The following is a 72,089-nucleotide window of genomic DNA, read 5'->3' as shown; positions in this document are numbered from 1 at the left end:
TCAGTAAGCAGCACGCCTGCCTCGGCCACCTCCTGATCTGTGGGAGACTCAGTCCAACTCGGAGTGCGAACGTCTGGCTGTCTTCCTGACCGGGAGGGGAGAGAATTTCCATAATTATCAACTATAAACCACTCCAGACGCCACCCTTTAATGCTATCTTTGAGGGGAATCTCAAGATACTCGGTCTTCCGCCCACGGCGCATTTCCAAACTGGCACCTCCGACCAGCTGGTGTTGCCCCCCGGCCATCCCAGGGCGACAATGATACAGATACTTCCATAAACCGAAATGCGGTAGCACACCGAGGTAGGCTTCGCATAGATGAACGAAAATGGAGATTTGGAGAATGGAATTAGGGTTCAAATGGGTCAAGTTGATATGATAAAAGTCAAGAAGGCCACGGAAAAAAGGAGAGATGGGAAGGCCGAGGCCGCGGAGAAGAAAAGGAGCATAAACTACTGACTCGTGGGTATCTTCGGTTGGGACAGTAGTCCCGTGGCAAATCCGCCAAGAACAGAGTTCCCGCGGAGGAAGAACCCCGATGGAGACGAGGCGGAGAAGCTCAGCTTCGGAAATAACAGACATGTGGTTACCTGCGAAGGGTAACTGACTGTTGGGGTCAATTGCGGGGATCACCGCAGCAGACGAGTTCGCAGTTTTCCTCTTGGGCGCCATCTTGCTTCTCACTGGCGAGCAGAGTAGGAGGCGAGTGGCAGAGAAGATTCAGATGCGGGAATGCAAGAACTAGGGCACGGAAAGCAAAGGCGGCTAAAAGCGCAACTCTTATGGGATATTTTTGAGCCAGATATCCTTTCAAAAAGTGCCCAGTCATCACCCGGCGGTTATTTCCGAAATCCCAGCATGCCACGTGGACATCCAACAGTTATTTCCAAAAAAAGCCGATGTGCCACTTCATCACTCGGTTATTATCCTCAAAATAACTCGTGCGGCTGGCTATCACTCGGCGTTGCCTCTAAAACGCTGACCTCACGTTCAATCGCTCGGCATTACTTCTAAAATGCCGACGCCGACCTTCAAATCACTCGGCGTTGTCTCTAAAACGCTGACCTCGCGTTCAATCGCTCGGCATTACTTCTAAAATGCCGACGCCGACCTTCAAATCACTCGGCGTTGTCTCTAAAACGCTGACCTCGCGTTCAATCGCTCGGCATTACTTCTAAAATGCCGACGCCGACCTTCAAATCACTCGGCGTTGCCTCCAAAATGACGAGCTCATATTCTATCGCTCGGCATTACTTCTAAAATGCCGACGCCGACCTTCAAACACTCGGCGTTGCCTCTAAAGCGCTGACCTCGCGTTCGATCGCTCGGCATTACTTCTAAAATGCCGGCGTCGACCTTCAACCACTCGGCGTTGCCTCCAAGACGCTGATCTCGTGTTCTATCGCTCGGCATTACTTCTAAAATGCCGATGTCGATCTTCACGGACTCGGCATTGCCTCTAAAACGTTGGTTTCGTGTTCGACTGCTCGGTGTTACTTCTAAAAACACTGATGTCAACCTTCAATCGCTCGGCGTTGTTTCTAAAACGCCGATACCGACTATAATATTACTCGGCGGCTACTTCTGGAAGCGTCAATGCGATGCGCAAGTTATTCATCTACTATATCAAAAGAATCAGTTCAACAAACAGAGAAAGCGAGTCATCGATAAGGGGCCAACGACAGTTCTTCATTAAGGGGAAGTTAATAAGTTTACAAACCAACTCTTCGCGAGTTGGTGCTTCCCTACCTCTACTCTACATTACTACTACTACTAAACTACACTATACTACTCTACATTACTACTACATTATTCTAACTACACTATACTAATATCTAAAGACCAGTGGCGTTTAGCCACTGGCCTTGCTGCCGCTGCCCTTGCCGCCGCCACCTCTGGTGTTGCCCGTGCTGCTGCCGCCTCTGGTGTTGCCCTTGCCGCCGCTGCCTCCGCCGCCGTTGCTACAGTCACCATCGCCGTCGCCACCGTCGTCGTCGTCGCCGTCGTCGTCGTCGTCATCTTCGTCCTCGCCGCCGTCCGAGTCCTCCTCGTCCGAGGAGAACTCAGACTCATCCGAGCCCTCGAGCCCGGAGCGCTCGACGGCCCGGATGTACGTCCAGACCTCCGCCGCAAGCCCCTGGGAGTCGTCTGAGTCATCAGACGACTCACGCAGGGGGATGGAAGCCGGAGACCCCTCGGACTCAGAGGAGAACTCTTCCTCTGAGTATTCCGAGTCACCAAACTCCTCCGATGGAGGAGTCGGCTCACGCTTGCGCTTGTTGTTCTTGCCCATGGTGGAAGCAGACGGGAAAGAAGAAAGGGAAGAAACAGAGAACAGCAAAGGATGTGAAAAAACCAGAGGAGCAAGGGGGTTATTTATAGAAAGGAAAGGCAACCGCTCACTTCCAACCGCGGTCACTGAACAGTCGCAAAGCATTCAATAATCACTCCCACCCATCTGAAGACACGTCAGACAGCAGACGCCGTTTCATGCAACACTACACCCATTGGGTCTCCAGTCAACAGCGCAAAGGATATGATTACACTAGCCGTCCCATCACATTACTACTCAGAAGCAGCCGGCTAAAAAACTCAGCGTACCAAGCCGTCCCTTGCCCACACCCATTGGGGGGGACGCCCAGGAAGTATCAGTATATTTTTCAAAACGGTCACATCCGTGCAGAGCACGCAGTAAATACCTCAAGACAAAAATGAGATATCAGTAAGGATCAGAGGAAAGCCAAATATAGCCAGCAAAGTGCAACATATGACCGACAGAAGTGATGTAAGGACTAGACAGAGAACGTCCATCAAACGTCCAATCAAGTCGCAGAAGCAAATAAATCGCATTACCTGGCAAGATATGGACGGATTGCAAACTCGGCTGCTAAAGACAAAATATATGCTGACCTCTGCAGCGAAATTTTGATGACATAATGCTGACCTCCAAAGCATAATGCGAATAGCTTCATGACAATTTTTACAAGCAAAAGAAAGACCTTCAAATGGATTATCCTTAAAAAATCCATTTGAAGGTCGGGAGCTACACCCATTGGATGCACCCCCGGTGCACCCCATGGATTATCACTCTAAACCGATATAGTGCCGACTTCTAAGGCATGGGACAAGATTGAAAAGACCAATCCTCAACCAAGGTACAAGAGCGCGCATGGAGATAATTTCTGGGGAAGACCTTCGAGTAGATTATCTTCTAAAATCTACTCAAAGGTCGGGGGCTACACCCATTGGGTGCACCTCCGGTGCACCCAATGAAGTCCAGAATTCTACAATTCAAAATGCCGACCTCTAAGGCACAAGCACAAAACTAAACTTTGGTCGAACGAGTGATCGATGCAAGAGAAGACAGTAGGAAGCCATTTCTTGGACCTTGGATCTTTGAGTTGATTACCTCTAAATCAACCCAAAGATCGGGGGCTTGTGGGGGATAGATATCCCCCGGGTCCACTAAAGAAGTAAAAGACCTCCCGAAAGGCCCAAAGGCCCAATAAATCGTAAGGTCGTTCTTTCGTGGGCCTGGGGAGAGACAATCAACAAAGCAGAGAAGACGTAAGGCCGGATTGATGCAAACCCGGACGGCCCACAACGTCGAACGAGTAAATCGCAACAGAGATCCGACTTTCCCGCGCTATGAAGCTCCCATGCAACAGAGCCATGCGAGGATAAGTCGGCAAGGGTTACGTAAGGATAAACTCAAGAGGTTCACTATCTTTCAACTACTTGTTGTTATCATATCCACATGTACTGCCCCACGGTCGAGTATATAAGGCCTAGGGGGCACCCCTTCAGAACGATCGACCCTACTTTACTTAACCACCCACGTAAACTCTCTGTGCCTCCGATCCAGAGAGCCCTCTTGTAACCACACCCAAATACTCATCAGGACGTAGGGTATTACGCATCTCTAAGCGGCCCGAACCTGCAAATCTTGTCCACTGTCCCTCGTGCAATCGGCACGAACCATTTTGCTACAGTCGTTGACACCGTCCTACTCCTAAAAACACCTTGAGGGGTAACCCCAGGTGTGCGGTCGGACCCAAAACACCGACAAAGTTTGCTGGAGTTCGGCCTGGCGCCGTTCGCCATCGAGGACTGCGAGATGTGAAGAAATCGAAGTGCGAGGGCTTATTTGCATTTGTCAGTGACCCAAGCAAATAGTGCGCGGGGTCTTTGCTAGATTTTCAAACCGCCGAGGGCTTTGGTGCGAAACAGCCGCGAGGGCGCGCGCACATGGGCGAGTTCTGTCCTTTCTGGACCGACTTGGACCAGGTTCAGCCCAGCACTGTTCATATTTTCTCTTTTTTTTTCTTTTTCTTTTTCTTCTAGACTTAGAGAATTCCTAGAAAATTATAGAAAAATGCTAAAAATACAAGACCAATTTTGCTAGGCTCCTAATTTTATATAGTATTTAATAAAAATAGTTTTGGGATTTTTATTCCAAATAAGGAATTATGGAGTATTTAAAATGGCCAAAACCCATACCCCTGGAATTTTAGAAATTTATTAATAATTCCAAAAATCACTAAACTTTGTAGATAAGCTTTAAATATAATTTAGAAGTCTTGGGTAAAGTTTGGCCAGATTTGGACCATGTTTGGTACCTAGAACCCAAAACCCTAGTCTCGTGCCCTATGAACTTCACTATAGACTCCAAAAACCCTAGTTTCCTGGAGATCCGTGAAGGAAAATTATATTCAAGACCTAAGATAATATACTTTTATTATCTTTGCATTTCATGAGCATTACATGAGCATTCATGATTATATATGGCTATATATAGAAAACGAAGAAGAGATAGAAGTTGAAGAAGCAAGGACTACACCACCACCACCACCTGAAGAACCTCAGGCAGGGAACTGCTTTTATTTTGACATCTGTGGACCAGAGCCTGTGTAATACCCAAATCATAGTAAATAAAGGAGTTAGAATATTTGATGTATACAGAGTTCTTTTCCCTGTTTGGCACATGCATATATATATGTACAAGTTAATTGGAATAAATTCTTAATATATATATATATAATATTGAAAACACTTCTTCATGCGGGTACTTTTGTTTGTGCATTTAATATAAAATGAAAATACTCTTTAAAAAACTATTTGAATAGTGACATTTTGAGGAAGTCTGTATACAAATTCCTTCTAAACTAAATAGGTAGTAAATACTAAATAATTAATGGACTAATTACTTAAGAACGTGTATACATTCATTCTAGTTTTGAACGTGCGATTGGAAATTTAGTGGAATTCAAAGCCGAATGGAAAACGAAATCTGAAGTTAGAAAATAAAACAAATAAAGGGAAAATAACAATAGCAAAACACATGTTGGCGGCATGCAGGTTAACGCCACAAGATAATTAGGGCGGTTGGCTGCATGCGAGCCGAAGCTCTCGCTCGGGTAGACGGTTTCAGGTGTAACTACCTCGTCGCGATCTTCGGCGTCCGGCGAATTCCATCGGTCTAGCTCCATGCCCTACCCGTATAAAATCAACCGTGTCCCCAGGCCTCGATCTCGTTTGTTAAGCCAGTAGAAGCCGTGTAGAGTGCCTCCGCCGCGAGCCACCGTAGTTGAGAAAGTGAGGCTGCGGGCGGGTAGCGACGCCAGACCTTGCTGGTGCGCAGGTGAGGGGCTCGCCGAACAGCATGGTGGAACATCAAGGTCTCGACGTGGGTCTTTTGAATCCATCGACCGTTGCCGTGCTGCTGCTGCTGTGTCCTCGACGTTGCTGGTGAGCATCTCCTCCGCCGTGATAGTTTCCTCTGCTTCATTGGTTGCGTTCGAGCATGGCCTAATGGCCTGGTGTGCTGCGCAGTATCGTAGCTGGGTAGGACACCAATGTGTTTGGCCGTCACGCCGGGATTAGCATGCGGTAGATAAAGTGAGAGTCCAGTATGCGTGCTGTTGGTGGCGTGTGGTGAGGTTGAAGACGAGTAGTCGTCGTGGGATCTGTATCAGATGGCTAGAATTACATTAGTTCACGATCGATTCGGGTCATTGATCTGCGATTCAAAGGCAGGCGTTGCGTATTGGTTCGACGCACGGATATTTTAATCTGGGTCGCTGGTTCTGAATCGAGCGGCTCGGGTTGTCTCCGCGATTATAGCAGTGAGCCGGTTTTCCAAAAGAGTCCCTCAAAATAGCGAAACTAACCTGCAGTCTCCGCGGGTGTAGTCTGGGTCTGCTAGGTTTTTGCAAGTTTATCTTTCTGTTAATAGGGTGCATAGCCCAGAGGCATGGGAAAATAGGATAAATGGATTTAGAAAATAGTTTTCTAATATAAAAAGAATTCTAGAACTTATTTAATTCATAGAAAATCCATATTTAGTCCTTTTTTAACCATTCCAGTTGTATCAATTCTGTATTAATATTGTCTATCAACTAGTAACTCTGTTTAGCCAAGAAACAAATATTAAAATTATTCACTTGATTTATTTTATACTAAGCACTTAATAACTTCAGAAAATCATAACTTTATAACCGTAACTCCGAATTTGGTGATTCTCGAACCCACGATCTCGTAGCGACGTGTAGATTATTATTATTCAGTTTGTATTGATGTTTGGTGTGATGTTAATTCTGTCTATACCATGTTTGTTTGTATTGCTACGACTAGCAGTGAGGTTTCGAGGATCTGAAGAATCACCCTGGTAACTGGAATCTCAAGTGCCAGGCAAGTTGTGCCCTTGATCACTTCTGTTACCCAATAATATTCGTTATTATCACTATTTAATGCATAGGTTTAATTTTGATAGGACCCAATAGGTCTCCCTAGATTGTTTATCTCATTACCTTGTTTACCCCTGAATCATTTGGGTAGTTTGCTATTACTTTACATGGATTTGGGATAATTATTTATCATATCTATGTTCCAGTTATTTTGTTATTCTATTTATGTTCATGTCAAGATCATTAATGTTAATTGGAACATAGAGCTTAACTTGAGAAACACGTGCCACCACAAGGGTTTATGGACGCCCTTGGCTGATTAATTAGGAAAGCTAGTGGAGGACTACCTTACCCGAAAGGGGCAAGGGCAGTAGGGGAGTGGTGAGTGTAGGGAGGTCCTTGGTTGATTTTGCGGCGATGGCGGTCAGGCAAGAACCCTGCATTGGAGCTTCCTATAAACTGTAGCGGGTTTTCTGAAGCTAGTGGAACTTTGTAAAGGCCTCGTAGTGTTACCTTGCCTCGCCACCTCGGTAGAGGTGTATGGGAAGTCGCGATCCCTTGGCAGATGGGTAACATGACTTGTGGGTAAAGGGTACAACTCTGCAGAGTGTAAAACTGATATACTAGCCGAGCTCACGGTCATGAGCAGCTCAGGACTCTCTGATGATTAAATTATGGAACTAAATTCAGTTTGTCATATGCATTGCATCGCAGGTGATGTTGTTACTTTTGTCTACTACTTAATTGGGTTGGTATTTACTTATACTTAGTAATTGCTAATAAAATTTTGACCAACTTTAAAAGCAATGCTCAGTTCTAACCATCCTCTTTGGTAAGTCTTACACTTCACGTGAGCTCCCACCTTTGGCGAGTTCATGCACATTATTCACCACAACTTGTTGAGCGATGAACGTATGTGAGCTCACTCTTGCTGTCTCACACCCCCCACAGGTCAAGAACAGGTTGATAGTCGCCTAGAGGGGGGGTGAATAGGGCGAAACTGAAATTTACAAATATAAACACAACTACAAGCCGGGGTTAGCGTTAGTAATAAAGAAACGAGTCCGCGAGAGAGGATGGAAAACAAATCTCAAGCGAATAAGCAAGTGAGACACGGAGATTTGTTTTACCGAGGTTCGGTTCTTGCAAACCTACTCCCCGTTGAGGAGGCCACAAAGGCCGGGTCTCTTTCAACCCTTCCCTCTCTCAAACGATCCCTCGGACCGAGTGAGCTTTCTCTTCTCAATTACTTGGAACACAAAGTTCCCACAAGGACCACCACAAGTTTGGTGTCTCTTGCCTCAATTACAAGTGAGTTTGATTGCGATGAAAGAATCAAGAAAGCACGATTAAAAAAGGCCAAGCGACAAGAGCGACAAATAACACACGGATCACTTTCTCTCTCAAGCTACTAATCACTAATGATCTCTTTCCTCAATAGTGAAACTTGGAGAGATGGAGGCTTTGAATGTGTCTTGGAATGGATTGCTAGCTCTTGTATTGAATGTTGAAGGTTGGAATGCTTGGATGAAGTGAATGGAGGTGGTTGGGGTTGTATTTATAGCCACCAACCACTTCCTAGCCGTTGGGCCTTTCTGCTGAGCGCGGACGGTCCGCGAGCCAGGTCCGGACGGTCCGCCCCTGTGGATCAACGGCTGAAAATGCAACGGTCAGCAGTAACAGCTATATCAACGGCTATATTGCATTTAATGCGTCGTCAGATGTCAGACAGAGCCAGTCGCGGACGGTCCGGTCGTGCACCCCGGACGGTCCGCGAGGCCCCCTATAATTCATTTCTCCGAACCCGTTACCTTCGGGTTTTTCGGTTTCTTACCGACCGGACGGTCCGCGCCTAAGGCCGGACGGTCCGCGCGAGGGCTCGGACGGTCTTTGCTTTTCCTCCGGACAGTCCGTAATGGAAACTTGTATTTTTGCATTGGTTCTGTCCGAGAGTCATTCTAGTGTTGCGGACGGTCCGCCGCAAGGGCCCGGACGGTCCGCGCTTGGCCTGTTTTCCCAAAAAGCTTCTCCTGTCCGGAATAATCTACGGTATTCCGGACAGTCGATTTAGCATAGTTATAGATGAACTTTTGGCACCTGTAAAACATATAATCTAGAGCAAACTAGTTAGTCCAATCGTTTGTGTTGGGCGATTCAACCACCAAAACTATTTAGGAACTAGGTGTAAGCCTAATTCCCTTTCAATCTCCCCCTTTTTGGTGATTGATGCCAACACAAACCAAAGCAAATATAAAAGTGCATAATTGAACTAGTTAGCATAATGTAAGTGCAAAGGTTGCTTGAAGTTGAGCCAATATAAATACTTACAAAATATGCATGGATTGTTTCTTACTTATAACATTTTGGACCACGCTTGCACCACATGTTTTGTTTTTGCAAAATTCTTTTGTAAATCTTTTTCAAAGTTCTTTTGCAAATAGTCAAAGGCAAATGAATAAGATTTTGAGAAGCATTTTCAAGATTTTTAAATTTTCTCCCCCTGTTTCAAATGCTTTTCCTTTAACTAAACAAAACTCCCCCTAAATGAGATCCTCCTCTTAGTGTTCAAGAGGGTTTTGATATATTTTTGAAATACTACTTTCTCCCCCTTTTGAACACAGTAGGAAAACCAATTGATAATATTCTTGGAAACACGAAGTTTTTGAAATTGGTGGTGGTGCGGTCCGTTTGCTTTGGGCTCTTACTTTCTCCCCCTTTGGCATGAATCGCCAAAAACGGAATCATTAGAGCCCTCGAGTTACATTCTCCCTCTTTGGTCAAAACAAATGAGTGAAGATTATACCAAAGATGGAGTCCTTTTGCTTGGTGCTCATGCTTTCTTCCCCCAAGAATGGAGGGTTGCTTGGAGTGACGGCGAAGGACGAGTTACGTAGTGGAAGCCTTTGTCTTCCCCGAAGACTCCAAATTTCCTTTCAATACACCTATGACTTGGTTTGAAATAGACTTGAAAACACATTAGTCATAGCATATGAAACAGACATGATCAAAGGTATACAAATGAGCTTATGTGTCCAATCTAGCAAAAGAAATTGCGTGAATCAAGAATATTGAGCTCATGCCTAAGTTTGGTAAAAGTTTGTTCATCAAGAGGCTTGGTAAAGATATCGGCTAATTGATCTTTAGTGTTAATATAAGAAATCTCGATATCCCCCTTTTGTTGGTGATCCCTTAAAAAATGATACCGAATGGCTATGTGCTTAGTGCGGCTATGCTCGACGGGATTATCCGCCATCTTGATTGCACTCTCATTATCACATAGCAAAGGGACTTTGGTTAGTTTGTAACCATAGTCCCGCAGGGTTTGCCTCATCCACAGCAATTGCGCGCAACAATGGCCTGCGGCAATGTACTCGGCTTCGGCGGTGGAAAGAGCGACCGAATTTTGCTTCTTTGAAGCCCAAGACACCAAGGACCTTCCCAAGAACTGGCAAGTCCCCGATGTGCTCTTCCTATTGATTTTGCACCCCGCCCAATCGGCATCCGAATAACCAATCAAATCAAATGTGGATCCCCGAGGGTACCAAAGCCCAAACTTAGGAGTATAAGCCAAATATCTCAAGATTCGTTTCACGGCCGTAAGGTGAGCTTCCTTAGGGTCGGCTTGGAATCTTGCACACATGCATACGGAAAGCATAATATCCGGTCGAGATGCACATAAATATAGCAAAGAACCTATCATCGACCGGTACACCTTTTGATCCACGGACTTACCTCCCGTGTCGAGGTCGAGATGCCCATTAGTTCCCATGGGTGTCTTGATGGGCTTGGCATCCTTCATTCCAAACTTGGTTAAGATGTCTTGAGTGTATTTCGTTTGGCTAATGAAGGTGCCCTCTTGGAGTTGCTTTACTTGGAATCCTAAGAAATACTTCAACTCCCCCATCATAGACATCTCGAATTTCTGTGTCATAATCCTACTAAACTCTTCACAAGTAGACTCGTTAGTAGACCCAAATATAATATCATCAACATAAATTTGGCATACAAACAAGTCATTTTCAAGAGTTTTAGTAAAGAGTGTAGGATCGGCTTTACCGACTTTGAAGCCATTAGCAATAAGGAAATTTCTAAGGCATTCATACCATGCTCTTGGGGCTTGCTTGAGCCCATAAAGCGCCTTAGAGAGCTTATAGACATGGTTAGGATACTCACTGTCTTCAAAGCCGGGAGGTTGCTCAACATAGACCTCTTCCTTGATTGGTCCATTGAGGAAGGCACTTTTCACGTCCATTTGATAAAGCTTAAAGCCATGGTAAGTAGCATAGGCTAATAATATGCGAATTGACTCAAGCCTAGCTACGGGTGCATAGGTTTCACCGAAATCCAAACCTTCGACTTGGAAGTATCCCTTGGCCACAAGTCGAGCTTTGTTCCTTGTCACCACACCATGCTCGTCTTGCTTGTTGCGGAAGACCCATTTGGTTCCTACAACATTATGATTAGGACGTGGAACTAAATGTCATACCTCATTCCTCGTGAAGTTGTTGAGTTCCTCTTGCATCGCCACCACCCAATCCGAATCTTGAAGTGCTTCCTCTACCCTGTGTGGCTCAATAGAGGAAACAAACGAGTAATGTTCACAGAAATGAGCAACACGAGATCGAGTAGTTACCCCCTTATGAATGTCGCCGAGGATGGTGTCAACGGGGTGGTCTCGTTGGATTGCTTGGTGGACTCTTGGGTGTGGCGGCCTTGGTTCTTCCTCATCCTCCTTTTCTTGATCATTTGCATCTCCCCCTTGATCATTGCCATCATCTTGAGGTGGCTCATTTGATTGATCTTCTTCTTCATCAACTTGAGCTTCATCCTCATTTTGAGTTGGTGGAGATGCTTGCATGGAGGAGGATGGTTGATCTTGTGCAATTGGAGGCTCTTCGGATTCCTTAGGACACACATCCCCAATGGACATGTTCCTTAGCGCGATGCATGGAGTCTCTTCTTCACCTATCTCATCAAGATCAACTTGCTCTATTTGAGAGCCATTAGTCTCATCAAACACAACGTCACATGAGACTTCAACTAGTCCAGTGGACTTGTTAAAGACCCTATATGCCCTTGTGTTTGAGTCATAACCAAGTAAAAAGCCTTCTACAGTCTTAGGAGCAAATTTAGATTTTCTACCTCTTTTAACAAGTATAAAGCATTTGCTACCAAAGACTCTAAAGTATGAAATGTTGGGCTTTTTACCGGTTAGGAGTTCATATGATGTCTTCTTGAGGATTCGATGAAGATATAACCGGTTGATGCCGTAGCAAGCGGTGTTGACCGCCTCCGCCCAAAACCGATCCGAAGTCTTGTATTCATCAAGCATGGTTCTCGCCATGTCCAAAAGAGTTCTATTCTTCCTCTCCACTACACCATTTTGTTGAGGTGTGTAGGGAGAAGAGAACTCATGCTTGATGCCCTCCTCCTCAAGAAAGCCTTCAATTTGAGAGTTCTTGAACTCCGTCCCGTTGTCGCTTCTTATTTTCTTGATCCTTAAGCCGAACTCATTTTGAGCCCGTCTCAGGAATCCCTTTAAGGTCTCTTGGGTTTGAGATTTTTCCTGTAAAAAGAATACCCAAGTGAAGCGAGAATAATCATCCACAATAACAAGACAGTACTTACTCCTGCCGATGCTTATGTAAGCGATCGGGCCGAATAGATCCATGTGCAGGAGCTCTAGCGGCCTGTCGGTCGTCATTATGTTCTTATGCGGATGATGAGAGCCAACTTGCTTTCCTGCTTGGCATGCGCTACAAATCCTGTCTTTCTCAAAATGAACATTGGTTAGTCCTAAAATGTGCTCTCCCTTTAGAAGCTTATGAAGATTCTTCATTCCAACATGGGCTAGTCGACGGTGCCAGAGCCAACCCATGTTAGTCTTAGCAATTAAGCAAGTGTCGAGTTCAGCTCTATCAAAATCTACCAAGTATAGCTGACCCTCTAACACTCCCTTAAATGCTATTGAATCATCACTTCTTCTAAAGACAGTGACACCTATATCAGTAAATAGACAGTTGTAGCCCATTTGACATAATTGAGAAACAGAAAGCAAGTTGTAATCTAAAGAATCAACAAGAAAAACATTTGAAATAGAATGGTCAGGAGATATAGTAATTTTACCCAAACCTTTGACCAAACCTTGATTTCCATCCCCGAATGTGATCGCTCTTTGGGGATCTTGGTTTTTCTCATATGAGGAGAACATCTTCTTCTCCCCTGTCATGTGGTTTGTGCACCCGCTGTCGAGTATCCAACTTGAGCCCCCGGATGCATAAACCTACAAAACAAGTTTAGTTCTTGATTTTAGGTACCCAAATGGTTTTGGGTCCTTTGGCATTAGACACAAGAACTTTGGGTACCCAAACACAAGTCTTGGAGCCCTTGTGCTTGCCCCCAACATATTTGGCAACTACCTTGCCGGATTTGTTAGTAAGCACATAAGAAGCATCAAAAGTTTTAAATGAAATGGCATGATCATTTGATGCATTAGGAGTTTTCTTTCTAGGCAACTTGGCACGGGTTGGTTGCCTAGAGCTAGATGTCTCACCCTTATACATAAAAGCATGATTAGGGCCAGAGTGAGACTTCCTAGAATGAATTTTCCTAATTTTATCCTCGGGATAACCGGCAGGGTATAAAATGTAACCCCCGTTATCCTGAGGCATGGGAGCCTTGCCCTTAACAAAATTTGACAATCTTTTAGGAGGGGCACTAATTTTGACATTGTCTCCCCTTTGGAAGCCAATGCCATCCTTAATGCCAGGGCGTCTCCCATTATAAAGCATGCTACGAGCAAATTTAAATTTCTCATTTTCTAAGTTGTGCTCGGCAATTTTAGCATCAAGTTTAGCTATATGATCATTTTGTTGCTTAATTAAGATCATGTGATCATGAATAGCATTAACATCAATATCTCTACATCTAGCACAAATAGTGACATGCTCAATGGTAGATGTAGAGGGTTTGCAAGAATCAAGTTCCACAATCTTAGCATGAAGAATATCATTTTTATCTTTAAGATTGGAAATTGTAACTTTGCAAACATCAAAATCTTTAGCCTTAGCAATTAAATCTTCATTCTCTAATCTAAGGCTAGCAAGAGATACATTCAATTCATCAATCTTAGCAAGCAAGTCAACATTATCATCTCTAAGATTGGTAATTGAAACATTACAAACATGTGAATCAACCTTAGCATTTAAAATAGCATTTTCATTTCTAAGGTTGTCAATCATCTCACGATAAGTGCTTAGCTCACTAGATAGTTTTTGACATTTTTCTACTTCTAGAGCATAAGCATTTTTAACCTTAACATGTTTCTTGTTTTCTTTAATTAGACAATCCTCTTGGGCATCCAAAAGGTCATCCTTTTCATGAATAGCACTAACTAATTCATTTAATTTTTCTTTTTGAGCTATGTTAAGGTTGGCAAAAAGGGAACGCAAATTATCCTCCTCATCACTAGCATTATCATCACTAGAAGATTCATATTTAGTGGAGGAGTTGGATTTAACCTTCTTCTTTTTGCCGTCCTTTGCCATGAGGCACTTGTGGCCGACGTTGGGGAAGAGGAGTCCCTTGGTGACGGCGATGTTGGCGGCGTCCTCGTCGTCGGAGGAGTCGCTTGAGCTTTCGTCGGAATCCCATTCCCGACAAACATGGGCATCGCCGCCCTTCTTCTTGTAGTACCTTTTCTTCTCCTTTCTTCTCCCCTTCTTGTCGTCGCCTCGGTCACTGTCACTAGATATAGGACATTTAGCAATAAAATGACCGGGCTTACCACACTTGTAGCAAACCTTCTTGGAGCGGGACTTGTAGTCCTTCCCCCTCCTTTGCTTGAGGATTTGGCGGAAGCTCTTGATGACAAGCGCCATTTCCTCATTGTCGAGCTTGGAGGCGTCTATTGGTTGTCTACTTGGTGTAGACTCCTCCTTCTTCTCCTCCGTTGCCTTGAATGCAACGGGTTGGGCTTCGGATGGGTCGCCAAGCTCGTTGATTTTCCTCGAGCCTTCTATCATGCACTCAAAACTTACAAAATGCCCGATAACTTCCTCGGGGGTCATTTTAGTATATCTAGGATTACCACGAATCAATTGAACTTGAGTGGGATTAAGAAAAATGAGAGATCTTAAAATAACATTTACCACTTCGTGGTCATCCCACTTCTTGCTCCCGAGGTTGCGCACTTGGTTCACCAAAGTCTTGAGCCGGTTGTACATATGTTGTGGCTCCTCCCCTTTGCGAAGCCGGAACCGACCGAGCTCCCCCTCGATCGTTTCCCGCTTGGTGATCTTGGTGAGCTCATCTCCTTCGTGCGCGGTTTTGAGCACATCCCAAATCTCCTTAGCGCTCTTCAACCCTTGTACTTTGTTATACTCCTCTCTACTTAGAGAGGCGAGGAGTATTGTCGTTGCTTGAGAGTTGAAGTGCTCGATTTGGGCCACCTCATCCTCATCATAGTTCTCATCCCCTACCGACGGTACCTGTGCACCAAACTCAACAACATCCCATATACTTTTGTGGAGCGAGATTAGATGAAATCGCATTAAATCGCTCCACCTAGCGTAATCTTCACCATCAAAAGTTGGTGGTTTGCCTAATGGGACGGAAAGTAAAGGTGTATGTTTGGAAATGCGAGGGTAGTGTAGGGGGATCTTACTATACTTCTTGCGCTCTTGGCGCTTAGAAGTGACGGAGGGCGCATCGGAGTCGGAGGTCGATGTTGATGAAGTGTCGGTCTCGTAGTAGACCACTTTCCTCATCCTCTTGTGCTTGTCGCCTTTCCGATGCGGCTTGTGAGAAGAAGATTTCTCCTTCTTCTCTTTGTGGTGAGAAGAGGAAGACTTTTTCTCCTTCCGTTTGGAGGAGTCCTTCTTCTTCTCCTTCCTCTTGGTGCGGGACTCTTCCGATGAAGTGCTCCCGTGGCTTGTAGTGGGCTTTTCGCCGGTCTCCATCTCCTTCTTGGCGTGATCTCCCGACATCACTTCGAGCGGTTAGGCTCTAATGAAGAACCGGGTTCTGATACCAATTGATAGTCGCCTAGAGGGGGGGTGAATAGGGCGAAACTGAAATTTACAAATATAAACACAACTACAAGCCGGGGTTAGCGTTAGTAATAAAGAAACGAGTCCGCGAGAGAGGATGGAAAACAAATCTCAAGCGAATAAGCAAGTGAGACACGGAGATTTGTTTTACCGAGGTTCGGTTCTTGCAAACCTACTCCCCGTTGAGGAGGCCACAAAGGCCGGGTCTCTTTCAACCCTTCCCTCTCTCAAACGATCCCTCGGACCGAGTGAGCTTTCTCTTCTCAATTACTTGGAACACAAAGTTCCCACAAGGACCACCACAAGTTTGGTGTCTCTTGCCTCAATTACAAGTGAGTTTGATTGCGATGAAAGAATCAAGAAAGCACGATTAAAAAAGGCCAAGCGACAAGAGCGACAAATAACACACGGATCACTTTCTCTCTCAAGCTACTAATCACTAATGATCTCTTTCCTCAATAGTGAAACTTGGAGAGATGGAGGCTTTGAATGTGTCTTGGAATGGATTGCTAGCTCTTGTATTGAATGTTGAAGGTTGGAATGCTTGGATGAAGTTAATGGAGGTGGTTGGGGTTGTATTTATAGCCACCAACCACTTCCTAGCCGTTGGGCCTTTCTGCTGAGCGCGGACGGTCCGCGAGCCAGGTCCGGACGGTCCGCCCCTGTGGATCAACGGCTGAAAATGCAACGGTCAGCAGTAACGGCTATATCAACGGCTATATTGCATTTAATGCGTCGTCAGATGTCAGACAGAGCCAGTCGCGGACGGTCCGGTCGTGCACCCCGGACGGTCCGCGAGGCCCCCTATAATTCATTTCTCCGAACCCGTTACCTTCGGGTTTTTCGGTTTCTTACCGACCGGACGGTCCGCGCCTAAGGCCGGACGGTCCGCGCGAGGGCTCGGACGGTCTTTGCTTTTCCTCCGGACAGTCCGTAATGGAAACTTGTATTTTTGCATTGGTTCTGTCCGAGAGTCATTCTAGTGTTGCGGACGGTCCGCCGCAAGGGCCCGGACGGTCCGCGCTTGGCCTGTTTTCCCAAAAAGCTTCTCCTGTCCGGAATAATCTACGGTATTCCGGACAGTCGATTTAGCATAGTTATAGATGAACTTTTGGCACCTGTAAAACATATAATCTAGAGCAAACTAGTTAGTCCAATCGTTTGTGTTGGGCGATTCAACCACCAAAACTATTTAGGAACTAGGTGTAAGCCTAATTCCCTTTCACAGGTACCGCAGGATGAGGCGCAAGAAGGATGCTACGATGAGTTCGTGAGAGATCTAGGCCGTCGTCTCCCAGTCAACTCTGGCTTGCTGGACCGTTGTCTCCTTATAATGTAATTATTTATTTATTTTGTACAGAACTCCTATTATATAGTAAAGATGTGACATTCGATCATGTGCCATGATTCATCATATGTGTGAGACTTGGTCCCAGCACACCTGGTGATTATGTTCGCACCCGGGTCTTGGTGCCCCTAAAACCCGGGTGTGACAGCCTGACTCACCTATAACACAAGGCAAGCCCCGGTGCATTTGCCACCTCCTTGCTATTTTAAAATCTTTCTCACTTGCTTGATGCATTAGGTGATAGGAGTTGCGTGCCAAACAAATTGATGCATTCCTTCCTTGAGAATTTGATTACCTTTCCTTTATCCCCTATTTTATAAAAAGGTATTTCTTATGCTTAGCTTTGCTCTAGAAAAACAAAATGTTTTGTTTTGACAAAAGATGATGCTTCAAGTGGGTGGGATGTTTTCAAAAATAAAACTTGATGGTGGATCCATCATGGCCGTGATGGGTTGAACATCGGAAAAGATGTACCTCTGCTAGGTACCAAACTTTGGGTTTGAAATGATAAAGCTGAGACCGGGCGGGTGACTTGCACGAGAAGAGAGTCTCGGTGTAGTGTCTCCATCTGAGTCAATTAAGGACCTTGTCGATGTAGGCTTGATGATCGAGGACCCTTTAACTGGTCACATGCCTCATCATGGGTAAGCTTTGCCTCGGGCAGACTAATACCAGAATAAGATAACACCCAATGTGATTGGAGAGATGGAGAGAGTAGCGTGTACCCTTCGTGGCAAGAGGCTGGACGGTGGTGTATCTGTGCTCTCGGTTGGCGTGAACCTGATCTGGTCTTAAGAACCCCGGTGGCGAGTTGACATATGCAAGGGTTAAGTGCTACTTATGTCGTGTGATTGGAGATCCTCAGCTGAGTATTAATCGATTTGGATCGCCGTTACTTCTCGGACATGAAGACTTGGTCACTACCCTACACGTAGCAATCCAGTGAACAAGAAGGGTTGATAAGAAATTGGCTAGTATAGGTCAAGTGCTTGAACTAGGGTAGAAAGAACTCTAGAACTCAGGTAATGACTTAACTTGCTAATAAAACTGAGTTTTTAAGGATCCACTATTAGTAAGCATTTCTGCAAACAGAGTCTTTGATTATTGATAAGCCATACCTTGATTTCCAAAGGCCAGCATATCCTTGAGAGTCTTTTTATTTTGACGGGTAAGACTTGCGAAAGTACACTTCGTACTCAGGGCTTTGTCCCATGTTGTTTTAGGTGAGGAAGCAGCAAATTTTTGTTGCTTTTGTTCCAAGGTGGTGCCTATGAAAGAAAATCAAGACTGAAGCCTCGGGAGGAAGTGTCCTCCCTTAAAAACTTTTTACTGTTTATCGGGAGGGGTTTTTGCCTCCGAAGTTATATAATAATATTACTCCAGCACTCTTATATTTTCTCTGGTCTGTAATAATACTACTCTTTCTCTACTTAAATATAAAATAAAGTTATTGTAACTCCTTCCGCATTCTCGTTACTACGATGTGTTGTAATGTCTGCGTGACGGGTGAAACGCTCTTGGGCAAGGTAAAGAATACAGATACCGAACTTGTCAAGTGATCAGGTGCACCTGCAGGGTTGTCTGAGGTCCGATGGACAAGGACAACTATAGGTGGGCCTAATGACTTAGGAGGTTCCGTCACAATACCTCCCGGGAGGCGAGATCTAAGTTTCTTGCGAAGAAAACCTTTGCGCCAGTCATGGATAGTCCGAAGCCTAGGCGCGAACCGTTCAGAAGCGTACAGAGAGGGAGCAGCTCCAGCGCTGAGGTTGCAGATCATCCTGCCTCGTGCTGTCCACCGTCCGCACTCTCGCAGAGGGTACCGCCAGGTGATTCATCTCTAGTGATTGGCACCTAAATCAAAGCCAACACACTTTTGGTGACTTCGCTGGAGAAAGTTGCATTCAAGATCTACTATAATTATTCGCAGATGGTCAGTTTTAAAGATCACACCGAAATCTCACTAAACAATATCCTTAGGTTGGCTATTGAAAGCATGTCGGCCAATGAGCAGCAACAATATGAAGACTTCATGAGTCAAATGAAGGAGGACGCACGTCCCCAACTCGCCAAGGTTGAGGAGGCGCCCAAGAAATTTTTATCACACTTCACGGTGGATCGCACCAGAAGATTATCAAGCATGGAGAGATCTAGCTAGATTGCATCCCTCCTACCTTCGCTTCAAATCTCAGATATAAATAAATCTGACGACATATCCAATCTATTAAGCAACAACAAAATAAAATGAAACAACATATTGGAGGGTTGTAAGAAATAATTAGAAAATTAACATGCACATTTGAGAAATCTGTTGTTCCTAGTTTTCCATTGTACAAAACTAGTAATAGGATATCTATGTCTAATACATTGGCAACAAAATGGGGATTCACAGCACCATCCATTGTATGGTATTGCCGATGAATTAATATCCTAGGAAAATTCCACCGCTGCCATCCCTGCATGACAGATCGACGACTTTGGACATGACCGGACCGTCTGCATCTAATCGCGGACCGTTCGGCCCTAACGCGGATAGTCTGACTCTCCCTGCGGGACGGTCCAGGTATACCACAGATCATCTATCAACGCATCGGACTGTCCAGTCACCTTGACTGGACCGTCCGGATAGGCGTACACAGAACCTATTGTGGCGCAAACCACACAAATTATTACATACCATAGCAGCAATATGTTCCTCCCCCTAGATATTAGAGCCACGACGCACCATGTGATCATAGGTCAAGCGTCATTTTCGATCGACCATGGCAGGAAGGTCGGCATAGTAATGCCCAGCCAAATGAGCCTGACCTCCCAATGATGAGTGGCTTGCCACCAACACTGTGGACAAAATTAGGAAAGAAATGGTTGGACTACTCTGAGAAAGGTTCGAAGTAAGTGTAGCCAGATTGGTGCAATCATATCAAAAGCTATATGATCATCGGTTTGACACTATCACCTACTAGTAGGAAACTAGGATACCAGAGTTTTCCAAATTCTCTTATGAATGTGGTAAAAGCACACATGAACACATAGGTCAGTTCCTAGCATAACTAGGTAAATTGGCCGATAGGGAAGCCTTTCGTATTCGTTTATTTTCTTTATCCCTTACTGGTACTGCTTTTGCATGGTACACCGATCTACCTTCTAATTCCATTAATTCCTGGAATGATTTAGAGAATAAATCCATGGGCACGTATTTTTTAGGGAATATGAATTAGAATTAGATGATTTAGCTATATAGTCCAATGGAGGCGCGAGGAATCGGTTAATGACTATATCTGGAGGTTCTGGGACATTAGAAACTGATGCTTCCAAATCTATGTCGCGGACAAACAACTAGAAGGATTGGCTTTTAATGGGTTGCGATCTTACTTAATAGAGAATTAGACGGCGTCCAGTTATTTTCAATAGCACAACTACATCAGCGGGCTTTGGTCTGTGGAAGCCGAAGTAAAGAGACATCAAAATCGGCTGGCCATAGTGTGCATTTAATGGGGCACATCAGTGGGTAGGTTTGGAGCCTAGATTGTGTAACTCTTTGCAGTAGAGATAATAACACTTAGTCAAAATTATAGTTGCATAGAAGATATCTTGGTTATTTGCATAGGTTTTAACTACGAGAAACATAGAGGTAATAGTTTAGAGAAAAAATTAAATGATCTAATTCACCCTCTCTCGTAGGCGTCTTGTTCCTTACACTTACTTATGAGCACTCTAATCATGAGCATTATTCTCCCTTCCCACACCCATCCCCCTAGGAGAGTCTTATTGTCTTAAGTAACTAACGAATTTCTATAGAATATCTCAAATAGAACAGATGAAGATCGCTCTTAGGATCACTTTATTCTATTTTTTGTTACAAAATAAGATGCCAATGATATAAGGAAGTCATGATATAATGTCATATTATTTTACAATCCAAAAAGTATACTTAAGTTGGTGTTATTTACAGTGATGCTTTTGTATCACTTGTAATAATTATTTCATCCTTAATATATGGTTTGTGCCACATGGCCCTGGTACTAATCCTGTAACACAACATCTTGTGCATGGTCTTCAAAATTGATTTTGTAGGGTGGTTGATAATGTTAGACACCCTAGAAATCATTGCGGGGCAGTTAATTTTGCTAACCATCAATGCAAATCCATTAAGGGGCAACAATAATATACAACCCTATGTCAAGGAATATTTTATTTCATCTAGAGACCATTACGCGTAGAAGTGGTCGTGGGAACCCCTCCTTATTTCTGTAATAAAAATACAGAGAGTTTGTTGGATGAAGGAATAGATGTCAAATGACTAGTCAAGCAAGTTGGCTTGGGTTTCTACTGGAGTCCATGATCCCTTATATAGCCAAGGAAGTGGGTGATCATTGTTGTATGGAGAATTTTAATGGAGTGTGGTATGGAGAATTTTAATGGAGTGTACTATTTCTCGCCTTTGGGTAGTAGGTCATCCCTATGCTCCCGAAGTTATATTGCTAATTGCTGGCGTGTTTGACCTTATGGCTTATCATTTCTGGTCAGACCAAACCATGGCCAGTTGGGTCTTGTTTGGGACGTCTGACCCCCCACCACACACACACTTGTGGTGAGGTCCGTCATGACATGCATGTTCTTGTTATCCTTTGGAGACCTGAGTGACTGGAGATGGATGTTTTTGAACTCCTTAGTACTGTACCTATCTTCATCTAACGCATGCCTCAGTTAGGAGCAAATGTCGAACGGTCAGAGAATCATAAATGTGTTATCCTTTCCCAGAGGTTTACGATACCTATAGCTTGTGAAGTCTTATTGGGAGTGTACGACCTAGAGTAACCTAGCTTAGAGCAACTGAGGTCGAAAACTTCCTATCGAGGTGACTATATTGGGACTGCTTAAAGAGTTCAACCTGATCGAGGTGACCAGATCAAGATTGCTTTGATCGAGGTGACCAGATCAGGATTGCTTTGATTGGATCCAACCTTATCGGGTTGACCATGTTAGAGGAACTCTGGTCGGGGCTCAACCTAGTTAGGGGGACCAGGTTAGGGCCGCCCTGGTCGGGGCCATGTATGTTAGGTGGTGCCCTTATCTTAGAGTGGGTCTTTTTTGGGCAGACTTGAAGTATGCTGGTATGGGTACACGTCACTACTTTATTAGCTATTGTTGTGTGTACCTTATTATGGAAACTACCTTATGACTGTCTTGATCCCATACACATTACTAAAAAAATATGTATGTTAACACTCTAAACACCTTAGCTTGATGAACATGAAGGATGGAAAGGATTTATTTGCAACATGCCTAGACATGTAACACTTGGGACTCTACATCTCATACTCTTGAGGATTCACTACCGGAAACAATCGCTTCGCCGAGTGCCTGAAGCACTCGGCGAAGCCTTAAAAACACTCGGCAAAGGCTTTGCCGAGTGTGACACTCGGCAAAGAAGGCTCGGCAAACAGTGCATCGGCAAAGACTTCTTTGCCGAGTACTTTTTGTCGGGCACTCGGCAAAGATGTTTGCCGAGTGCCAGGTAGCACTCGGCAAATAAAAGCGGCCGTTACGGCGCCGGGTGACGGAGACGGCGGCTTTGCCGAGTGTCAACGGTGACACTCGGCAACGAAGATATCTTTGCCGAGTGTCTTCCTGGCAGCACTCGGCAAAGCCGCCTTCTTTGTCGAGTGCCAGTTGGGACACTCGGCAAAGAGCCCGCCAGAGAGGGTCCCCATGTCAGGCTCTTTGCCGAGTGTTCTGTGCGGCACTTGGCAAAGCCGACCTCTTTGCCGAGTGCCAGCGACATAACACTCGGCAAAGAACCTAAGCCGGTGCCCAGGTCTGTGCTCTTTGCCGAGTGTTATGACCCTGACACTCGGCAAAGCGCCTCTTTGCCGAGTGTTACACTCGGCAAAGTGACCAGTATATACCTTTTTAATTTGTTTTTTGTATTCCATCCACACAAACAGAAGATATCACATATATACATCACAGATATCATCACAGACATAAATAGCCAACACAAACATAAATATCCATCACAAACATAAGTGTTCAACACACGTATTAAACACAAACATAAGTCTCAAACGTCGCAAGCTCTCACATAAGTATCAAACACAGACATAAGTATTATACATAAGTTTTGAAGTCTAAAACAATGAAAACACAACACTCATGGAGGTGGGCGGTTTGACCGGGGCTGCGTTGGGCTGAACCCTTCCGGAGGGTTGTTGGATGCCGCCCCAGATTGGCCCTGCATAGAGAAGAGATTACATGTGTTATACCAGATGCATTACAAACATGTAACTACAATTTTGATAATCACAGGAGTGTGAAAGAGAGTAGGGTCAACTGGGGGAACAATGGAGGTGGTGGAGCGATGCCCTGTGCGGCGCCAAGGCTCTGCATGTACTGGAACATCTCCGCCATCCTCTGATCAGCCGCCGCCCGCTCCGCCATTATCCTCGCATCCATCTCTTGACGTTCCCTCCTCTCTTCTTCTAGTTGGGTCTGTAATATTACAAGCCAACGTTATACTAACTCAAAGAGAAGGTATATAACTCAAGAAAGGACGAGTTACATAAGCACTAACCTCGAGTTGCTGTATGCGATGCTGTGAGCTGTCGTGCCGAGGTCGTATGGCTGGACTCGAACCCGTGCTCCTTGCTCTCACCTGAGACAGAGTGGGAGTGGAGGACGAGTCGATTGCCCCGTCGGCAATCCAGTACCGCCCATGTCTCTTGCCTCCTCCGACCCTCATCAGCACATCGGGGTCGATCGGCTCGGTGCTCGGATCATAGTCTGGGCCATGGACCTCATGCGCCATGGCGGTGTAGTCATGGAGGCGGTTGTAGACGGCGGGGTTGGTGTAGGCCTCGGGCCCGTCATCCGGGTTGTAGGTGACGTCGGACGTCGCCTTACCCTTATGGGCCATAGCATAGGCCGAGAAGGTGGAACAAGGACTGCCACCATGTGACGCCGACTGCAACAAAAACCAACGAGATAGTTAGAAATAATATCTAACTTAGTGCTATATATCTAAATAAAAAAGGTGGCGTACCCATGCTTCGGCATATTGGCCCAGGCTCCGGCTGCCTTGGTGGTGGGACGGGCCTTGCATCATCAAACGCCGTTCCCGGCTAGCTGTGTGTGCCTCGTCCCACTCAGCCGAACACCACCTATCCACCATCTGCTCCTAGCACAGAGGATGTGCGGCGCACCAATGTGGAATCACCTGCAAAGTAAACACATAAAATGCATATCAGAAGATAAAATAAAATTCATGCATTGAGTACTGGTACCAAACATGCATAACTTTACCTGCAGGTACTGCTCCCTGGTCAACGACATGGTTCGGGCTTGAGGTTTGGTCACCTTCTCTCCAAGGACGGAGCCGTGGTAGGTGATGATGGCCTGGATGCGGGCCTCATAGTGCATGTCCACAACGAGCTTCTTACAGCTCGTGGTGGCCACCACATCCGCCCTAGCCTCGTATTCAGCATCGCATCTGAAGAAATCCTGCATACAAAAACGATGTATCCATACATTATTTCAAGAATTTGCAACGAATGCGACATATTTTACATTATACTAAGACTTACCCACAGCTCTTGCTTCACCCGCTCCGCCTTGTTATTGAATTCCCTGCCGTCTCGGTCTACTGCATCGGGGGCGACGGCGTAGTGGTCGAAGGTGAAGGCTGGGCCCGTCACTCCGGCGTACTCCACAAGTCTAGGGAAGTGTTCCCTGCACAGCAGGCCGAGGATGTTGTTGGGGGGGCGACGATGACCCCCAGCATAATCTAAAACCGTCCAAGGCCTGTCCAAGTGATAAATAAAAAGTATTAGTTTATATTATGATTTTGAACACATAATATGAACAAGAATGAAGAACATAAAGTTACATACCTCTCCCCTTCCGGACGAATCAGCGGCCGTCTGTCCCGAAGTATGGGACGCGGCGGGAGACTCGCGGGGCCTCGCAGGTAGATGCTCCTCGAACTAGAGCCGCCTGAACCTGAGGCGTCCTGGTGCTGGTCGTCGTCGTCCTGCTACTGGTCGTCGTCGTCCTGAGGCGCCGCCTGCTGCTGCGCTGCCTGCTCTGCCTCGTCCTGCTGCGCTGCCTGCTCTGCATCATCCGCCGTCCTACTCCTCCTCCCCCTCCTCCTCCTCAGGAAACCGCCCACCATATTTGTCCAACAAACTGCAATTAAGAGTAAACAAATAAGCACATATAAAAAGATGTATTTAAAAACAGGTGCGAAATAAAAGTCATATAGCATTACATCGATTAAAATAATCTTCATATGTGTCGGGGTTAGCCGGATCATAACTCTCATCATCACTATCAAGCATTTCAATCTCAACATCATCGAAAGACGCAACCTCATCATTGCCTTCAAGGATTCCTAAGTCATTATCATTTTGCACCTCATCATCCTCCTCTTATACAACCATTTCAATATCTACGTCCATTCCGATAGCTTCAGTTAAGTCTATCTCAAATCGCCCTTCTAGCCCATCTTCTTGGAAGAACTCTCCATCATATGTGTCCGGGTCTAAGTTGTAATCTTCATCGTTAGGAACAGGTAACCTCCTGTGCGGCGATACCTTATACACAACATCCCAACCCTTAAGATGTTCTCTCATTTGACACGCATATGGGAGATAATACACTTGTGTGGCCTGTTGGGCCACGATATAGACATCGTCTCCTGCTAAGGTGGAATCTTGTCGAATTTTGACTATCCCAAGATTAGAATGTGTCCGTCTCGTCACTTGAGGGTCAAACCAATGACATTTGAATATCACTGGAGTAAGAGGTTTGGAACCATAAAAATTGAGCTCATATATTTCTTCAATTCGTCCAAAATAATCGACATTGTCAAGGCCCGGCGTAAAGACTCCAGAACACGTTGTTTTCCGATTGGGCCGACTTTTGTCGTAGTGTGTTGTGCGAAAACGGTATCCATTGACGTCATACCCAGAATATTTCTTGACCCTATAAGCAAAGTCGTTGGCTACTTGTCTCAACTCGGCACTCATAGACGGATCTCTTTGGCCCTGCAAGTATTCGCAAGTTAAAAGACGCTAAATTGAGTTCAAAGACGTATCTCTTTTACAAACTAAGCACGTACCTTACGTTTGAACCAGGAAATGAAATCGGGCAACCCATTTCTCGCACCCTTTCTAAGAAGAGCGTCATATTCCTGTGGAGTGGGATCCCTTGATCGACGCCAGAATTCATGAAGAAATTGTTCCATGTATGGCGTCACCTCTTCAAGGTTGGTCAATACGTATAGCATGATATGCCGCCACTCTTCATGTGTCAGGGTCTTGGTGGTCGAGCCACTTGCGCTTCCGAGTTGGCCTCGAAATATGCTAAGGTTCGATTCATTGTCGCCATCATTGTAACGAGGGGGTGGATTATGCACGCTCGGCAGTTTATCACCATAATAAGTTGTTGTGAAGTTTGAGACCTCCTCTAGAATGTATGCCTCTGCAATGGAAGCCTCGATTTTGCATTTATTTCTACATTTCTTTCGAATAGTCTTTAGACATCTCTCGATTGGATAGCACCAACGTCCCTGCACGGGGCCCCCCATTCGTGCCTCATAGGGGAGATGAAGAATCAAATGCTGCATTGGATTGAAGAAGTCGGGTGGAAATATCTTCTCAAGCTTACACAGTAACACGGGCGCCAATCTTTCCAAGTCTGCAACAACGTTCTGAGACAACTCTTTTGCACAAAGCTGACGGAAGAAATAGCTCAACTCTGAAAGCGCTAGCCAGACATGCTCAGGGACATAGCCTCGAACCATCGCAGGAAGAATCCGTTCAATCCATATGTGGAAGTCATGACTCTTCATCCCTAAGACTCGCATAGTAGATAAGTTCACCCCCCTACTCAGGTTAGATGCATAACCATCAGGGAACATCAACATCTTGATCCACTGAAGTACTTCCTTCCTCTGGGCCCTGCTTAGGACGAAATCGGCCTTAGGCCTTCTCCACGTCTTTCCGCCACTTGGCGGCTTCATCTCTAGTTTTGGTCTATCACATAACGCTGCCAGATCCACTCTTGCCTTCACATTATCCTTTGACTTATCAGGAATGTCCATAATTGTTGCCCACAGTGCCTCGGCAACATTCTTTTCAGTGTGCATCACGTCAATGTTTTCTGGAAGGAGCAGGTCGTCATAATAGGGGAGCCGAGTCAAGCCAGACTTATGTGTTCACATATGTTGCTCACCATATCCCACAAAACCACCTTCTGTATTGGCCACGAGCCCATCTATCTGTTGACGAATTTCGGCACCAGTCATCGTTGCAGGTGGGCGGTCTGTCACTACGACACCTTTCGTAAAGTTCTTGATGTCTAAGCGGAATGGATGGTCAGCAGGAAGAAATTGTCGATGTTTATCGAAGGACGAATATTTGCCACCCTTTTTCAACCAAATGAACCTGAGAGCTTCCTTGCAAACTGGGCATGGGAACTTACCGTGAACACACCAGGCACAGAATAGCCCATAGGTCGGTAAGTCATGCATGGAGTACTGGTACCAAACATGCATTCTAAAGTTTGTCTTCGTAGCTCGGTCAAACGTCCATACCCCTTCCTCCCAGGCACGTACCAATTCATCGATCAAAGGCTCCATGTACACGCCCATTTTGTTCCCCGGGTGTCCGGGAATTATCAACGACACGAATATATTCTGCCTTTGAAAGCACACACCAGGGGGGAGATTGATTGGGATAACAAACACAGGCCAACATGTGTACGGGGCAACGCTCATTCCATAGGGATTGAACCCATCTGTGGCCAACGCAACACGTACATTACGAGCCTCTTCGGCTTTGTCACGGTGAATGTCATCAAAGTGTTTCCATGCTTCACCATCTGATGCGTGCACCATTTTGTCAGGATTGTATCGTTTTCCATTTTTGTGCCATGTCATCTGTTTCGCGGATTCCTCTGTCATGTACAGACGCTGGATCCTCGGTATGAACGGAAGGTGTCGTAGGATTGTCAAGGGGATGTCGAGATGCCTCTTCTATCCATCACCAGAGTTTACCTCCATAAACCTAGACGAATTACACTTGGGACAGTACTTTGCCTCCGCGTATTCTTTCCTAAATAGCACGCAGCCCTTCGGACAAGCATGAATCTGCTCATACGTCATCTTCAGTGCACGAAGTAGTTTCTGTGCCTCGTACATGCTCTTTGGCAGAACGTGATCATCCGGAAGCAGACTCCCAATAACCGTCAACAAGCCATCGAATGCGTCTCTACTCATGTTGTACTGCGACTTGAACGCCATTACACGCCCAATGGCATCCAGTTGAGAAACCTTTGTCTGGCCGTGAAGGGGCTTCTGTGCCACGTCGAACATGTCGTAGAACGCCTTTGCAGTCGGCTCTGGCTCGTCATCCATACATCCTCCCGTGTACTGTGCCTCCTGATAGTCGTTCAACATATCCGCTACCCCCGCATCCGCGTCATAATCCTCGACACGTTGTCTCAGCACCTTCTCTCTCGTACGATGCGCTTCACCATGAAATATCCACCGAGTATAACCCGGCGTAAATCCATTCTTCCAAATATGTTCTACCATGGTCTTCTTTGGTTTTCTTTTCCGATTGTCACAATTGCTGCACGGGCATGGGATATCACATAGTGTCTCACAACTTTTTCCAAACATTCTAAAATTTTTATCACAGCCTGTACATATGATATCATGACACGTGGACAAGTTTCATGATTTTCTGACTTTGTGTGTGTTTTATACAATTTTTAAACATGTGGATGCCAAGTTCACGGCCATGTTTAGTGAGCATGTTGCTCGAAGTTTCCGGTACGCTTCTGCAATCGGTCGTAACTTATGCTAAGTAACATGAATATCATTTTTTCATGTACGGTTTTTCAAGTTTCGAGTGACCTGCAGTTCAAATTTGAATTTTTCGAAGAAATTCAAATAAACGAACTAAATCTACTAACTATGGAAACTATGTTATAATTGTCCACAAATGATACACTACGTTTACATAGTGTAGGAACATACCACAAAAAGTTTGGGAGACAAAATTAAAAAAATGAAAAGATACTTTGCCGAGTGTCTAGAGATGACACTCGGCAAAGAACCCTTTGCCGAGTGTCTACTATGTGGCACTCGGCAAAGAGGCCTCTTTGCCGAGTACCAGCCGATGGCTCTCGGCAAAGACTAACGGCCGTCAGCTCTGGGACGGCCGCTGACGGCCCTTTGCTGAGAGCTCCCTTTGCCGAGTGTTTGACACTCGGCAAAGGTTTCTTTGCCGAGTGGGGTCCGGTGCCGAGTGTCCAGCACTCGGTAAAGGGGCTCTTTGCCGAGAGCCTAACTTTACCGAGTGCGACACTCAGCAAATCCTTCTTTGCCGAGTGCCCGACAAAAGGCACTCGGCAAAGAATACAACACTCGGCAAAGCCTCGGATTCCGGTAGTAATTGCTAGAGAGAACTTCCGGTTGCGTCATAGATCTTGAAAAATAAGAAAAAGCAATGGTTCGTTCTTTCTTCAATAAACTCCACGTCCCTAAGCTATTGTGTGAATCCGAAGAGGGGCCAGTGAACTTGAGAAAAATCAAGTTCAACTTTGGTTGCGGGAACCCCTCCTTAGAAATCGTTTGTAAAAGAAATTAAAAATGCTTATGAACAGTACGTAGCTTTTGATTTGCTCGTTGTAAACGTAATTTCTGTAAGAGTGGTGTAAAAAGTTATATAATACTGACTCTATTCTCGAATACTTATCGCATGCTAGTTTATTTTAAACTAAAATACGACAAATAAAAAAGAACGGAGGGAATACGTTACTACTACACGTACGTGTACGCATATATTGTTGCAGCTAGCAGTGTAGCAGCTTTGATTTGGACGTATATATGCGTAGCACTTCTACAGCGTTAATGTAGTTAATTGAGCTTGTATACACGCGAACTATACTGCATGCACATTGCCATGTCCACGCTTTATTTATTTCTTGCATGTATACTAGATCATTCATCTCTGTTCGTTCGCGCGCACAACTGCAGCAGCTGCAGGCTTTATGGCGGCGACGGAACGTAAGGCTGAGGATGCTGCGGATGCAGGTGGGCGGTCACTGGGTCGACGCCGACGGTCACTTTCACCGGCACCGCGGCTCGTGAGTTGCTTGGTATCTCCGGGTGGTGGATGATCACTGGCATATTCCTCACGGTTCGTCCTGCAACCGTCTCCCTCGTCTCCCTTCTCGATTCTACGACACAAAATATGGAAGCACGCAGCATGCATGCATGGTGATGGTGTAATTGATGGCGAGAACTGGATAATATTTTCAGAGCGTCGTCTTTAGATTTGCATGTGCTAGATGAGAGCTGTGTGTATATACACATAGGTAACGTACCAAAGGTTGGAGTACGGGCAGCAAATGACGAGGCCACGAGAAGGGCGGAGGCGACAACGAAGCAAAGCACAACCACGCTGGTTCTGGCCGCCATTGTGATGCGCTAGCTTTCCTACTTGCAGTGGCAGTGTGCTCTCGATATGATTGTCTTCTAATTTAATTTGGTGTGAGGGCCAGAGTGGTCGCACCGCTATTTATACACGCGCTTCGCGCGCTACACAGTGGTCGCATGGTTGTTTACTTGTGTGCCGGTCAATATACTCGATCGGAGAAAGCAAGGTTGCATATGAGTACACACAAGTTTTGACGTGCCTAGTCGTTTACTTGTGTGCCGGTCAATATAACCGTTTGCTGGAACCAGAAAAGCCAGCTTTGATAGCCCTAGGATCGAATAGCAACAAGAGAACTTCTCTCTTTCAGAAGGTTCTCCCAAACGTATACGCACAAGGTGCTGTTTAGATTCGCGTCGTCCTTATTTAATTTTGATCTCCACGATTACAAATTATCATATTGGGATATTCTTGATCGTTTTGGTCGGATGTACAGAAAATATTTTTTTCATTATCATAGTGGATTTTCGAGAAAAAAAACTGACTTTCTATAGACTAAAATATATACTCCGAGTTTCATGTGCTAAAACTTTAGCTCATAAACATAAAAGTATGGTACAAACTATATGCAACGTGATTGGGTTCGGTACTTTTAGAAGATTTTTTTTTACGGAAGAAGAGCAAGTTACCTTATTTAATTTTGATCTCCGCGATTATAACAATCAGATTGTGATGTAAACAATATTAGTTATATGATGGTTTATTATAACCAGACCTCTTAATTGCTCTAATCCTATAATTTAGATGAGACTAGATTATAAGTGATTATGAGTGCTAAAAGTCTATTTTATATTAATGGTCCCAGTCAATTAATTGTCTAACTAATCAAACTATAAAAGATAAATATGATACTCTCATTTTAATTAGCCATAATCAATCATTGTAATCTAGGAATCCAAACACTTTGATCATATATAATCCTGGTTATAATAATCCAATGTATAATCACTACAAAATGACCCCCCCTTTAGCAATGCATATATGTGTCGGTACAAATCTATATAAGCGTTGATATGGTCTATACCAACACAAAATTATGTGTTGCCTATACTGCCGTTGCTGTGGGCTACTGCAACACTTATACATACGTTGGTAAGTCATATAAATAAGTGTTGGTAAACTGCAACAGATTTTTATAAGATACAACAACGCTTACATGTGTTGGTGCCGCCCGTGACTATCTCGTCATCATAGGATGCTACAACGTTTAGATTCGTGTTGTGGCAACATTTTTATGCGTTGCAAACAATAAACCAATAAATAAATATTTGAATATTTTATTTTGAGGTTAAAAGTATAACATGTTGAACAATGCACATTTGATATTTCTAGAATCATCCCCACACACATAGCAAAGAAGAAAAAATAATATATATTAAAAATCAATAATTGCATTACAAGAAGTTGATCCATAGTTTCATATATAATATATGTTTGAGTGGTAGGATAAAAACATATTTACATATGACTCATAGTCATCGGTAATCTAGATCCAAATAAAACAAATATCCATATGCAGTAAGCCCTTGCATCTTCATAGTGTTCCAAGTTCATAACTGAAAAAACGAAGCCCAAAAAATATAATAGGTTAATATATATATACCAAATGAAAGAAATAAGTAATGCAAAGTATAGAAGTGATGTGCAAATATCACCTTTCAAAGAAGGGAAAATGAAAAATATTATAGCAAATCAACAAATAGTTTGCTTGAACTTGCTTCTTAAATCATTCATTTCATTTTTTATATTTCATACAATGTATGTGGTATCGGAAATTTTGGATTTATTTCCAGCCACGATGGTGGATTTATAAGGTGAAAAAATAGTAGCCTCAGTTTGTATTACTGCAGAAAACCGATCCCTAGAAATCACATGAAAATAAAAGGAGAAAATTACCCATACCAATGCATCAATTATAACTTAAACTGATGGTTAAATCTGGCGATAAACTCAAAAACTGAATCACATATAAAATTGTTCCAGCATCTTATGACAAAATAAGTGATGGAAACTTGGAAAGGAATAAACAGACCTGAGAACAACTCTTCTCTGCTCTATGAGTCCTCACAGCTCCAACTTCGGCCAGGCAACCTGTGGTGTTAAAACTAAACATTGTTACCATGGGATGATAAACTACAGAAAATTCTTGGCTTGATCAAGCACAAGGAAATGAAGATGGCAATGACAAAGATTACAATCCTTCGAGTATGTAGATAATAGGATTTAGAGAGTATGATTGACAAGGTTACCTGGTCCTTTGGATCAAGCAAAGAATCAATCTTAGAATTCACTATTACACCACCATACTCGTCATCCATGTTTCTAGGGTCACTTTTTTTATTGGTGTACCCTCCCCCACATCACTGAACTAGTCTGTTGAATCACTTAAAGAAACCAGTTGTTCAGGGTCATGTTTAAAGTTATACAGTTTTGATGCAAGATCATTGGTACCAGTCTAAACACCTAGACATTTTGCTCTTTATTCTATCGCAAATATAACATGTGGGTAGTGTTTATTACTCAGTTCTTGCAATATTGTTTAATTTACGGATTGGTATCCCATGCGAGATGTCAAGACAAGTTGGCTGCTGTTAAAAGTGCAACCAGATAACATCTGCAAAAGGGTAACTGCATCACCAGCATCTTTTGTAGTCACAAGAGCAGGGCCTGCAATCACCAGCATCTTTACATTGGGTCCCTTCCCTGATGTATCTTTAAATTCTATTATAGCACACAAGAAGGAAAATGGACTAAAAGAATGATAAACCTTCAGAAAACTTCATTTCAAGGCTTCCCATATGAATGGCCCTGCCCAAATTTATATATGTACATCTAACACACTGATGTCTCCTAACCTATTAGCTCAAACTTGATGTCTGTATTCATGGGAGATATAGAGTATTTATGGGGCCAATTAAAAAACCTTAGCAATCCCGGCGCTATTATTCATCCCATGTTATCAGTTAACCTTTTCAATCTACAAAAGGAATTAGAATACTTTAACCAAATGCAATAATGAGGAGAATAATGTCTTGTTAAGTGAAGTGATGAACTTACACAACTTGAAGGCCATGCAATTGGATTATTGCCTACTTGTCCAAGAACCTTGAAGTTGTTATATGGCCTTATTAGTGGTTCATCGCGCACAGATACCAGACTAACATGCACCATCCAAAATTCTTTGCCTAAAGCAACATCTCCAACTTTGGTTTTGGGGTCCTGGCTAAGTACTCTGCCTAAGGCAACTTTCCTGTTTGGATATCTTGTGCTCTTTAAGAAAATATCTGTGGAAACCTACAAGTGAATTTTGGATGTTAGTGGTTAGCAAGTAGCTATAAATATGCAGGATGCATAAGAATTTTTACTAATAAATAGTTACTTTATGGTTCTTATTTGGTGCATAATTAGAGGATTTTCGAGACGTGTAGACTACACTGAGTTTCAAAAGGACCACATTGATCACCTTGGCTGCATTAGTACTGTTGTTTTTACCTTTATTGATGCAGAAACTCTACTAGCATGGAGTGCTTCACGTCGTGACTGTGGTGGCTTGCTCTGCATTTAAAGAACACACATCAGTGAACTACTATAGAACGTAGTTTAGGAAATCTGATGCTTGCTGCTACTTTCAGCATGTATACACTATCATATAAACTAGATTTCTAACATGGACAAAAATATGATTGCTTCAGTATGGCCTTAGGTTGGAGTAAATCTATGATTGCAGTTCCTCGTACTCATAATGTACTAACCTTATCCTGAATTTTAGAACATTTGTAGTGTGAGTGCAGTTCCTCGTACTCATCATCTTCGTTTTCATCCTCATGTAGAGTTATTGCATAAATGACAGCTTGAAAATTTTAAAACTAGGATGGAATTCATGGTAATGCATTCATACCATTGTGTTATTCCGTTCACCAAACATACTAGAATCTTCACTACGAAGTTGACAATAAATTCGCTGTTATAGGGAAATATATATATATAAGATTCAGATATATGTGCAAAAAAATCAGTAAACTTATATATTTTCATAGAGATACATACTTGTCGTTTCATAGCAGGACGAACATCTGTTGGTGGCGATAAAGGAGCATCTAGATAGCCCTGTAATAGCATAAAAACATTAGGACATAAAAACAGCTTATGTCCTAAACCCTAAATATTGAAGATTTCAATAGAAGTGACACTCTGCAAGAGAAACAATGGTTCTTGTGTGCACTTACATCAATCAGGATGTTTCAGGTTATTGAACATTAATATAACTCCTGGCAAGTGAATGCTAGAATACCTAAATGGTTTCCTCAAACTTAGATTACAGTTAAGATTATATTCTTATGCTAAACAATTTGGTTATTGCGGCCCTTTGTTTTGAAATCCCTACTACTATTAAGAAAGCATCGTGGGGTTACAGGGGTTCAAACATGCATGCATGAAGTTTTCCTTTTAAATCATTTTACAAAATGACATAAACCATACATAAATTGATAGTTGTGAAACAACAGACTTCAGTTAAATCTGAAAAAAACTATTTTAACAGAAAGTCTGGGTGGTGTAGTTGGTTATCACGTCAGACATGTATTTTTTTTAATTTTTTTGCATTATTTTCTTCTTCTGCTCGACGAGAAAAAACTGAACAGATAACACTATCTATCTATCTAGGGAACACAAACTCTGATCCTATAATGCAGTATTAGAGGAGGTGTTCATGTCTACAGATGTGCTACTTTCAGAGAACATCCAACTATCAGAGGAATTATGTCATGTGTTTGGTCAAATCACCAACTAGCAGTACTTATAACAGTAATCTGAGGATATAATCTATCCTCATATAATTTTCTGATTGGCTTCTCAGTCCAAGGACTCATTAGTTTACTTCTCACTATTTCAGGGTGCATGGTAGTTTAAACTGAAGCATAATGATACTCTGCCAGCAGACTACCATCAGAAACTTGGGCTTGGTAACAACTCAGGGTTTGTTGGTTGAAAATGCTACAGAGGAACAACTTGGCACAGCAAGGAAAGTCACGATATATCAGACTACAACAACCCTCATAGCAGATGCAGCCATTAAAGATGAGATCCAGGCGAGGATTGCACAACTGAAGAAGGAGCTTGCTGAGACTAATTCAGTTTATGAGGCTGCTGTCTAGACGGTTCAGATCAGTTGAGGGTAGAACTTTGGTTTGAGAATTTTGGTTCAGATCCACTGGGAGTTGTAGAGTAGGATTGCTATTTTGCAGACGGAGAGTAATTTTACTATGGTATGAACTTATCCAAATCAAAGACATTTGCATCACCATTTTTTTTAAAATAAGCTCATGGCGATGCTGGATTGTACGAGCAAGTACAGTAGTAAACTTATATATTTTCATAGAGATACATACTTGTCGTTTCATAGCAGGACGAACATCTGTTGGTGGCGATAAAGGAGCATCTGGATAGCCCTGTAATAGCATAAAAACATTAGGACATAAAAATTCTAAGTCCATGCAATCTTTAGTGAGTTAGAAATAAGGTTATTTGGATTTACATGTTGCCTTTTCTGTCGCTCCACGGTATGTTGCAAATCTAGTATAGTATCATCTTGCTTCTGGACACGCTTTTGAAGTTTTTCCAATTCAAGTCTAAGTGATACTACATCTTCACTGGATGTTTCATCCAAAGTGGTTACATTTAGATGCTTCATACGGCTTGATGTCGAGGCATCAAAAATTTGTTTTGGATTTAGAACAAGGCCTAGACCATGGATATGGCCAGGCTTTTCCTTTCCTAATATTCTGTTTAGTGCATCTCCTTCTCATGCATCCTTTCCATTACTAGAGTCCGCTAAATCAAGTTGTTGTGCTAAAAGTTCCTTCAATTCACCCTTGCAAGAGAATAACAATACTCAATAAACACCATGGAAGAACAATTGGATTTGAAAAAAAGTAAATGAAACATTTTTTTGCAATTACTGTACCACATGTGGATTTCTGTTATTGCCGATGTTAGACTTGTGTGTATGGATATACAAAACAGCCCTATGAGGGTATTTCTTTTCAGGATCTTGTTCCCTCTGTAAACATGTTAATAAAAATATAACTCTGTAAACATGTTAATAAAAATATAACTAAGTTAATGTAATTAACATGGATTTTTGACATTTGTAAAGAACATGCTGTGAATTATAATTGCAAAAATAATACCAATTCTTCTTTATTCCGAGCAAAGCTTTTTGTTCCAGATGTATGCATTGACTTTCTTCTTGTACAATTTATCCTATTGGCCTCACTTAAATCCTACGAAACAAAGAGTATATAGGAGCAAAAGTAAATTAGATGGTTCATCAAATAAATAACGAAATGATTATCATGACTATAGTAATGTACCTGTGCTTTAGGGGTCATCCAATTATTGATAAGTGCAATCCACTGATCAGCTAATACACCATCAGGAGCATTACTATTATTAGCATCCTGACTCTTATGTGGGTCAAAATAAATGGATTTCAAATTGGACTTGTGTTGCCTCCATCTCTGTCCAATTGTTCGCAGCACCCATGTTTCCATGCGGGCAGGGTAAAGAAATCTCTTCTGCATAACAATTGGAAAAAAATTGTGAAAGTGTACTATTACTACATGGCAACTGAAAAAATGTGAAAGTTTACCTTTACTTGATTAAGAATGGCCTCCTTATTGATTTGTTTATGGTTCCTATCTTTCTTTCCTATAAGTAGTCTCCAATCCTTGAAGCTTAAGCTACACAAGGAGCCATTCCTAGCAACCATGCCAAGGAATTTTGCAAGGACTCCTGCCTCTTCTCCGATACGCTGATTCAGCTCATTACAATTAACTACAACCCTATGGCCTCTTGGAATGTTCCAAACATTAATAAGTTTTGTCTTCCCACGCCTTTTAACCTCTTTAACCTCATCAGCGCCATCAAGTTGGTCCTCTCCATTTATGTTATTTGACATAGTTATGTCTCCAAAAAAACAATTTTCAGTAGTGAGAATGACATATGCAAGTATCCATAAAGACAAGGTGTGGTATTACAAGTAATGTGTGCATACCTTGGGACTCATTATCGCTTTTGCTATCTACATGGTCTTCTTTATTACTTATGTTTTGTTCAGATGATGCAGCATTTTTTTGGGGACTTTTCTCTCCAATATGGTCCTCAGACAAGTACTCATCATGGCTACGAGTAATGCGTTGTTTCCCACCCCGTGCCATTACCAGTTACCACTGCACAATGACCTAAATTAAAAACAAGTAGGGAAGGAAAATACTAACAGTCCATATGTATTTGCAGACCAATCAATGACAATAATTTGGTCGTCTAAGAATCATAGGATGCAAGTAAATTTGGATGGACCGAGGTAAGATTCTGACGTCGACTCTTGCTGAATAAAAAAAGGCAGATTAGCACCTGTTGGCTGATGATGATGATTCGTAGGCAGAGGCTGACCTCCGTCTCCAGCTCGACTTGGCAGATATTCGACCTCCGGCTCAGCGTGCGCCAACAGCGGAGGACGGCGGCCACGAAAGTAGGCAGTGTACGTGTCGGTGGCGGCCAAGGGCGGGGCCGTGGCGCCGGTGGACGAGGCAGTGGTGATGGCCGTGGAGGCGGCGATGGCGGTGGGAGGCAAGGTCGGGCGGCGAACCAGAGAGGGGTCGCGACCTGGACGAGCGACTACGGCGTGGATGGAGCCCCCTGGACGATGGATGGAGAGCCCTCCGTTGTGCCCCTCGCGGATGAAGGAAAAGTGGTGGGGAGGTCTGCAGGAGATTAAAGAAGTTTGCTATGTCTATGGAGAGTGGGCCCACTACGAAAAGAACTGGAGGGATCCAAAACAACGGAGGGAAATATAGTATGTCAGTAAACTAAATTGGAGGGAAATAAAATAATGGGAGGGAAACAGAAAATAATACCTTAATTATTTAATTAATTCAATATGGTTTTCAAATATTTTGCTAAAAACTGATTGTGTAATTCAAAATACTTATATTGTTAAATTTTAACCATAATACAGGGAAGATTTGTTACACAATTATAATATTAATGTACATTTCAATTGATATCGTCGCGCAATAAATTGATGAAACACTTGAAGCAGATCAAGCAGGGTCGTTCCTGGCTTTTCAGGGGCCCAGTGCGAAATTCGATATAGAAGCCTCATCCAACAACTTTTTTCGATATATAGAATCACCAAGCCATTTAACCTCTCTTGCGTTATTGTTGACCATAAATAGTTCATAAAAAAATTAATTTTAAAAAGTTTCTCTCTACCGAAGCAACCATCACATGTATAGTTTATAATACTCTCTCTATATCAAAATAAAATTTGTTTTGCTTCTTTAGTGGATTTATCATCGCTGTCACAACCCAACCAAGTTATCGGACCCACGTACACCAATCCTTGCCCTCAAGGCCTCGGATAGATATGTAAGTGGATCGGATAACTTACTCGAGGTGCCGAGTTTCGATGAACTCGTTCATTTCCAAGGACCATTCACGCAAAGTTGCAAATATTACAATAACCAATCCAGAACATAAACTTTAAAAAACAGGAGTTGTTGAGCGGAAGTGACTGGGCCGAAACCGACGCATGTTATCTCTAGCAAGGATTTGCATTCTTAAACGTCACCCAAGCCCGACCCGAGCTAACCCGTAAGCGAATCGGATTCAAATATTCTAGACTGCCCAGATCACGGTGACGACGGACATTGGGATCCTGGTAGGGTAACCGGAAGAGTTTGAATACGGTAGCGTGCAATTCAGAAATACAGAAAGCCTCACCGGCGTACAAAAGTCATTGTGCTCACCTAAACTTGTTTGGAGAAACCGTGAGCAGCTCGGTCGACGATGGGGTGGTCCACAATGGTGTTTTGTGACGACGGACAAGTGTTGTGAACAAACCTTACTGGTAAGGACCAAACAACCGGTCCAGTGAGCTTCACATGTAAGTATAGATACTAGAACAAACCTTACTGGTAAGGACTAAACAACCGGTAAGGACCAAACAACCAGGACAGCGTAAGGTGGCAGGGTGCTCGGCGACATCTAGATTCGGTGGCCGTGTGTGCTAGTGCCATCGACTGCTGGGTGCGGCTCTGGCACGTGCCTGTGTGACGCATATGGTATGGAGGACGGCAACGACGGTAGCTCTTGGCCTGACGTTGGTGTTGGGGGCTTCTTGGGCGAGAGCCTCGGCGACGGCGACGCCCGTGGGCGCCGCTTCCCCTGTTGGGGCGTCGTATTCCCCAACATGTTCTTCCTTGGGCGAAAGCCTGGTCCATCTCGGACTCGCGACGGTGTCGTCCTCAACGTCACTCCCTTCCTTGAAGGCGTCACATTGAAGTTTGTCTCGGCCTCAGCTTCGCCTTCGATGGTTGCTTTTGATTCTCGGCGTCTGGTATGCGGGTGAAGATGGGGCTTTGCAAAGTGAAGTCGAAGCTGTTGCATCAGGGGTTGTGGCTCGGCAACGATGACAGCTGACGAGCCCCCTTCTTCGTGCACTGGATTGTTTCGAAGGGTATGGCCAAGTGCCACGACGTCAGGCATCAAGGAAAGTTCTCTGGTATGGCCCATGCTGACCCGATCCAACTATGCAGAGTGGGCAAGGTTGAGAATTTGAGAATATAGAGTTCAAGGAGGGGGAGAGTGTTGAGGATTTTGGGATGAGAATTACTAACCTTGTCACAAATATCAAATCCCTTGGTGAATCTATAGATGATACCCGTGTGGTCAAAAAGTTCCTGCGTGTTGTACCACCCCGGTTTAATCAAGTAGCAGTATCCATTGAAATGTTTTGTGAGATGAAGGATCTTACAGTTGAAGATCTTGTTGGCAGACTTCGTGCTACTGAAGATCGACTAGAAGACAAGGTTGAGCACATCACTGATAAAACAGGTCGTTTACTGTTAGCTGAAGAAGATTGGCTTGAAAAGCATAAGCATCATTTTCAGTCGTCTTCAAATAAGGACAGTAGCAGTAGTGACTCATGTCAGTGGAAGCCTAAGGCTCCCCATCGATCTGATGGAGGGAGTTCAGGAAGTTTCAGTAAGCACAAACTCACTTCACAAGGCACACCTAGGAGAAAAGGGAGATGCAGAAATTGTGGGATATATGGTCATTGGGCTCAAGACTGTAAGCGTCCTAAGAGGGAGAAAGGCAAGGAACAAAAACAACAAGAGGCAAATCTTGCAGTTGCTGGTGGTGGTGTTGAAACTGGGGCACTTCTGTTTGCTGAAGTACAAGGCACAATGCATGGAGCACCACAGTTTGTTCATTTGTCTGAAGAAAAAGTGATCCCGATGATATGTCCTGAAGGCGTGTGGGTACTTGATACTGGTGCCAATAATCACATGACAGGTACAAAGTCTGCACTCTCACACCTTGATGAATCTGTGAGTGGATCAGTCAGATTTGGGGATGGATCAACTGTTAAAATATGTGGTTTGGGAGCTCTAGTTGTTCAGGGAAAGCAAAATCAGCACAAAGTCTTCACAAGTGTTTATTACATCCCACAACTGAAGAGTAATATAATAAGTCTTGGTCAGCTTGAAGAGGGTGGATGTGATATTAGACTGTTTAATGGGAGGTTGAGTGTACTAGATCCTGAAAATAACCTGCTAATCAGTGCACCTCGCACTGGTAACAGGCTGTACACTCTGAAACTAGATGCTGATTCACCTGTTTGTTTCCTGGCAAAGCACACTGATCCTGCCTGGAAATGGCATGCCAGATTTGGGCACCTGAATTTCAGGTCACTTAGAGAACTAGGTAGATTGAAGATGGTGGAAGGGATGCCCTTAGATTGAAGATTGTTCTATATATCAGACATATAAACTACTACATTTGTTTCTGCAGCTTGTTGACTCAAATTCCAAGGAGACAAAGAGCAAGACAAAGGAGTGGAATGACAGAATCAAGCAAGACAAAGTAAGTTTTTGTCTTCACTGGTTCCCACGAGGATTATGTAATAATTAAACCTTTTAATTTTCTCCTGTTACATTGTAGGCACTAACATTTACTACCTAGCAATCAGTGTTTTTCATATTGTAGTTGTTGAAATGAATTTAGTTGGTTAAATACTAAAGTCGACCCTTTTTGTGTGGACAGAAACCAGAGCAACTACGATCAGCAGCCAGACAGAGGCATGAGGTACACATCATATTATTCTAACTGCAGCCAGTTTCTTCTCAAGTTTCTGCAAGTACTAAGGGGACAGCTCAAAAGGGACTAGAATTGTTTCATGCAGATTTGTGTGGGCAGATCAGACCAAAGACAGTTGGTGCAAAATCCTATTTCCTGCTTGTAGTAGATGATTACAGCAGGTATATGTGGGTAGATTTGTTGAACACAAAGGATCAGGCATTGGCATCACTACAGAAGATGTATGATCCTTCAGCTGGGAGACTGTATATCAGCAGAGATGTTGTGTTTGAAGAAGAAGTGGGGTGGAATTGGGACAGTGATGAAAATGTTCAGCAAGCTGAGACAGAATCTGGTCCTTGTGAATTCCAGTTCCAGTACACTGTGCCTGGTCAGGTGTTGCAGCAGCCAGGTGTTTCAGGTGGAAGTGTTGAAGATTCAGGGGGTGCACAAAATTCTCCACCCTCACCTCACACACCAGTGACACCACAAATAACAGTAACACCACAAGTGTCACAGGGGGGATTACAGGGGTCAAGTTCGAGTGCAGCTACTAACAACAGTCCTCAGACCCCAAGCACTCAAAGTTCACAACATCCACCATTGAGATACAGGTCTCTAACTGATCTGTGGGATGCAACAGAGGAGGTACATCCACCATTGCAGATTTCAAGCAACAGATGAAGAAGACACCCCAATGGAGAAAAGGAGGAACAACAAATTACTCATTAGTAGGCAGACTACCTTAAGGATTGATAATTCATGTTTTAGCTGAAACATATGTATGCTAAATCTGCACAAGTTCATCTTGTGCTAGTACAAGTAGCTGAAACATCTATCTGTACAGGCATTTTGTCAGCACTAAGCTACGCGGTACAAGTAGCAGATTACAAGGAAGCACCCCAAAACTAACAGTCAGCACTAAGCTACGCGGTAGTTCAATGCCCTACAATTTGTCCTCATATTTGTACAAGAGATCTCCACACCATCTGTCTATACTCCTAGTTCTCGCTGTTGATGAGTCTTGTCGTCTTGGTGCTTCGACAAGGAGCTTTGTCCAGGCTGCCACCAGCGCCGATGGTCGAAGCGGTCAAGCAATGCTTCTTTCTAGGCTTGTATTTGCTAGGGAGATCTGCACAACAACAGGTTCTTTGAGCTACATTCCTTGAGCTACAAAAAGAGAAAAACAACACATATAAGCATGCAGGCCTCTCAGGACTGAAAAAAATTAAGTTGTTCTTTCAGATTGATTTCAGACATAAACTGAATCCAGAACAGAAGACAGTTTCTTTCAGCTTGACAAAAATGAAATTCTGATTTGCAATGCAGTTCAGATATATGGAACGTGCGCGATGATGACGCCACAATCCTCGATATAGTAGTCGTCGAACGCGCACGACATACCGAGTATGGATGACTCTTGGCTGGGCTGTAAAACGAAGTGCACCCCGGGCTCATCAGCAAGGTAGTACCTCTGGCCGTTGCACCACCGGATGCGCTACTCCTCTACATACATCGTGTTCGAGGACACTCATACAACGTCAGCAATGGCCATCGTCGCAGCGCACAAGAATTCATGGCCAGTCAGTAGCGACTTACGTGATGGCGATGAGCTGGACGACGTGATGGCGTCGTTGTCGAATGTGGTGCCCAGAACAACCCGAGAGTCGCCGACGTTGGCGACGACCATGAGGTCCCCCTGTTTGACGATGGACAGCGCGGAGCAGCCGCTCTACACCGCGTCCAAGCGGCGGCTGCGCCGGAGCTTGTCGTACATAGCGGCACATGCGGCCACGTAGGACGGTTTCTAGAGGTCGAACTGACAGTCGTCAAGTTTCTTCTTGTCATCGATGAGCGACCCCAACGCGAGTGCCTCCTGCTAATGGTGTTTGTTCGGGGTTTTAAAGTAAGAAACATGGATTCATGTTTGGCGTTGGTTTATAAAAATGACTCACAAGTCAGATCCATGGAAAAAATATTACGAAGAATAAATGCCACACATGCAAAAAAAGGAATTTAAGTTGAAAAGATTATTCAAACAAAAGAAATTACATGCAAGGCTCTTCTTTAAATAGTACTCCCTCCATCCAAAAATATAATTCAAAAATCTCGGTGATACTTATCTACTACTATGCATTGTGCAAGGGTAGCAGGTGGGCTTGGGGAGAGATGTAGTAGATGTGTTTTCTTTTATAGATGTAGATATAAACACACATGTGGTGTAGTGGTAGCTACTGCTAGCATTTGCTTGAGAGGTCATGGGTTCGAATCCCCTTGGGGCAATGTGTATTTTTTTTAATTTTAGCTAGGTGTCGGCTATACGGGGGAATGGGAATGGGAATTAGCTTTGCAGGGAGGGGGAATGAGAATGATAGATATAGAATGATGGCAGAACATGAGAATGGACTGCGGGGAGGAGGGAATCGGAAAGGCATAACAGGGAATGGCAGAACGCAGAATGACAGACTACTATTGCAGCCTTAATAAGTAGTAGAGATAACAGAGTTCTATACAAATTAATTAAATAATTACATCATACGAAGACAACGATCCAACAATCATAGTTGACTGGAAGACGATGACCTAGACCACTCACGAACTCATCACAACATTCTTCATGCGTGTGATATCCTGGCCCCTCGGATGGTGATATCCTAGCCCAAGGATTAATAGAATTAATAGAGTACTCATTCAGGTTCATCTTTTTTTGGAAGCCTATCTCAAAAGAACCTTCAAGTTAAGCGTGCTTAGCTTGGAGTAATTTGGGATGAGTGACCGACCGAAAAGTTTTCTCGGGTGCGCGTAAGTGAGGACAAAGTGTGCACAAAAGACCCGTGTTGGTCTATGTGGACAATATATGATCCTAGAGAGCTATCAGGAGTAAGTACCGCTGGTCCAGGGATTGGACGGGGTGTTACAAGTGGTATCAGAGCCGACCCTCGTGGTTTCACGGGCGTGTGTGGGTTAGGGGTTCGGGTATATGGCGCATGGCGCATGTGGGCCTAGAGTGGTCACATGGCATGTCGTATGACGACACTAGACACACAGACATGGCTAAGAGGGGAGGTTCCTAGATTGGGGTTGACCGACGAGAATGCCGGTCTTCTAAGGCGTGGATTGTGATATCCTGGCCCCTAGGATGGTGATATCCCGGGCCATGGATTAATAGAATTAATAGAGTACTCATATTAACAAGGTGTATCTTCTTTTTCGGAAGTCTATCTCGAAAGAACCTCCAGCTTAAGCGTGCTTGGCTTGGTTTGGGATGGGTGACCGACCGAGAAGTTTTCTCGGGTGCGCATGAATGAGGACAAAGTGTGCACAAAAGACCCGTGTTGGTCTGTGTGGACAATATATGATCCTAGGGAGCTGCCAGGAGTAAGTACCGCTGGTCTAGGGATTGGACGGGGTGTTACAATGCGCCTCATCCTGCGGTACATGTTCTTGACCTGGGGGATGTGAGTACAACAAGGGTGAGCTCACATACGTTCATCGCTCAACAAGTTGTGGGGAATAATTTGTATGAACTCACCAAAGGTGGGAGCCTATGTGAAGTGTAAGGCTTACCAAAGGAGATGGTTAAAGTTGAGCATTGCTTTTAAAGTTGGTCACAATTTTATTAGCAGTTACTAAGTATAAGTAGATACCAACCCAATTAAGTAAGAAATCACAATTGATAATAACACTCGCGATGCAATGCATATGACAGATTAGGTTTAGTTCCATAAATTAATCATGCGAGAGTCGTGAGTCGCTCTTGACCGTGACCATGGCTGATATACCAATTTTACACTCTGTAGAGGTTGCGCTCTTTACTCGCAAGTCGTGTATCCCATCTAGCTAGGGTTTGCAAGGCCCTTAGACACTTCCGAGGTGAATGGCTAGGGATCCACTACGAGGCCTTTACAAAGTTCCACTAGCTTTAGAAAGCCATCGCAGCATGATTGACCTGAGAACCTCCCTATACGCAGCTCCTCTACCGCCCTTGCCCCTTTCGGGTAACGTAGTTATCCCCTAGCTTTCCTAATTAGTCAGCCAAGGACGTCACATTCTACCCTTGTGGTAGCACGGATATCTCAAGTTAAGCTCCATGTTCCAATTAACACAATGATCTTGTCATGAACAATAATTAAAACACCAACATAACTGGAACATGATCATAATACAACATTAATTTCCCAAAACCAGGTAGAACAATAGCAAAACTACCCAATAGTTTGTCTGTCTACAAGGTGTGGGATAAACAATGCTAAGGAAGCCTATTAGGTCCCATCAAATTTACCTAAGCATGTCACAGTGATTAAAAGGAACATTATTAGTTAAAGAGAAAAGTGATCAAGGGCACAACTTGCCTTAGACTCGAGATTCCTAGGTACCAGGATGATCTTCAGATTCTCGTGACCTCACCGATATTCGAAACAGTACATACAATCAAGCAAATAATGGATATGATAACATTACACCAAAACATATGAACAAACAATGTAAGAGTATCATACGCGCTGCTACGAGATTGTAGGTTCGAGAACCACTAAATTTGGAATTACAGTTATAAAGTTATGATTTTTTGAAGGTTTAAGTGTCTAAAACAAATGAGGTACAAGATTTTAACCATAAGTTTCATGGTAATACAAGGTTAGATAAACAATATTAATATGAGATTAATGCAACTGGAATGGATCAAATTGGAGTTAAAATTATCAAGATATGAATTATCTAAGTTTTTATTCATTTTTAAATACCTTTTATGCTTAAAATATACTTCAGGGGTCATCTTGTAAAAACTAGGGACCCTATTGTAAAAGTCTTAACACTATATGGGACGACGGGTTGATTCTACGATTTCCCAGGGTTTCTTTCACAAATCTACCTCGACGCGGTGACATCTGGTGATCCCAGCCATCTGATCTAGTCCAGACGGTCATGATTACATCTAACCCAAATCGAACCGGTACGCGTCACTATCCTTCGGATCCAAAATCAACGGACATGATTTAATGAGTACCAATCTGTTCGGAATCATCAGATGTTGATCCGAGGGCCCCGACCAAACGCTCCTGAGTTGCATCCTAGCCTAATTCAGGTCGTTCGTCACACATCCAATGGCAGTCGTCCCTTCGTCTACCTTCAGTTGGGCGACACGGAGGAAGAACCAGGGCCTCACCCTGAGTTCACCGGCGTGATGTGCATAGGCCATAGTGGTGCACGAATTTACGGACTGACAGGTGCAATATACAATACAAAGTAGGGCGAATGAATGGAGGTAGCAATTACCAGTGATTACACAGCGTCAAACCCCAGCCACGACAACATGCGGGACCGCGGCGGAGCAACAACTCTAGCCGGCAATCGCAAGGGCCCTAGTGGCAAAACTCCCGTGCTAAGTTCATGCACCAAATGGTCCCCGACGAGATGCAACTCGCACAGGAAAACGAAGCGAAGGTGTGTAGGGATTCTCACCGAGCGCAGGTTACCACGGCGTTGCAGTAGGGCGGACCCGCGGCGGAGTCTCAGCTTCGTCGATAAATTTGTTGCCGATTCAATCACCCGCGCATCTACAGGATCACATGTACACCCCGAGCGCATCCATCCCACCTGAGATTTATACCCTGAGAATCCGGATTGCAAAAACCCACCCAGGATTCTAGGCGCCCAACGCGGCGGCCGGTTTATCGCGACGAGTCCGCGGGGAAGATGGGTCTGACATCGGGGGTCCACCAGTCAGCTAAATGAGAGTGCGCGCGGGGAATACACGGTGTGGCTAACAGGTGGGGTAGCCCTATCGGCGCCGATCTGTTCATGGGCCGGCGCGGAGGTACATCGTAAGTGGGCCGAAAGCAAGGTTAGCAGGCCCAGCTAGGCTTTTATCTTTTTCATTTTATCATTCCTATTCCTTTTCTTTTCTCTTTCCATTTTCAAATTCTAATTTTCAATTTAAATTTGTCTCACAAATTTGAATACAAATGCAAAAATACAAGAAATTCACCATGAGGTGTATATTTCTGTATTTATTTATTTTGTTATTTGACTATTATGATCCCATTAATTGAATATGCACAAGGAAAATAAAACCAAATAATCTCCAAAGGTTCCATAACCCCAAAACACCCACTTATAAATATATTTATTTATTTATTTTATATTTTTCTTATACAAATTTTAAGCTTTACAATTACATGTCACATCTATTCGCTCTTAAACAACACGCTTAATGAATAACTCTCTCCATATGCGCATCAAAACACTCTTGACACTAATTCTTGATTATTAAATTACAAAACTTAACCCCCACAATAATACAACCAAAGATAAAAATATTACCCTAACACTAATAAGTCTAAGTACTACCAGCTCTAAGTCCCATAAAGAAATTATAGTGTGCTTAGCTTTAGCGAATATCCTTGAATCAAACACCCAACTCATCACCAAGAACCAAGAACACTAAGGCCCTGTTTGGCACAGCTTATTTTCAGCTTCTTCACAAATTTAAGCAGAAGTTCTGCCAAACAGCTAGCTTCTGCAGCAGCTTATCAGTTCAGCTGCTTCTCAGAATACACTAAAAGCAGTCAACAAGCATAAGCTGTTTTTCACCAGCTTATCAGATAAGCTGCTTTTTCAACAAGCAGCAGCTGTGCCAAACAGGGCCTAAGGCTGGTTCCAGCGGTAGATAGTATCGACCACCTATGTGGCAAGCGGGCCAGTCAGCACTAACCTGGCCAGCCAGGCCCGTGCCTGGGGTGGGGCGAGCGGGGCGTCTAACTTGGGTCCCCAATTCGCAGGGGCCTCACCCCATACACCACACGGGAGTCAGGAGGTCGGGCTCAAGAGCACAGCTTGTGCCCGTTTCACTCGCACACAGCATCGGCACGGCACACACAAATACGCAAGTAACGTAGTTAGGGTCTAACCGATATCCGTCGTCGCACCCTGCTGTCATGCATCCTCACATGTCGTACGTGCATCGTGTCACGCGATCCGGCAATCATCCATCTCCTCCTCACGTGCAGGCGCAATGACCAGCGAGAGTAGGTCCTCTCTCCTCAGCACTCACCCACATGAGTACAGGACCGGCGAAGTGCACTATGCACATAGACCGAGCGACCGACAAACGTAGGGGCTAGGGAATCACACAACACACTGCCCACTACGCACGACAAGGGTCAAACCGTCAAGGGATCAGGCTGTGAGGCAAGACAATTATTTGTTTCTAATATGCACTGTATTTATTTGTTTTGAGGAAAATAATTTGATGATCTTACTTTTTTATTGTACAAATTTTTCGGAGATACATTAAATTATTTTAATTAGTTGATATATAATAGTAAAAAAATATAGTTCTTATGGTATCGGGCCCCTATTTATAATGTCGTCTTGGGCCCCTCAAAACTCATGAACGGTCCTGTGGCTAGCTCCAACGTCCATCAAATCGATCGGTCGGTCAGCGGGCCTATCGACGAGCTGGTTAGATCGATATCGGTTGCGCTGGAGCCGACGTCGATCGGTACTTAGATGAAGAAGCCAAAGATAGTAAGCTCCTCTATCATATTTGTAGTTTACTCGACCCTTTATGCTGATAGGGGATTCTTGTCTTGCAGAATATGAGGAACAACTAAAGATCTATAAAACCTAGTTGACGTCCATGATAAATTGTATATATGGTTCGATGTCTTCTAATAGATCATTAAACATTCAAACATTGGAAGGTCTGCCAAACCATATCAAGTCCTTTAGTTGAAGCTTCATGGAGGAAGCCAGCACAACGACTTTGGCCATGACCAAGTCTCATTACCCCGGGATGGAATTATCACGGGTCCAAGAAGGATGGGTTGTTGACTTTGATGAGGACAAAGTTGATGATCTTATGAAAGAAGTCAAGCCTAGAACAACTGATATAGTGTTAGACAAAGATGTTACTCTATAATATTGATTATCCGAGTTGTATTTGATCAATTAGCTCCACTAATGGATGTCTTGTAATCTATGAATTTTCTGATAGTGTCTATCATTATCCTTGTAATTCTAGTTTATAAAGTATTGCTTGTAGCGTGGACGTAGTATAGATATATGTCCCTTCAAATTGATAGTCAACAAGTTAGAAACTCAACATTCTTGTGCCTATTAGAAAACACTTTAAGTGAATCATTGAGTTGTATCGACTCAGCTTCCAAATGACTGAGTTCTATATACTCGGTGTCCAATATCCTTGAAGGGTTTTGAAGTATGACCGTCGCAACGACTCATCATACATAAGCCCATGTTGGATCTTATAGTATTAGGATGTCAGCAGATCTGTGTAGGTGATACTGCATCCTCCCTAGAGGGATTTTTGGTAGGGCTGAGTCTCAGGGACTAGGCGTACATACGTCCATATAGGGACTTATAGTATTAGGATGTCAGTAGAGCCGTATAGGTGACATAATATTGTGTCCTCCCAGGAGGGATACATACGCCCATATAGGTACTTGTAGTGTCAGAACATCAGTAGAGCCATATAAGTGATACTACATTCTCCCTAGAAGGGATTTTTTTGGTATGGCTGAGTATTAGGGACTCAGCATACATGTGCACAATTTGGGGCTTACCGTTTTAGGACGTCAGTAGAGTTGTGTAGGCAACAACAGAGTTGTATAGGTGAAAGTCGCCTAGAGGAAAGTGAATAGGCGAAACCTAAAATTTATAAACTTAAACACACACTAAGGTCGGGGGGTTAGCGTTAGAATTAAATTCAAGTCCAAAAGAATATCTCTCTTGCTAGGACTTGACGTATGGGAGCCAACTCAAATCCACACTAGCAAGGAAACGTTAGAGAGGGGAAAACAAATCAAACAAGAATCAAGGCGAGTGAACACGATGATTTGTTTTACCGAGGTTCGGTTCCAAAGAACCTAGTCCCCGTTGAGGAGGTCACAAAGATCGGGTCTATTTCAACCCTTTCCCTCTCTCAAACGGTCACTTAGACCGAGTGAGCCTTTTCCTTAATCTCACGGGTCACTCAGACCCCGCAAGGACCACCACACACTTAGGTGTCTCTTGCTTCGATTACAAGTCACTTGAGAAATAGAAGGGAAAAGAAAAAGGCCAATCCAAGCAACAAGAGCAACAAGAGAACACAAAACACCCTCTCTCAAGTCCCTAATGGAATTGAATTGATTTGGAGGCTTGGAGAGGATTTGATCTATTGAATGTGTCTTGAAGTGGAGTCTTTTGCTCTTGTATTGAATGTGATGTTCAGAGCACTTGGATGGATATGAATGAGGGGGTGGGGGTATTTATACTCCCCAACCACTTCCATAGCCGTTGGTGAAGGCTGCTGGCGATGGGCGCACTGGACAGTCCGGTACGCCACCGGACAGCCACTGTGCACTGTCTGGTGCGCGCCACGTCAGCGCAACTGTTAGGGTTCGGAGTTGGTCACCCGTTGGAGCCTTTGTAGTCTTGTTGCACCGGACAGTCCGGTGCCACACTGAACAGTCTGGTGCCCTCTGACTTCTGCTGTGGTACTGTAGCACACTGTTCATCATGCCAGTCGATCGTTGGTGCGCAGGGAGCCGTTGCTCGACTAGTTCACCGGACAGTCCGGTGAATTATAGTGGAGCGCGCCCTAAAATTCCCGAGAGTGGCTGGTTCGAAGTTGTACGGTCCTGGTGCACCGGACAGTCCAGTGCGCCATTATTCAGCACACTTAAATTCTTTTGCTCCAAATGAATCATGACCCCAAACTGATTTCTTTCTTGGTTTATGTTGAACCTTATGCACCTGTAATACATGAATTCTAGACAAACTTGTTAGTCCATGTGTTTGTGTTGGTCGTCAACCACCAAAATTAATAATAGAAAATGGTTAACCCTATTTCCCTTTCAATCTCCCCCTTTTTGGTGATTGATGCCAACACAAACCAAAGCAAATATAACGTGCAGAAATGTAACAAGTTTGCATTTATGATAAGTGTGCATAAGTTACATGGAGTTAAACCAATTGAAAGTATTACTAAGAATAAGAGTGAATGGATTGGCTTTCTTTTATTTGATATTTTGGACCACATTTGCACAAATTAGCTTTGTTTTTGGAAATCTTTTCAAAAACATTTGCAAATAGTCAAAGGTATAGTAATATGATTGCTAGATGCATTTTTTATTTGAAATTCCTCCCCCTATTTTAAATTCCCCTCTTAGTTTTTTAAGAGGGCTTTGAAATACATACCAATTTGAAATTCTACTTTCTGAAATGGTGGTGCGGTCCTTTTGCTTTGGGCTTAATATTTTCTCCCCCTTTGGCATTAAGCGCAAAAAACGGAGAACTTGAGAGCCCTGTAGTATTTTCTCCCCCTTTGGGGCCTAACAATTTCTCCCAAATGGTAAAGTAAATATGAGTAAAGAGTCATACCATCGAGAGTTTGTGGAATACCGGAAAAGGGTAAATGATACCGTTAGAGTTGAGTGGAAGTGTTGTCTTTGCCGAAAACTCCATTAGTCGGCTTAGTTTTAGAAATATACTTGAAAACACATTAGTCGTAGTCTTGGCGCAAGAATAATAAGAAATATGCATTTGTACCAAATGAAAGAGATATGATCAAAGGTATATAAAATAGCTATGTGTGCAATGTTTCAATCAAAATTCCGAGAATCAAGTATATTTAGCTTATTTCTAAGTTTGCTAAAGGTTTTCTCATCTAGTGGCTTGGTAAAGATATCGGCTAATTGGTTGTGGGTATTAACATAAGCAATTTCGATATCCCCTTTTGTTGGTGATCTCTCAAAAAGTGATACCTGATGTCTATGTGCTTAGTGCGACTGTATTCAACGGAATTATCCGCCATGTGGATTGAACTCTCATTATCACATAGGAGAGGGACTTTGCTCAATTTATAGCCATAGTCCCTAAGGGTTTGCCTCATCCAAAGTAATTGTGTGCAACAATGGCCTGCGGAAATGTACTCGGCTTCAGCGGCAGAAAGAGCTACGGAGTTTTGTTTCTTTGAAGCCCAAGATACCAAGGATTTTCCCAGAAACTGACAAGTCCCTGATGTGCTCTTCCTATCAATTTTACACCCTGCATAATCGGCATCAGAATATCCAATTAAATCAAATGTAGATCCCCTGGAAGCCCAAACTTAGGAGTGTAAACTAAATATCTCATGATTCTTTTCATGGCCCTAAGGTGAACTTTCTTAGAATTTGCTTGAAATCTTGCACACATGCATACTGATAGCATAATATCCAGTCGAGATGCACACAAGTAGAGTAAAGATCCTATCATCGACCGGTATACCTTTTGATCTACGGATTTACCTCCCGTGTCGAGGTCGAGATGCCCATTAGTTACCATGGGTGTCTTGATAGGTTTGTCATTCTTCATTCCAAACTTCTTAAGTATGTCTTGAATGTACTTAGTTTGGCTGATGAATGTGCCCTCTTGGAGTTGCTTGATTTGAAATCCAAGGAAATACTTCAACTCTTCCATCATAAACATCTCGAATTTCTGTATCATGATCCTACTAAACTCTTCACAAGTTGTCTTGTTAGTAGACCCAAATATGATATCATCGACATAAATTTGGCATATAAATAAGTCCTTTGCAACAGTTTTAGTGAAGAGAGTAGGATCGGCTTTTCCGACTTTTAAGCCATTAGTGATAATAAAATCTATCAGGCATTCATACCATGCTCTTGGGGCTTGCTTGAGCCCATAAAGCGCCTTTGAGAGTTTATATACATGGTTAGGGTACTCACTATCTTCAAAGCTGGGAGGTTGCTCAACATAGACTTCTTCCTTGATAGGTCTATTGAAAAAGGCACTTTTCACATCCATTTGATAAAGCTTGAAGCCATGGTAAGTAGCATAGACAAGTAATATACGAATTGACTCAAGCCTGGTGCATAGGTTTCATCGAAATCCAAACCTTTGACTTGTGAATAACCTTTGACCACAAGTCGGGCTTTGTTCCTTGTCACCACACCATGCTCATCTTGCTTGTTGTGGAATACCTACTTGGTACCTACAACATTTTGATTAGGACGTGGAACTAAATGCCATACCTCATTTCTTGTGAAGTTGTTGAGCTCCTCTTGCATAGCCACCACCCAATCTGGATCTCTTAATGCATCCTCTATCCTGTATGGCTCAATAGAAGACACAAAAGATTAATGTTCACAAAAATGTGCAACTCGAGATCTAGTGGTTACCCCCTTATGAATGTCACCGAGTATGGAGTTGATGGGGTGATCTCTTTGAATTGCTTGGTGGACCCTTGGGTGTGGCGGTCTTTGATCTCTAATTTCTTGATCATCTTCCTTGTCTTGATCATCTTCATCTCCCCCTTGATCCATGTCCTCTTGAGGTGGCTCATCCTCTTGATCTTCATCTTCATCATTTTGAGCCTAATCCTCGTCTTGAGTTGGTGGAGAGGCTTGTATGGAAGATGATGGTTGATCTTGTGCTTGTGGAGGCTCTTCGGATTCTTTAGGACACACATCCCCAATGGACATGTTCCTTAGCGCAACGCACAGAGCCTATTCATCATCTAGTTCATCAAGATCAACTTGCTCCACTTGGGAGCCATTAGTCTCATCAAACACAATGTCACAAGAAACCTCAACTAATCCACTGGATTTGTTGAAGACTCTATATGCCCTTGTGTTTGAGTCATATCCTAGTAAAAAGCCTTCTACAACCTTAGGAGCAAATTTAGAACTTCAACCTAAGAATAAAGCATTTACTCTCAAAGACTCTAAAATATGAAACATTGGGCTTTTATGAGTGAGGAGTTCATATGATGTTTTCTTGAGGATTCGGTGAAGGTAGAGTCGGTTGATGGAGTAGCAGGCGGTGTTAATCGCCTCAGCCCAAAACCGGTCTGGTGTCTTATACTCATCAAGCATGGTCCTTGCCATGTCCAGTAGAGTTCTATTCTTCCTCTCCACTACACCATTATGTTGAGGTGTGTAGGGAGAAGAGAACTCATGCTTGATGCCCTCCTTCTCAAGAAAGCCTTCAATTTGTGAATTCTTGAACTCTATCCCATTGTCGCTTATTATCTTTTTTATTCTTAATTCGAACTCATTTTGAGCCCATCTTAAGATTCTCTTTAAAATCTCTTGGGTTTGAGATTTTCTTGTAAAAAGAACACCCAAGTGAAGCGAGAATAATCATCCACAATAATTAGGCAGTACTTACTCCCGCCGATGTTTAGATAAGCGATCGGGCCGAATAAGTCTATGTTGAGTAGCTCGAGCGGCCTGTCAGTCGTCATGATGTTCTTATGTGGATGATGGACTCCAACTTGCTTCCCTGCTTGGCATGCACTACAAATCCTGTCTTTCCCAAAATGAACATTTGTTAGTCCTAAAATGTGCTCTCGCTTTATAAGCTTATGAAGATTCTTCATTCCAACATGGGAAAGTCGGTGATGCCAGAGCCAACCCATGTTAGTCTTAGCAATTAAGCAAGTGTCTAGGTCAGCTTTGTTGTCATTAAAATCAACTAAATATAGCTGACCATCTAACACTCTCTTAAATGCTATTGAATCATCACTTCTAAAGACAGTAACACCTACATCAGTAAATAGACAGTTGTAGCCCATTTTGCGTAATTGAGAAACAGAAAGCAAATTGTAGTCTAATGAATATACAAGAAAAACATTGGAAATAGAATGGTCAGGAGATATAGCTATTTTACCCAAACCTTTGACCAAACCTTGATTTCCATCCCCGAATGTGATAGCTCGTTGGGAATCTTCGTTTTCTCATAAGAGGAGAACATCATTTTCTCCCCAGTCATGTGGTTTGTGCACCCGCTATCGATTATCCAACTTGAACCACCGAATACATAAACCTACAAAACAATTTAGGCATTGTTCTTAGTTACCCAAACGGTCTTGGGTCATTTGATATTAGAAACCAGCACCTTGTGTACCCAAACACAAGTCTTGGGACTCTTGTGTTTGCCCTCAACATATTTGGCAACTATTTTGCCTGATTTGTTAGTTAAAACATAGGAAGCATCAAAAGTCTTAAATGAAACATTTTGGTCATTTGATGCAGCAGGAATTTTCTTTTTAGACATTTTAATATGAGTGGTATGCCTAGAGCTAGAAGCCTCATTTTTATACATGAATGCATGACGAGAAACATTGTGAGGTTTCCTAACATGAATCTTCCTAATTTTGTGTTCGAGATAGTTTGCAGGATATAAAATGTAACCCTCACTATCCTGAACCATGGGAGCCTTACCCTTAACAAAATTAAACAATCTTTTGGGGGCATTAAGCTTGACATTGCTTTGGCTCCCTTGTTGGAACCCAATGTCATCCTTAATGCCAGGGCGTCTCCCATTATAGAGGATACTACGAGCAAATTTAAATTTTTCATTTTCGAGCTCATGCTCGACAATTTTAGCAGTTAATTTAGCTATGTGATCATTTTGTTGTTTAATCATGGCTAGTTGATCATCAATAGCTTCAATATTAATATCTCTACATCTAGTGCAAATGGAAACATGCTCAACAATAGATGTAGATGGTTTGCAAACATTTAATTCTTCTATCTTAGCATTTAATCTAATATTCTCATCTCTAAGACAGGAAAAAAATTCATAGCAAACATTCAAATTTTCAATCTTAGAAACTAAACTAGCATTCTCAGTTCTAAGACTTGAAATTGAATCATGACAAATGCTAAGCTCCTTAGATAAGTTTTCATATTTTTCTATTTCCTAAGCATAAGCATTTTTTAACTTAACAATTTTTTTGTTTTCTTTAACAAGGAAGTCATCTTGGCTTTCTAAGAGATCATCCTTCTCGTTAATGGTTTCTATTAATTCATTTAATTTTTTCTTTTATTCCATGTTAAGGTTGGCAAAAAGAGCAAGTAAATCATCTTCATTATCGCTAGAGCTACCCTCATCACTAGATGTTGTATATTTAGGGGTGGCTCTAGAGTGTACCTTCTTCTTCTTGTCGTCCTTAGCCATGAGACATTTGTGGCCGATGTTGGGGAAAAGGAGGCCTTTGTTGACGGCGATGTTGGCGGCGTCCTCGTCGAAGGAGGAGTCGGTGGAGCTCTCGTCGGAGTCTCATTCCTGACATATGTGTGCATCGCCGCCCTTCTTTTTGTAGTATCTCTTCTTCTCCTTCTTCTTCCCCTTCTTGTCTTCGTCACTGTCACTTTCACTAGAAATTGAACATTTAGCTATGAAATGACCGGACTTACCACAACGGTAACACACCCTCTTGGAGCGGGACTTGTAGTCTTTCCCCCTCCTTTGTTTGAGGAATTGGCGGAAGCTCTTGATGATGAGTGTCATCTCCTCGTTGTCGAGCTTGTAGGCGTCGATTGGAACCCTACTTGGTGTAGGCTCCTTCTCTTCTTCTGTTGCTTTGAAAGCGACGGGTTGCACCTCGGGTGTAGAGGTGGCGCCTTGCTCCAAGTTGACAATATGTTTGGAGTCTTTGATCATAAGTTCAAAGCTCACAAATTTGCCAATAACTTCCTCGGAATACATTAGTTTATATCTAGGATCCCCACGTATTAATTGAACTTGAGTAGGATTGTGAAATACGAGAGATATAAGAATAACCTTGACCATCTCATCGTCATCCCATTTGGTGCTTCCGAGGTTGCGCACTTGGTTCACCATGGTTTTGAGCTGATTGTACATTGCTTGCGGCTCTTCTCCTTTGTTGAGGACAAATCGACTGAGCTCGCCCTCGATCGTTTCCCGCTTGGTGATCTTGGTCACCTCACCCCCTTCGTGCATAGTTTTGAGGACGTCCCAAATTTCTTTTGCGCTCTTTAACCCTTGCACCTTGTTATACTCCTCTCAACACAAGGAGGCAAAGAGTATAGACGTGGCTTGGGAGTTAAAGTGCCTAATTTGGGCAGCCTCGTCTGAGTCGTAGTCCTTGTCCCCCACCTTTGGTGCCTGCGCTCCAAACTCAAAAATATCCCAAATACTTTCGTGGACTGAGGTTAGAATAGATGGTGCCTCATTTTATCACTCCACATACAATAATCCTCACCATCAAAATATGGTGGTTTTCCTAAGGGAACGGAAAGTAATGGAGCGCGCTTTGAAATATGGGGATAGCGTAGGGGCATCTTACTATACTTCTTTCACTCATGGCGCTTAGAAGTAGTGGACGACTCGGAGCTTGATGTGGAGGGTGACGAAGAGTCGGTCTCATAGTAGACCACCTTCTTCATCTTCTTCTTCTTGTCACCTCTCTGATGCGACTTGATGGAGGAAGAGGATTCCTCCTTATACTTGTTGCCGGACTCCCTTGAGAGAGTCCTCCCCGAGCCCATGGGCTTTTCGCCGGTCATGATCTCCCTCTTGGCGTGATCTCCAGACATCACTTTGAGTTGGTTAGACTCTTAATGAAGCATTGGCTCCGATACCAATTGAAAGTCACCTAGAGGGGGGTGAATAGGTGAAACCTGAAATTTATAAACTTAAACACACACTAAGGTTGAGGGTTAGCGTTAGAATTAAATTCAAGTCCAAAATAATATCTCTCTTGCTAGGAGTTGACGTATGGGAGCCAACTCAAATCCACACTAGCAAGGAAACGTTAGAGAGGGGAAAACAAATCAAACAAGAATCAAGGCGAGTGAACAAGATGATTTGTTTTACCGAGGTTCGGTTCTAAAGAACCTAGTCCCCGTTGAGGATGTCACAAAGACCGGGTCTATTTCAACCCTTTCCCTCTCTCAAACGGTCACCTAGGCCGAGTGAGCCTTTTCCTTAATCTCACGGGTCACTCAGACCCCGCAAGGACCACCACACACTTAGGTGTCTCTTGCTTCGATTACAAGTCACTTAAGAAATAGAAGGGAAAAGAAAAAGGTCAATCCAAGCGACAAGAGCAACAAGAGAACACAAAACACCCTCTCTCAAGTCCCTAATGGAATTGAATTGATTTGGAGGCTTGGAGAGGATTTGATCAATTGAATGTGTCTTGGAGTGGAGTCTTTTGCTCTTGTATTGAATGTGATGTTCAGAGCACTTGGATGGATATGAATGAGGTGGTTGGGGGGGTATTTATAGCCCCTAACCACTTCCATAGCCGTTGGTGAAAGCTGCTGGCGATGGGCGCACCGGACAGCCACTGTGCACTGTCCCGTGCGGGCCACGTCAGCGCAACCGTTAGGGTTCGGAGCTGGTCGACCGTTGGAGCCTTTGTCATCTTGATGCACCAGACAGTCCGGTGCCCTCTGACTTCTACGCTCTGACTTATGTTGTGGTACTGTAGCCACTGTTCATCATGTCAGTCAACCATTGGTGCGTAGGGAGCCGTTGCTCGGCTGGTTCACCGGACAGTCTGGTGAATTATAGTGGAGCGCGCCCTAGAATTCCCGAGAGTGGCTGGTTCGGAGTTGTACGACCCTGGTGCACCGGACAGTCCGGTGCGCCAATTTCAGCACACTCAAATTCTTTTGCTCCAAATGAATCGTGACCCCTAATTGATTTCTTTCTTGGTTTGTGTTGAACCTTATGCACCTGTAATACATGAATTCTAGACAAACTTGTTAGTCCATGTGTTTGTGTTGGTCGTCAACCACCAAAATTAATAATAGGAAATGGTTAACCCTATTTCCCTTTCAATAGGTGATACTTCCACCATCCCTAGAGGGATTTTTGTTTACCTATTCGGGCTTTCAATGTGCAAATGATAAAAGATTCGTATAGGTGATACTTCCACCCTCCCTGAAGGGACCTTAAATCTACCTGACTCAGCGTCTAGGAAAACATTTTAATGGGGTGATCAAGTCCCCTCAATCTCTTCGAGTGATAATCAAGTGAGATAGGAATAAGGATTGAATCTTTATCGAGCCATTGTTTATGACTTATCTTGTGCAGTCTTTAGCAAAGTCGTATAGGTACTACCACCCCTTGAAGAGACCTAAGAATCTCCCTAAGTCGACATCCAAGTACATGGAGTGATCGGCCAGTGTTGAGTACCTTTATAGGACTAACCGAGTGAGGTGAGATCAAAGGGTCAACTCATCGACTTCATCCTTTAAGAGAATATACAGAGAAAGATTAGTGCAAATACAATTTTTGTGACAAATCTATGTTGGCATCTAAATATATGATACTGCCCCCCACACACATCTCGGTAATGATATGATAGTCAAGATGTTTGAAGTGAGCTTTATTTAATTGAAAAAAGAAGTTACACATAGAACTAGCATAGTTGATCAACAATCTAGGAATCATCAATGATAGTGTCATCTTATTGTTGTAGTCGATAGGTGTTGGGTTGGAGTCTTCAGCCATGATGAAAGGCCCCTCCCATATGGGTGATAATTTGTGTATGTCCATTATGGTTTGAATTTTGCATAGTACTAGATCACCCATAGTGAAGCTTCTATCCTAAACATTTCTTTCATGATACCTTTGCATGGCTTGTTGGTATTTGGCAGATTATATCATGGTCGAGTCCCTGGACTCCTCAAGTTTGTCGAGATCTTCAACTCGACCATCGAGTGACCGAGCCTCCATGAAGTTGAGAACTCTGAAAGATTGGAGCTCGATCTTGGTAGGCAACATGGCTTATGACCCATGCACCAGGAAGAATGATGTTTGTCTAGTGACCAAACTTGGAGATGTCTGCAGTCCCCACAAGATGGCTAGAAAATCCTCAAACCATCGTTAATCCATCCGGGGTTTGAGTCCCTTAAGGACGAGCTCATTATCTCGCTCAACCTCACCATTTCTTTGATGATGTGCTAATAAGTCAAAGTTCATAATGATTCCTTTATTAGTGCAATAGTTCATGAATACCCAAGAGGTGAATTCTCATGTTGTCAGTAATAATTGATCCTAGCATGTGGAACCAATTGAATATCTCTTGAATAAATTTGAATTCCTTTGTTAACATGATTTTTGCCACCAGCTTAGCTTCAAACCATTTTGTGAATTTGTTAATAGATACATAGAGATATGTGACCCCTCCCTTAGCCATATTGAAAGGTCCAATAATATTGAGGCACCATATGGAAAATGACCATGTGATGGGAATAGTATGTAGTTGAGTTGCACAAACATGAGCCTAATGCACAAAGAACTAATAAACTTCACATGTTCACACAATGTCATTTACATCTGTATGGCGATAGACTATAAGAACCCATATTGGTAGGCATTTCCGACTAGGGCCCTCGCCCCTGCATGATTGCCATAGACGCTTGAGTGGATATCTTCAAGTAATGCCTTCCCCACATCGATCGGGACACATCTCATCAGAATTCCCGAAGCATTTTTATGTATAGATTGGCATTAACCAACATGTAAGTTTTTGCTTTGTGTTGTATCTGAACAGCGTGGATCTATTTGATGAGAGGACTCTATCCTGGCGGTACTTGATAAAAAGAGCCCACTAGTCTAAGTCAATAGTCATAACCTTAGCTGAAGGGGCTTATAAAATCTATGGATCTAATTCCTTAGGCAACTTGGCTTGAGGTGACTCTATGATCTTTTGAATGGTAGGCATAGTTAGTATCTCTAGATAGGCCTCTAGGATAGGTGAACTTGAGGAGACCAATTTGGCTTGTATGTTTGTTTCCTCACTTTTAGCCCGAAGGACATGTAAGAACTCAATACCATCGAACTTATCTCTAAGCTTTTGAATTTCTTAACAATAAGCCATCATCTTAACATCATTGTGAGCCCACTCTTTGTTGACTTGATTGATGACCAGAATTGAGTCTCCAAGGACTCAGATTTGGCGTTTTCCAAGAGTAATTGATATTCTCATGCTTAGCAATAAAGTCTCATACTCGGCAATGTTGTTGGATACAGAGAATTGTATTTGTAATACATATCGAACCTTCTCACCTCTAGGGGAAGTGAGAACAACTCATGTCCCTGCCCTACAAGTTGTAGTGATCTGTCAAAATGATCTATCTAGTAGTCACATATTTTTATTTTTGTGAGGACTTGTATCTCGGTCCACATGGCTATAAAGTTGCTAAGGGCTTGGGCTTTGATAGCAGTGTGTGGCTTGAAGGTGATGTTATAAACTTTAGGTTCAATATCCCATTTAGCAATTCGGTCCATAAAATCCTTATTATGCAGGACTTCTGGATGATGTGTGCACCTCAACTTGATGTGCTTGGAAGTAGTGAACCAGCTTGCAGGAGATTATGAGTAATGCGTAGGGCAGTTTGATGATATGGAAGTACTAGAATTTAGAATCATTTAGTACAACATTGATGAAGTGTACTAGGAACTATGTTGGTTGGATGTTAACCTGAATTTGTCTTTCCACTATCAATGCAATACTCACAATAAGCGTTACAACCGAGATGTATAACCGTATGATTTCTCCTAGCCTAGGAGTGACTAGGATAGGTTGACTTGTTATATATTCCTTAAGTTATTATATGGTTTCAAGGGGTTAAAACGAGAAAAGAGGGTCTCGTAAAGCCCATTCTTTTACATCTAATCCATTTTATTACTTGTGTGCTCGCACCGGCCTGGGTTCGAGCACTGCTCAACCTAGGTTTTCCCATCGGATATTGCCTCATGTGTAGATATGCCATAATGGTCAGAGAAACATGCTCGTCTTCGCCGAAGGTCGCCTTCGGTATCTCTCAGCTGTGCGTGTGTCCCTTTAGGTATAGGTTGATCTAGCTCACAGGTTAGGTGTGCGTGTGGTGGTGTGTGTTCGGCGTGGGTAGTGTGTGAGGTCAGATACTACAGCTTGTACTTAAGGGTAAGGCAATCAAAATAACTATCTTTAGTAGCTCACGCATATGGTCGCAGATGCGTAAAAAAGTGTAACCAAATCGAACTATTCACGTGTCCAGTAGCTCGCGCAGGAGGTCGCACAAAATCCATGGTCTCCCTCGGTGTCGCGCATATTCGCGAACTGGTCGTGGTAGCGCAAAGCACTTTGACAGTGTTACATAGTTCCTTTTTGTCAGCACTGCGACCTCGGTTTTCGTATGACTCAGGAGGCGTGACCATATGTGTGACCATATGTGTGATCATTTGCATGAGCTACTAGAAACGGCTACTAAATCTACGACTGCAAGCTACTTATTTTGAGTATGCACGACGACGAGCTTTTGGAAGAAGAGTTTGCAAAAGTAAAATTAAATATGATCGATCCACCACCGTCTCTAAGACTATCTTCAACAGAGCACCAAACAGATGCATATGTGTATTTTGTGCGCTCGTGAGCCATTGTAGCCTCTTTTAGTTGAGCGTGGATAAGAACACAAAAAATATGTGCTCATCCTTCCCATCCTCAAACCCATAGATTCTCTCCCCTTCGTAAGTCTATTTGTGTGTCCACATACACACTTTACTGAGAGCATCCTCTCATTTACAGTCTCGCATTTGTATTGTGGTCGTTCAAAATACGCAGCCGCATGTAGATTCCGCTGGACATAGCCCACATCCACTGTACCCTAAACTTTGGAGGTGCGCCCGTCCCTTGCGCAGCACAAGTGGATCATAGGCACTTGGCCCCAAATTTTCTAGGGTCCCAAAATCCTGGTGTATAAAAGGATATGATCGTCGTCGACATCTTCAAAACTCCGAAGAAAGTTAGTGTTGTAGGACACGAAGGTGATTTGGCGACTTCACGTGTATCAGTGTAGGACGCGCCCGCCGTCGGCGATAGTACCAGCCGATCCCTCTCGCATTCGTCGCCTGTAGTCGTAGACATAGTAGTGTAAGTGGATGGACGGGGTTTGGCGAGGTCAAGTGTCGCGAGAGAATTTCTGCGCTCCTGATTGATCGGCCATCGAAGAACGTCACATGTCGTAGTAGGTTTGCGTAGCAGGAATTGAAGGAACGTCATATACACTATATAGTAAATTATAGGGGCAGTTATTATGTTTTGTACCAGGGCCACAAAATCAGGGGCAATTATTATGTTTTGCACCATGGCCACAAAATCTCAGAGACAGCCCTAGGAGCAGAGACACGAATCCTCATCTGCAATCCACTACAGGCATGAAGAGGAAACTCAGAAGTCAGAACTGATTGTTCCCCATGGGGAACAATATTGAGACACGAATCCTCATCTGTAGTACACTACACGCATGAACAGGAAACTCTTCTAAATGTACAGTATGCTAATCAGTTTTCCCATCGTCCTGGTATTCTTATTTCACGTGGATTGAACGGGATTAGAAAGAATTAGAAAAGATTTTCACTTACTATGCATTCTGTAGGAAGAACCCATGACCCAAGTTGGGTGTGGTATTAATAGACTTGAGTAATTGGGCCTAGCCCATTACAACGAGGGTGAGATGGTAATTACATGGGTAAGGCCCCAAACCCTAGAAGGGTAGTCTAACAACCCCCCCCCCCCCCCCGCAGTCACAACTCTATCCTGTACAGATGTTGAGACTGGATCGAAAGCCTAAAAATACACTCGACGGTAACCCCTTGGTGAAGATGTCGGCGAACTGTAGCGTGGTAGGGACACTGAAAACTCGAACGTCACCGGCAACGACACGCTCGCGGACGAAGTGCAGGTCGATCTCTACGTGCTTCGTGCGCTGATGCTGCACGAGGTTGGTGGAGAGGTAGACTGCGCTGACGTTGTCGCAGTAGACGAGGGTGGTGCGCTGGAAAGGACTGTGGAGCTCGTGGAGGAGCTGACGCAGCCAGGAGGCCTCTACCACGCTGTTGGCCACGGCACAGTACTCGGCCTCAGCGCTGGAGTGAGAGACGACGGGCTGCCGCTTGGCGGCCCAAGAGACGAGGTTGGCGCCCAGGAACACGGCGTAACCGAAGGTGGACCGGCGCGTGTCGGGACAGCCAGCCCAGTCAGCGTCGGTGTAGACCACGAGCTCCGACGTCGGGGATGGTCGCAGTAGGAGGTCGTAGTCGAGGGAGCCGTGGAGGTAGCAGAGTATCCGCTTGAGCGCGGTGAGATGGGGCTCCCGCGGAGTGTGCATATGCAGGCACACCTGCTGGACGGCGTATGCGATGTCGGGCCTGGAGAAAGTGAGGTACTGGAGCGCGCCGGTCAGGCTCCGGTATGACGTCGCGTCGGAGACCGGAGGCCCGTCGTCCTCAGAGAGCTTCGCCTGAGTGTCGACAGGCGTAGAGCAAGGCTTGTAGTCAGACATGCCAGCCCGCTCCGGGATGTCGATGGCGTACTAGCGCTGGTGGAGGAAGAGACCCTGAGGCCGACGCTCGGCGGTGATGCCGAGGAAGTGGTGTAGGGGCCCCAGGTCCTTCATCGCGAACTCCCGCTAAAGGGCGATGATCGTGCGGTGTAGAAGGTCGACGGTGGATGCCGTGAGCACAATGTCGTCGACGTAGAGCAGGTGGTAGACGGTGTCGTCGCCGCGCCGGTAGATGAATAGGAACGTGTCCGACTTGGCCTCGACGAAGCCGATGGAGGCTAGGTAGGAGGCGAAGCGACTGTACCATGCCCATGGCGCCTGCTTGAGGCCGTACAGGGACCGGTTCAGCTGACAGACCAGATCCGGACAGTCAGCGTCGACGAAGCCGGTGGGCTGACTGCAGTAGACAGTCTCCGTCAGAGTGCCATGGAGGAAGGTATTCTTGACATCGAGCTGATGGGTCGCCCAGTAACGGGAGAGGGCGAGGGAGATGATGAGGACATCCTCCACTATTACCCATTGGCAAAGACGCAATTGGCCCAGTTGGCCCAATTGTAGTCGGACGGCGACCGTGTGAGCCTCAGAATTATCTCACCTCGCTTAACTTAGGAGGAGGAAGCCACTTTAAAAGGGAGAGCCACCCTTCCCCATTGGACTAGCCTTTTGGGGCGATTGGGCCTTTCCCTGAGTTGGGTGTGCATAATGAATTGTTGGGCTCCGGGCAACCCTAATTTATTGGGCCTCGGCCAAGCCCACCTGGGCTGGGTGTATCAGGAGAGGACGGCGCGAACAGTAGAGAACTTGACGACGGGGCTAAAGGTCTCGTCGTAGTCCACTCTGGGGCACTGGGTGAAGCCCCGAAGGACCCAACGGGCCTTGTAGCGGTCAAGGGAGCCATCCGAGGTCAGCTTGTGGCGAAATAGCCACTTGCCGGTGACCATGTTGGTGCCTGGTGGACACGGCACCAGGTCCCAGGTGTGGTTGGCCAAGAGGGCCGCGTACTCCTCCTCAAAAGCACGACGCCAATGTGGGTCAGCGAGGGCAGTGCGAACGGAGGAGGGCACCGGGGATGCGTCCGGTGGAGTGCAGGTCGTATCAGCTGCCAGGATCAGCCGGTCGATGGTGCGAAGAACGCCAGCGGCGCGCCGAGTCACCATCGGGTGGACATGCCCGGGGTCGCGGTGGATGGCAACCGGGTGGTACACTGAAGGCTCGGAGCGGGCCGCCGGAGCGTCGGGAGCGACGAGTATGGCCGACTCGCGGCGGTGATAGACGACGACGGGGTCGGCAAAGCGGGTCGTACTCGTCAACGGGCCCGAGTCGGCAGGCGCCGAGGTATCGGCGTGGCCGCGATGGTGGTAGACGAGCGTGGGGTCGACGAAGCGAGCCAAGGTCGACGGGACCGCGTGTGGCGCGGGCGGGGTCGTCGAGGCCGCGCGTGGCGCAGGCGTGATCGACGGGGCCACGTGTGATGCAGGCATGATCAGCGGGGCCGCGCGTGGTGCAGGCTTGATCGACGGGGCCGCGCGTGGCGCAGGCGGGGTCGTCGGGGCCGCGCGTGACGCAGGCATGATCGACGGGGCCGCGCGTGGCGCATGCGTGGCCGACGTGGCCGCGCGGGGCACAGGCGGGGTCGACGGGGCCACGTGTGGCGCGAGAATGGGCGTGAGTGGTGGCGTCGTGGCCGCACGAGGTACAGGTAATGGCGCAAGGCAAGGCACCGGGGGTGGGGGAACCAGATCGGACTCGAGGAGTGAGTCGAGATCGGTGGGTGGGGTGGAGCCTGCAAGGGGAAACACATCTTCGTCGAAGACGACGTGACGAGAGATGATGATGCGGTGGGAGGTGAGGTCCAGACACCGATACCCCTTGTGGTCAGGGGAGTAGCCGAGGAAGAGGCAGCGAGTGGAGCGAGGAGAAAGCTTGTTAGGGGCGGTAGCGGAAGTGTTAGGGTAGCAGGCACATCCGAACACGCGCAGGTGGTCATAGGAAGGGGTTGTGCCGTACAGGGCGAAGTGAGGTGTAGGGTGGCTCACCGCCTTCGAGGGAAGACGATTGAGGAGATGCGTGGCGGTATGAAGGGCCTCTGCCCAGTAGGTGGCAGGGAGAGACGCCTGAAATAGAAGGCAGCGGATCATATTGGTGGTGGTGCGAATTATGCGCTCGGCCTAGCCGTTCTGAGCAGAGGTGTAGGGACACGAGAGACGCAACTGGACGCCGTGAATGAGGAAGAAAGAACGGGAGGCGTTGTTGTCGAACTCGCGGCCATTGTCACACTGCAGGGCACGGACCGGGCGCTGGAACTGGGTGGATACCCAGGCGAAGAAGTGAGTGAGGGTGGTAAACGTGTCGGACTTCAGCCTAAGGGGGAAAGTCCAAAGAAAATGGGAGTAGTCGTCCAGAATGACCAGGTAGTATTTGTAGCCGGAGAGGCTAAGGACAGGAGACGTCAGAGGTCACAGTGGACAAGATCAAAGGCCTGAACAGCCCTGGACGTGGAAGTGGAAAAAGGAAGACGGGAGTGACGGCCAAGCTGACAAGCATGACAGAGGTGCTCAGAAGAGCCCCGAGTATAGGATATGTCAGAGTGGCCGGCAAGATGGGACATGACGTCAGGTCTAGGGTGCCCGAGGCGACGGTGCCAAATGGCGGAGGAGGTGGTGGTAGTAGCAATAGCATGTGATGTGGTGGTAGTAGTAAGGGCAGGAGATGAGGCTACTCTGGTGTGGGGAGTGGAGGGCAAGTGAAGAGAATAGAGGGGGCTAGAGCTGTCACAGCGAGGACAGCATGTGTGGGAAGGTGGCGTATGGTGAGACCCCAGGGGTCAAACTCCATAGTGTCACTGGTTGTCACTAGTGAAGCGACGAACCGAGAGGAGGGGATGAGTCAGTTCGGGAGCAACAAGGACGTCGTTAAGGCAGAATGGTCCTGGAAGAACTCATGCACCTACTAAGGTGACCGGGAGGGTGGAACCGTTGCCAACGACGATGGAGGAAGGATGTGAGGGGTGTGATGGATGGGAGTGGAATAACGAACTAGTTGTGGGGGTAGTGTGGAAGGAGGCCCCGGAGTCAACCACCCAATCGGTGGTGGGAGGGGGAGGTGGTGGTGGCGAAGATACGGTGTGAGCGGAGAGGGCTAAAGAAGGTGCCCCAATAGAGGCGCTAGGGAGGCAGGGAGATGACATGGGCTCAACCGCTAGGGAGGAGATTGCAACACATGGGAAGACAAGCGGTCCAGGCACGTGACGGCCTGTTTGAGGGTGGATCTCGACGCGGTCCTGGAGAATAGGGTTCCAGGTTGGATCGAAGGTCACGAACATGCCCCGGATGAGCTGGTCGTCGTGGAGGAGGGCACGCACAGTCACGAGAGCAGCGGGTGAGGTAAAGCTCATGTATGGTGGGGTGACGTCATGGAACCGGTGAGGGTGAAGGCAACACTGGTGGGAGAAGCGCAACAGCACGAGTAGCGAGGAGGGATGGTGAGGGACGACCGCTAGGGGAGGCCGTTAAGAAAGGGCAGCGCTGCTGCTGGGAGGGGACCGGCGGTAGAGGGCGCGGCAGATGGGGCCGGTGACCTGGCGGGGACGGCGCGGCCCTGGTGCGCCTTCTCCAAGCGGCGGCTGGCGGCTAGAGGCTGGCGCGAGCTCGCTCCGAGGGCTCCTGGACGCAGGGGCAAGCGAGGCTGGCCCGACGAGATCCTGGCGCGGGCGGCTGGAGCGAGGCCGGCAGAGAGGGCGCGGTGCCGGGACCGGCACAGGGCGGTCGCGGGCCGCGGCCAGGGGGGCGGGGTCGCCGGAGAGGAGTGACGACCGACGGAAGGGAGAAGGTAGGCCGACGCGGACCTGGAGGAACGGAGACCGACGGCGCAAGGGCGGACCAACGGCGAGGGAGAAGGCAGGCCGGCGCGGACCTGGAGGAAGACCCGCGCTGGGGGCGGGTGCGGGTGCACCTGGCGGCGCGCCTGGGAAGGATGCCGGCGGCTGGCGGCCGGCGGCGGGAGGGAGAGGGGCCGGTGGTTGGAGGTCGACGGCTGGGAGGGAGGCCGGTCGGCTGGGGGCCGGCGGCTGGGAGAAAAAAAACATAAACCTAGCTCTGTGATACCATGTAGGAAGAACCCATGACCCTAATCAGGGTTGGGTGTGGTATTAATAGACTTGAGTAATTGGGCCTGGCCCATTACAATGAGGGTGAGATGGTAATTACATGGGGAAGGCCCCATCTCACCGCGCTCAAGCGGATACTCTGCTACCTCCGCGGCTCCCTCAACTACGGCCTCAGAGCACCTAGAGGGGGGGTGAATAGGTGATCCTGTAAAACTTAAACTTATAGCCACCAAAAACTTGATTAGAGTGTTAGCACAGTAATTGCCAAGTGGCTAGAGAAGAGTCTCGACACAACACAACAACCACACAGATATCAATCACAGAGATGGCACAGTGGTTATCCCGTGGTTCGGCCAAGACCAAAGCTTGCCTACTCCACGTTGTGGTGTCCCAACGGACGAGGGTTGCAATCAACCCCTCTCAAGCGGTCCAAAGACCAACTTGAATACCACGGTGTTGCTTTGCTTTTCTTAATCCCGTTTGCGAGGAATCTCCACAACTTGGAGCCTCTCGCCCTTACAAAAGATGTTCACAAAGAAGCACGGAGCAAGGGAGGGATTAGCAACGCACACAAGACACAAAAATCAGAGTGTCAACACGCACACAAGTTGCAACAAGAGCTCGCAACACAACCAATGAGTTCACAACTCAACTAGAGCTCTATATGCTATCACAATGAAACAAATGCGCGGAATCGAGGTCTTTGTGCTTAGGAATGTTGTAAGAATGCTTGGTATATTCCTCCATGCGCCTAGGGGTCCCTTTTATAGCCCCAAGGCAGCTAGGAGCCGTTGAGAACATTCTAAGAAGGCAGATCTTGCCTTCTGTCGACTGGCGCACCGGACAGTCCGGTGCACACCGGACACTGTCCGGTGCCCGATTTCCTTCCAAAAATGGCGCAGTCGACCGTTGCCAGCCAGAGAGCCGTTGGCGCACCGGACATGTCCGGTGCACACCGGACAGTCCGGTGCCCCCTTCTAGCCGTTGGCTCGGCCACGTGTCCCGCGCAGATCGCGCGACCGACCGTTGGCCCGGCCGACCGTTGGCTCACCGGACAGTCCGGTGCACACCGGACAGTCCGGTGAATTATAGCCGTACGTCGCCGGTGAATTCCCGAGAGCGGCCACTTCGCTCGAGCCAGCCTGGCGCACCGGACACTGTCCGGTGCTCCCAGACTGAGCAGAGTCTTGGCTGCTCGAGCCAAGACATTTCCAATCGGATTTTTCCTGTTTCCAGCACTTAGACACAATACATTAGTCCATAAAACAATGTACTAAGTCTGAGAAACATACCTTTATTCTTGATTTGTACTTTGTCCACCTTTTTACACTAAGGCACTTGTGTTGGACACTAAATCACCAAAATACTTAGAAATGGCCCAAGGGCACATTTCCCTTTCACGGCCTCCTACTGCGACCATCCCCGACGTCGGAGCTCGTGGTCTACACCGATGCTGACTGGGCTGGCTGTCCCGACACGCGCCGGTCCACCTCCGGTTACGCCGTGTTCCTGGGCGCCAACCTCGTCTCTTGGGCCGCCAAGCGGCAGCCCGTCGTCTCTCGCTCCAGCGCTGAGGCCGAGTACCGTGCTGTGGCCAATGGCGTGGCAGAGGCCTCCTGGCTGCGCCAGCTCCTCCACGAGCTCCACAGTCCCCTCCAGCGCGCCACCCTCGTCTACTGCGACAACGTCAGCGCGGTCTACCTCTCCACCAACCCCGTGCAGCAACAGCGCACCAAGCACGTAGAGATCGACCTACACTTCTTCCGCGAGTGTGTCGCTGCCGGTGACGTTCGGGTTCTCAGCGTCCCCACCACGCTACAGTTTGCCGACATCTTCACCAAGGGGTTACCGTCGAGTGTATTTTTAGACTTTCAATCCAGTCTCAACATTTGTACAGGATAGAGTTGTGACTGCGGGGGTTAGACTACCCGTCTAGGGTTTAGGACCTTCCCTGTTAGACTACCCGTCTAGTGTTTAGGGCCTTCCCCATGTAATTACCATCTCACCCTCGTTGTAATGGGCCAGGCCCAATTACTCAAGTCTATTAATACCACACCCAACCCTGATTAGGGTCATGGGTTCTTCCTACATGGTATCACAGAGCTAGGTTTAGGTTTTTTTCTCCCAGTCGCCGGCCCCCTGTCGACCGGCCTCCCTCCCAGCCGCCGGCCCCTCTCCCTCCCGCCGCCAGCCGCCAGCCGCCGGCATCCCTCCCAGGCGCGCCGCCAGGTGCACCCGCCCCCAGCACGGGTCTTCCTCCAGGTCCGCGCCGCGCCGGCCTGCCTTCTCCCACGCCGTCGGTCTGCCCCCTGCGTCGCCGGTCTCCGTTCCTCTAGGTCCGCGCCAGCCTACCTTCTCCCTTCCGTCGGTCGTCACTCCTCTCCGGCGACCTCGCCCCCCTGACCGCGACCTGCGACCGCCCTATGCTGGCCCCGGCCGGGTCCCGCTGTGCGCCCTCTGCGTGCCCACTCCACCGGCCTCGCCCCCCCCCCCCCACCGCGGCCGCCCTGTGCCGGTCCCGGCACCGCGCCCTCTCTATCGGCCTCGCTCCAGTCGCTTGCGCCAGGAGCTCGTCGGGCCGACCTCGCTTGCCCCTGCGTCCAGGAGCCCCCGGAGCGAGCTCACGCCAGCCTCCAGCCTTCGCTTGGAGAAGGCGCGCTAGGGCCGCGCCGTCCCCGCCAGGTCACCGGCCCCATCTGCCGTGCCCTCTACCACCGGTCCCCTCCCAGCAGCAGCGCTGCCCTTTCTTGACGGTCTCCCCTAGCGGTCGTCCCCTCACCATCCCTCCTCGCTACTCGCGCTGTTCCGCTTCTCCCACCAGTGTTGCCTTCACCCTCACCGGTTCCATGATGTCACCCCCACCATACATGAGCTTTACCTCACCCGCTGCTCTCGTGACTGTGTGTGCCCTCCTCCACGACGGCCAGCTCATCCGGGGCATGTTCGTGACCTTCGATCCAGCCTGGAACCCTATTCTCTGGGACTGCATCGAGATCCACCCTCAGGCGGGCCGTCACGTGCCTGGACCGCTTGTCTTTCCATGTGCTGCGATCGCCTCCCTAGCGGTTGAGCCCGTGTCATCTCCCTCCCTCCCTAGCGCCTCTATTGGGGCACCTTCTTTAGCCCTCTCCGCTCACACCGTACCTTCGCCACCACCA

At 45.5% G+C, this 72,089-nt stretch overlaps 1 protein-coding gene and 2 long non-coding RNA genes across 3 annotated transcripts; all 3 read right to left on the bottom strand.

Moving 5' to 3' along the window:
- Positions 1–29,804: 29,804 nt before the first annotated feature.
- On the bottom strand, positions 29,805–30,649 carry LOC103638888 (uncharacterized). Its single transcript, XR_559085.3, has 2 exons — positions 30,482–30,649; positions 29,805–30,334 (listed from the first exon to the last, which is right to left on the bottom strand). It is a non-coding gene; the product is annotated as an uncharacterized lncRNA (long non-coding RNA).
- A 1,298-nt stretch (positions 30,650–31,947) lies between these two features.
- LOC118473378 (uncharacterized) lies at positions 31,948–34,415 on the bottom strand. The gene is made up of 6 exons (XR_004852729.1): positions 34,344–34,415; positions 34,084–34,146; positions 33,649–33,885; positions 33,515–33,568; positions 32,624–32,682; positions 31,948–32,147 (listed from the first exon to the last, which is right to left on the bottom strand). It is a non-coding gene; the product is annotated as an uncharacterized lncRNA (long non-coding RNA).
- A 48-nt stretch (positions 34,416–34,463) lies between these two features.
- On the bottom strand, positions 34,464–37,808 carry LOC118473464 (uncharacterized). Its single transcript, XM_035962846.1, has 9 exons — positions 37,646–37,808; positions 37,241–37,557; positions 36,963–37,166; positions 36,780–36,872; positions 36,554–36,649; positions 36,125–36,460; positions 35,979–36,038; positions 34,639–34,698; positions 34,464–34,552 (listed from the first exon to the last, which is right to left on the bottom strand). The coding sequence occupies exons 1-6, from the start codon at positions 37,806–37,808 to the stop codon at positions 36,392–36,394; spliced, it is 942 nt and encodes a 313-aa protein (XP_035818739.1). The 3' UTR covers positions 34,464–34,552; positions 34,639–34,698; positions 35,979–36,038; positions 36,125–36,391.
- Between the last annotated feature and the right edge of the window lie 34,281 nt (positions 37,809–72,089).

The sequence above is a fragment of the Zea mays genome, chromosome 9 (assembly GCF_902167145.1).
Source record: "Zea mays cultivar B73 chromosome 9, Zm-B73-REFERENCE-NAM-5.0, whole genome shotgun sequence".
Classification (NCBI taxonomy): domain Eukaryota; kingdom Viridiplantae; phylum Streptophyta; class Magnoliopsida; order Poales; family Poaceae; genus Zea; species Zea mays.
This window is presented reverse-complemented; position numbering and strand designations above follow the sequence as displayed.

What these genes read in the sequence shown, in the direction of transcription:
- LOC118473464 (XM_035962846.1), bottom strand. Translation starts at nt 37,808, where the DNA reads ATGGCACGGGGTGGGAAACAACGCATTACTCGTAGCCATGATGAGTAC. An exon ending in GGATGACCCCTAAAGCACAG is followed by an intron (nt 36,873 to 36,962) that starts GTACATTACTAT and finishes TTTGTTTCGTAG; the next exon opens with GATTTAAGTGAGGCCAATAG. An exon ending in CTCGGAATAAAGAAGAATTG is followed by an intron (nt 36,650 to 36,779) that starts GTATTATTTTTG and finishes ACATGTTTACAG; the next exon opens with AGGGAACAAGATCCTGAAAA.